At 42.4% G+C, this 72,089-nt stretch overlaps 2 protein-coding genes across 2 annotated transcripts in view; one reads left to right on the top strand and one right to left on the bottom strand.

The window, feature by feature from the left end:
- The window catches only part of ACTA2 (actin alpha 2, smooth muscle), a 17,693-nt gene extending 1,676 nt beyond the window's left edge, over positions 1–16,017 (top strand). Inside the window, exons 2-9 of the mRNA XM_068961686.1 lie at positions 1,700–1,854; positions 3,207–3,335; positions 6,284–6,394; positions 8,649–8,733; positions 9,117–9,278; positions 11,010–11,201; positions 12,468–12,649; positions 15,258–16,017. Coding sequence (XP_068817787.1) covers positions 1,726–1,854; positions 3,207–3,335; positions 6,284–6,394; positions 8,649–8,733; positions 9,117–9,278; positions 11,010–11,201; positions 12,468–12,649; positions 15,258–15,401 — 1,134 coding nt within the window. The 5' untranslated portion in view covers positions 1,700–1,725 and the 3' untranslated portion in view covers positions 15,402–16,017. The remainder of the gene's footprint in view (positions 1–1,699; positions 1,855–3,206; positions 3,336–6,283; positions 6,395–8,648; positions 8,734–9,116; positions 9,279–11,009; positions 11,202–12,467; positions 12,650–15,257) is intronic.
- A 14,326-nt stretch (positions 16,018–30,343) lies between these two features.
- Positions 30,344–53,093, bottom strand: STAMBPL1 (STAM binding protein like 1). Its single transcript, XM_068961601.1, has 10 exons — positions 53,064–53,093; positions 50,320–50,537; positions 45,177–45,252; positions 42,912–43,007; positions 39,936–40,311; positions 38,157–38,281; positions 35,599–35,736; positions 33,346–33,458; positions 31,745–31,844; positions 30,344–30,506 (listed from the first exon to the last, which is right to left on the bottom strand). Exons 1-10 carry the CDS (start codon positions 53,091–53,093, stop codon positions 30,450–30,452), a joined length of 1,329 nt encoding a protein of 442 aa, XP_068817702.1. The 3' UTR covers positions 30,344–30,449.
- Between the last annotated feature and the right edge of the window lie 18,996 nt (positions 53,094–72,089).

Genomic DNA, 72,089 nt, shown 5'->3' with positions numbered 1-72,089 from the left:
TTGAAGATCTCTGTCCTAAGCCTGGAAGTAGTGTAGAAAGGAAGCCAAGACTAGAAATAAAAAGATCTGGATAATGATAATAATCACACAATAATTATAATTTAAATTAATAATTTAAAAATACTATTTACTGATAATTCATAATATATATGCCACTATCAATTATTTTAAATACTTTAAAATATCTAATCCCCAAAAGACTCTATGTACTACACATGGATATTATTGTTCTTTCATAGATGGATAAAGAGACTGATTCAGAGATATTAAATAACTTACTAAATCACATAGCTTCTAAGTTTCGCCACTTAGATCCAGGCAGTGAGACTCCAGAGTCCAAGACCATAATCATTGGGTGCTATAATCTTTGCTGTCCCAACTTTACCACTTTTGAGATCTGGACAAGTCACTTCAACACCTTGAGTCTTGATTTCCTTGTCTGTCAGTTAGCCTGGATTTTAAGTTATGTTCATGTTTCTAGATATGCTAGAAATTAAAATTTTTTTTTCCATAAAAGTAGATTTTGAGGAATGAGCAGCATGTGAAATTTTGGAAATACTGAAACATTTCATGTAAAAAATGCTTAAAAGAATATTCTCTTTTGGATCCTGGGGACTTTAATTTTACATGTTTTTTAGCAAATCACTTTCCCTGAGTTTTCTCATTTGTAGAAATGAGGGTATTAAAAGAAAATGTTCTCTAATAAGCCTTCAATTCCCCAAATCTTTAAGCTGTCACTTTTGCTCCCACCTTCCAAATTTTGTCATGTGATTCAAGCTTAAACGTGGGATATTTAAAATACTGTTCTCTTACTGAAAGAATATATGCTCAGTCTATTTACAAAACATCACAGAACCCAGGGTTTCATGTAAAACACCTAGTATATCTACCACTTCAAAAATAACCCCCATCAACATCTTGGTAAATATGATTAATCTTTTTTTCTAGTGCATAACAACACATTTTTAATGGGCTCATACAATGCATACCTCTAGCCTAGTATTGCATAAGAATGACCTGTAACTTATCCTATTATTTATGTTTCTTAAGGACAATAGAACATTCTACTGCAGGATATGCAATTTTTTGGACTCACTCTGCCTTGTTGGACTTAGAGGTTAATGGAATGACTATGACCCCTAAAATTTTAAGCACCTCCTTAAGACACTTTGATTGGCTCCTCAGGGCTTTAATTTTACCCTTGTGTCCCCAGGATCCAAAAGAGAATATTCTTTTAAACATTTTTTACATGAAATGTTTCAGTATTTCCAAAATTTCACATGCTGGTCATTCCTCAAAATCTACTTTTTTGGAAAAAAATGTTAATTTATAGCATATCTAGAAAAATGTGAGTATGGGTGTATACAGACAGCAAATTTTGGTAATTCATAACAAGTGACTGGCGACTTGTCCCTGTGAGATCAGATCTCATGGACCGATATTCCATCTGTGCCCTGCAGTAGCTCATTCCTTCACTTGCTTAGTCAATCTTTAAAGTGCTTATGAGCACACGTGATGTTCCTGTGCTGAAGACCTACTGTAGGAATGGAGAAGTCTGAGTTTAAGATTACAGTGTAAGGAAAGTGCTTGGAGATGAATGGTGTGTTAGATAAGAATCAGCAGAGGGCGCTCTAGAAAGGCGGGAGTGGTCAGGTAAGCCGCATCACGCCTGCGTCGGCTTCCTCCCTGATCCCTTTAGGACCCTGTGAAGCAGCTCCAGCCGGGATGTGCGAGGAGGAGGACAGCACCGCCTTGGTGTGTGACAATGGCTCTGGGCTCTGTAAGGCCGGCTTTGCGGGGGATGATGCTCCCCGGGCCGTTTTCCCGTCTATCGTGGGACGTCCTCGACATCAGGTGAGCAAAATTCTCTCTGAAGCAGAGAGAAACAAAGCCATACAGATTTGGTCCCTCTAAGTCTCTGTGTCCAAGGATATTCATAGACTGTTGCTCTCTGCCTAGAAATTATGTAACTTTGTTAGAAATGTACCTCTGATGACTGATGTCCAGAGATAAGTGCCAATTTCATATACATTGTTGACCGATTACCTGGTGGGAGACTTTTTTTTTTTTTCATAAATACAAAAAGTCTGACTTTTTTTCCCCATAAATCCTTTTTGTCTAAATGTAACCATGGTCATCAGCATCAAAAATATCTATGAGTTATCTGATGTATTCCATAGCTACTCTATGGAAAGAAACTACAGTAAAAGGTCAGGATACTCATTCTCAAAGAACCTAATGGGAAATGAAAGTAAGCATTGTAATTTTACATCTGTTAGATGTCCACAAAATACATGTGGATAGACATATGGCAATTTTACATAACATTATATAGAAAGTAAATATGGATGGCAGCCACAGGGTGAAAGGTGAGGGCTTCATCCCAGAAATTCCCCGTTTACATCAGAAATGTATTTTGCACATTGAGCCTATCTGATTGATATTTAGACTTTTGATTTGGCATCAATTCACAAGAAGACATAATAGAAGCCTTCCCCAGTGAAAGAACTCTGTCTCTTTGTTGAACTTTTACAACCAAGATATTTTACAAAAATCACTTCCTAAGGAACGATAGGAGCCCCACCTGTTTTGCAATTCTGTCACTCCAGTGCAATTTTAAATTTCAGTCATGAGGATTCTTTTCTTTTTTCTAAAGATTCACATTAATGACTAAAAAAATGCATCCCACTAGTTTAGGCAGATAGCGTAATATTGATCGGTATGATTTTATCTATTAGAAACCAAGTACTGAGTGGTCATTTGTAGAAATAATGCTTTTGCTTATAATGGTTAGATATGCTCTTGAGTAGGTGACAGTTCCAAACGTATAGTTTGAAGGATTCATGACAGGCAAAATGCCATTTAATCCATTCAACAAATAATGATTGTCAGATACACGCCAGGCAATTTGTCTTAGTGGCCAACAAGACAGATACAATCTTTGCCCTAAGAGAGCTTATGAAGGAACACAGAAGATAAATGACAAAGTCGCCTTACCCTCAAGGTTCTCTGCTATTTGTAGGCCTGTTCAGGCCTGTTTCAAATCACCTAAGGGGTGTTTCCTAAGAGCTCAGTTACTATAGGATCAGCAGGTCATTGCTGGTACTGGAAGGACTTTCATTGCAATGAGCTAACCCTTTGTGTTGGACAGTAATCGGTTCACAAGCTCTGAGAGAGGCTGACTTGTACTGTGTTGAAATTTTCAGGGAGTGATGGTGGGAATGGGACAGAAAGACAGCTACGTGGGTGACGAGGCGCAAAGCAAAAGAGGGATTCTGACCCTGAAGTACCCGATAGAGCACGGCATCATCACCAACTGGGATGACATGGAAAAGGTACTGGGAGAGACCCGGGCCGCAAGCGTCTGGCTGCTGCTGGGGAAACGACAGGCTCACCTTGCCTGGTTGTGCTTCCCCTTGCTGGTGTTCCTTCTGGGTTATCACCAACTGAGTTTTTAAAACTCTGAACTTTATTTATTTATTTTAAAAAGCAAATTCCTTGACTAAGGGGGTTTAATAAAGCAATTAGAGGCAGACGGGCTTCCCCGGGTGGCGCTAGTGGTGAAGAATCTGCCTGCCAGTGCAGGAGATGCAAGAGATGTGGGTTCGATCCCTGGGTGGGGAAGATGCCCTGGAGGAGGACATGGCAACCCACTCCAGCTTTCTTGCCTGGAGAATCTCACGGACAGAGAAGCCTGGTGGGCTACAGTCCACGGGGTTGAAGAGAGTCGGACACAACTGAGCGACTAAGCATAGCACAGAGGGAGCGAGCTCTAAAAATGAGAACAGTAGTCCTTTGACAGTGGTGGGGTTTATAGTCTATTGCTCAGACAACTGGCTTGGCCTCCAAGGACAAGCACTGTATGGGCTGCAAACAGGATACCAAGGGATGGAAGAGCGGGGAAGAGCCTTCACCCACCCACTCCTGAAAGTTTTTCATTAATTTACCCTGAACATTAAAAAAAAAAACAACTGGTTGTTCTTTTTTTTTTTTTGCTTCTAGTTTTCTCTATAGAAAAGGGGCTATGACATTGTAGCTTTGGTACATTCCTAAAATGTCCCTCAACACATTGAAGCACAAGAAACCAACACAAATTTTTAAATAAACAGTTCAAAAAATATCTCCCTGAGTGGCATTAAGTGAAGTTTTTCTCTCCTAGACCCATATAGAAGAGCTAATGAGAAGAGTTAAATCCGAGGATTTTGATGTTTGCTCTTAAGCATCATGGAAACAAAGTGATCAAAGAAAAAGCAGAAGAAATAATGAGAAAGTGACCTAAATTTTTTAAATGTGGCAAATATGTTAGAACCAGAAAATCTGGACTTTTATATATCTGTCAGCTCCACACACGCAGATGCACACACACGATTTTAAAAGAAAGTAGTCTTCAAAAGAAAATAATGTTGCTAGAATTTATCAGTGATAATGCTGAAACCTCTGCTGCTCTACAAAAAAAAAATGTGTTTCATTTGGTTTGCTGAGTCTAAGAGTTTGGATTTGGGTAAGACTGCAGTAGACACTGAGGAGGAGATAATAATAGTGATGAGAAAATTCTCTTTTAAGACTTTCTCCATGGAGCTGGCAGCATCACAGAAGGGATATACCTGGAGAAAAACAAAGGAAGCATACTGTCATTTCTAATATGTAAAGTGTCTTCTGGAGAGAGCGAGAAGAAAAAGGGAGACAGAGTGGGGAGAGAGAGAGATTGGTTGGTTTCTAACGATGTTTCAGAGTATCAACGGTATTCAGTGAGATTGGCAGCATTTCTTTTCTTTTTTTTTTTAATTTCTTGAGCACCGTGTTGCTTTTACTCCATCAAAGGAGTAGAACTTTCAGGAGTCTCATTTCCTTTCTAGAAACCACAAATTCAAAACCAAAGAAACTGCAACAAGATAAAGAATCTTTAAAGTCAATCCAGCTTTTGTTAATGTACAAACTTTCACTAGCAGTTCTTGTTTTTATTTGGTTTTAATTCTGAATGAATTTAATATATTTCAGGCACTAGTGGAGAATTTTGGGGCTTTTAAAAATAACTAATCAACTGAACTCTTTTCACAATAGTTTGTTCTTTATGGCATCCAGGGTTAAAAAGGATGCTTACAGAGAACTCTACTCAGTATTCTACAGTAACCTATATGGGAAAAGAATTTGAAAAAGACTTTTCAGTATAACTGAATCACTTATCGGTACACCTGAAACTAATACAATATTGTAAATTGACTATACTCCAATATAAAATAAAAATTAAATTACAAGAAGAAACAGCTCAAAAAATAAAAATAAAGCGCATGCTTAACCATGAAGCAGACAAGCAGGTTCAAAGTACATCATGCTAGAAACAGGCACTGGCTTTTTGGGGAAACACCTGAAGGCCAAGGTCTGTCCATGAAGGAGAGAGCCAGTGTGTGCCAACCAGGGTAGGCTTCTTTCAACCCTGGGGAGCAAAAAGAGGAATGGAAGGGTGGGAAAATTCCCTTAAATATTAAAAATAACCATTGGGTTTTCGGATCTGCTTCATTCATCCATTCATATATTCATTCATTTGTCCCTTTCCTTGCTACACTAAGTCATTTGCCCACGAATATTAAAGTGGGGTCTTCTTCCCTGGTGGCTCGGCAGTAAAGCTTCCGCTTGCAATGCAGGAGACACAAGAGACATGGGTTTGATCCCTGGCTCAGGCTGGTCCCCTGGAGGAGGAAATGGAAACCCGCTCCAGTATTCTTGCCAGGAAAATCCTGTGGATAGGGGAGCGCGGTGGGCTACAGTCCATGGGCTTGCAAAGGGTTGGACACGACTTAGTGAGCATCACTGGGTGAAGAAGACATAGCTGAATAATGGCAACATTTGCTCTGGGCCAGGCACTGGGCTAAATAGTAACTCTAGGGTTCCCTGATTTTAGCCTCACAAAGATATGAATTATTTTTATATTCCCCATGAAGAGATTGTTTTGGAGAAGGGTTAAAATTTGCCTGCACTCATATAACCAAGAAGTGCTTAAGCCAGGATTTGAACCCAGGTTTCACTTCAGAGCCTATGTCCTTAACCACTACCCTATCCTGCCTCGTAGACCTGCGTTTGGGTTTTTGCTCATTCACTTACCAGGTGTGAATTTTCAGGTAAGTTCCTTGTAGTCTTTAAGCTTGAGTCTCTGCACCTGTGAAAAGGTGGGCGCATAATGAGCACTTGTATTTGGAGCTGGTTCCATGTGCTCATTCCGGTCCCTTTTTGAGGACTGCCGCGCCTCGGCTGCGCCTCACTGTTGTGCTTTTCCTCGGTCCCCTAGATCTGGCACCACTCTTTCTACAATGAGCTTCGTGTTGCTCCTGAAGAGCATCCAACCCTTCTCACTGAGGCGCCCCTGAACCCCAAGGCCAACCGGGAGAAAATGACCCAGGTAAATACCACTCTAGGACCCAGCACTTTGGGGCTTGGAGGACGTCCTTGAAGGGGGTTGAACAGAACAGCAGATAAAAGGCCCACCCGACAGTCCACTCACAGGCTGACAACTTTCCTGGATTCCCAAGGCCATAGGCATCAGACATCCTTACTGCAGGAATGGCCCCTTGGCTCAAAGAGCAATAGGAAATTGTCCAGATTTAACTGAAAAGGCCACATGTTTAGGTTTAAAACTTCTCAGGAGAAGTCATTTCAAAATGCAGGACAACATAAAATGGAGAATTTTGGTCCTGGAGTCAGGTCCCAGTTTGAAGATTCAATCTGTCACTTATCAGCCGTGTGATTTTAAAATATCCACTTAATTTTCATAGACTCGGGTTCCTTGTCCATATGTTGAGAATAATATTAGTACTATTATTTTTCAAACAATTCAAAGATTAATGAGACAAATGCTCAATGTGTTTCATGGCACCTGGTATGATAAATGCTAAACAGGTATTTCTTTATTGTGACTTTCTGAAGCTCAGAGATTTTGGAACAGGAGACTGTCTATTCCATCATCCAGACAAAGTTTCCAGTTTGGATGAGCTGCTTAATAAATACACCTAGTGTCAACTTCGTGCTTGTTATATGGTTAAGCACTTGGCTAAGCATTTTATACAGACTGTCTCTTTAAATCTTAACTTAAAGCATGAGCTATTAGTATCCTAAGAATATAAATGAAGGCTTCCCTGGTGGCTCAGTCCGTAAAGAATCTTGCCTGCAATTCAGGAGACTCAAGTTCTATTCCTGGGTCAGGAAGATCCCCTGGAGAAGGAAATAGTAACCCACTCCAGTATTCTTGCCTGGAAAATCCCATGGACAAAGGAGCCTGGTGGGCTATATACTCCATGGGGTTGTAAGAGTCAGACTTAGCAACTAAACCACCACCAATATAAATGAAGAATCTGAGACTTAAGTACATGAGGTGATGGTCCCAAGGTCACACAGCTAGAAGTGCCAGAGCTTGGATTTGGCCCACAATCTTTTGACCTCAGAGAATAATAAACATCAATACTGCAGAGCCTTTTTCTTGGAAGAGCTCTGGATGCCTCATCAACACACTAGCAGCTGTTCTCTGCAGGGGAACATCTGTGTGTCTGGAAAGGACTCATGACCCAAGAGATGCTGTTTCTTAAGGGAGCTTTTTTCCCAGTGAACGGTAAAAACGAATAATTGGGAATTATGGCCATCTAGCAAACTATGCTCGGAGAAGGCCATGGCACCCCACTCCAGCTCTCTTGCCTGGAAAATCCCATGGACAGAGGAGCCTGGTAGGTTGTTGAGTTGGGCACGACTGAGTGACTTCTCTTTTACTTTTCACTTTCATGCGTTGGAGAAGGAAATGGCAACCCGCTCCAGTGTTCTTGCCTGGAGAATCCCAGGGACAGGGGAGCCTGGTGGGCTGCCGTCTATGGGGTCGCACAGAGTCGGACACGACTGAAGCGACTTGGCAGCAGCAGCAAACTATGCTAGATGTTTACTCTGGTTAATAGACCAGATGGAGATATGGAGGCCTATGGGCATCTCCGTGGGCACACATTTCTAACACGTGACCTGGAGGGGCTCTGGTACTGACTGTGCTCTGGACAGCATGAACTGCCACATCAACACTCATGTTTGGTTCTCTGTTACCAGCAGGCAGTTCTTTTCTTCCAGCCATCAGGACTCCTTCACTGCAGCGAGATTGGCCTCAGACTCGAGGGCTGACACTGACCCAGCAACTGCAGAAAAAAGTTGAACAGATTAAATGGAATCTCAGACAGATCACGGAATGGGGTTCATCTCAACCAGTCTGAGCATCAGTAGTTTAGGCTCCGTTCTTTCACTGTTCAGGGCCTGGGTTCAATCCCTGGTTGGGGAACAAAGATCCCGCAGGCCGCCCACATTAGTCAGTTGTTAGTTTGGTGAGTTCTTCAGGTCACGTTCAAGTCAGGGCCAGGACCAGAAGCTAGACCTCCTTATATCTGGCTGGTCGTGTGTGCACACTGTCCCTTCCACCCCCAGACACCAGGTCACTGGTACGGTGGTCTCTCCATTTACACCTTCCTTTCTCCTCGACCAGTAACCAAGGCTCTCTGACCCTCCTTCACCCTAGTTTCCTCTGCCCAGAACCAGGCGGGCCCACCTGCAGTCATCAACAAGATGCTCTCTTGTGCATTCTTGGTGATACTGGCTGCATCATTAACTCATCTCTTTGGCTTGCTTTGCAGATTATGTTTGAGACTTTCAATGTCCCAGCCATGTATGTGGCTATTCAGGCGGTGCTGTCCCTCTACGCCTCTGGACGTACAACTGGTAGGTGGCTGAGCAGGGTGAAAGCCCTGGTTGGGTACACCATCAGTTATAGGATTGGATGGTTTATAAACATGTGTGTTGTGATGGACTGGGGGTTATTGAGAATTGACAGAGTTAATTCCACCCCTTGAGGGCTTCTTCTCACCTTTGAAAATAAGCCCTTTAACCTGTATTTCCAGGAGGACTTCTATTGTTTCCTCTTCCTGTTCTTTTTTTTCCCCTTTCTTTTCTTTACCTAGCCCTGCCTCAACTCTCTTTTCCTATCAAATGCCTTCCTTCCTTTCTAATAAAAGGTTTAGAAATTCCCCTTCTACTAGACCAGTAAGTGATCATACACCAGGTCATTCCCCTGGTGACTATTGTCGTGCACAACTGTCCCCCAGGCATTGTGCTGGACTCTGGAGATGGTGTCACCCACAACGTGCCCATCTATGAGGGCTACGCCCTGCCCCACGCCATCATGCGTCTGGACCTGGCTGGCCGAGATCTCACCGACTACCTCATGAAGATCCTGACCGAGCGAGGCTATTCCTTCGTGACCACTGGTGAGGCCTGAGGGACATAAAAGGAGGGGTGATCGGGGCGGGGTGTTCTTCCCTGACCTGGTGGCTATCCAAGGGAACAACGGGAGGGAGCCTTGCAGACAGCGAGACCTGACACTAATTCCCAGGGTGAAGCTCTGAGTATTTTGCTATGTGTGATCGCAAAACGATCACACCATTTCCTTGAGAAGAATAGTTTCAACCATCAGTATTATGAGCTCGTCAGAGTTGCATTATTTGATCGTTTTTTAATCCCTTCCACTCACACACAAGGAGACTGAAAATAGGGGAGGAATTGGGGGATTGGGATCGACATATATACTCTCCTGATACTATGTGGGAAGTAGATAACTAATGAGAACCTGCTGCATAGCACTGGGAACTCTGCTCGACGCTCCACCATGACCTGAAAAGGAAGGAAATCCAGAGGAAAAGAGGGCATTATATGTGTACGTATAGCTGAATCACTTTGCTGTGCAGTAGAAACTAATACAACATTGTAAAGCAGCTATACTCCAAAAAAAAAATTAATTTGAAAAGAGCCTGGAAATAGTATGGCATGGTGATTGGCAGTCTTTGGAAACATCTTGCCAGGGCTTGGGTCCCAGTTCTGCCACTCACTAACTGTGTGACCTTGGACAAGATGCCCAAGTCCACTAAGCCACAGGCTATCTGTACAATGAGAATAATCATTTACTCTTTCTCACAAGGATGTTGGGAGTAGTCAATGAGATCATGCACGTGGAATTGCTGGTCCTGAGGAAGCATGAGATACTTACTTGTTAGTGATTAGTAATACCAACCCAGCAGGCAATGACATGTTTGTCTTCCAACTAAACTGGTACCCTTGGTCTCTCTCTATGAGAGGCAGAGGCAGGCAGTCCTAGAGACATCAGGACGACCTCAGTGCCCTTGATCCTGGCTGCCTGCCCTTCCCTCGCCAATTTACTCTTGTCCAAATGTTCAGGTTTTTGGACATGCCCGAGACTTATCCTAGACTCCAAACTTGAGCCCTGACAATTTAAAAATCTCCTTCTGGGATAGAGAGTTGAATGAATTCTGACCCTTCTCTGCCCTCTCTGAGGAATTCCAAGATGCCTCCAAAAAGTTCCCAGAGGCCTGGGTAAAACCAATAGTTTAGAACTTCAGAGGACAGGAGTCGGAAAGGGGTCTGCCCACCCACTTCTTCCATGCACCACTGGGACCTTCTCTACCAGGACTGGTCCTGAGCCTCTTTCTGGAAGTGATGAGTTTTCCAAGGACTTGAGTTGGAATCCAGCTGGGTCAGACAACATGGGTCTTCAGAGCTTTTTAAAACTGTAGGTGCTCCTAAGGGACTCTTTCGGCATGAATCTTCCTGGTCAGCTGAAAATCCAATATAACAAACTGTTATATAGCACGTATAACAGAGTCGTTAATTAACCTTGCAAAAAAGTTAACGTCCTAAAGGATTCCTGCTCTTTGTCTGTCGCTAGCCAGCTCATTTTCATCCTATCATGCACTGTCTGGACCTTGTCTGCTTAGAAGTTTCTCTGTGTGAGGCACTTTGCGGGGAACAGAAGTGGTTCCCTAATGGACCTATAATTTAACTGTCCTCATGGATCTGGGGTTGCAGAATAGAATACACACTTTCAGGGAGAAACCTGTATTGTAAGACAGTGCTGTAGGGCAGACGGATTTTTACCACCCTTGCAAATCTCAAGGTTGGCCACCATGTTTGTATCTCATTGACAGCTGAGCGTGAGATTGTCCGGGACATCAAGGAGAAACTGTGCTACGTAGCCTTGGACTTTGAGAATGAGATGGCCACCGCCGCATCCTCCTCCTCCCTGGAGAAGAGCTATGAGCTGCCTGATGGGCAGGTGATCACCATCGGGAATGAGCGTTTCCGCTGCCCCGAGACCCTGTTCCAGCCCTCGTTCATCGGTAGGCAGCACGCCTGGGGAGAGCACCCTCCTCTCCTTCCACCAGCCGGTCTCAGCCCTCAGCGCCCTTCTGCGTGTGGCAACGTGTGACAGGGGCCAAAAAACCAAGGGCACCTCTGAGCCAGGGCAAGGGAAAGAATGTCACGTTTTTAAAGTGAGAAGCCATAAGCCATGAAAGGAGTTTTCTTTTTAAGAAAACATTGTCCAGGTTGTAGTCTAGCTGAAGCATTCTTGGTGTTATGGTTTATGGTGAAAGAATCAGATACTGTCCACGCTTAGGAGACAGCGGAGCCACCGGAAGGACGGGTTGAATGCTGAGTCTGGAAATCACAGGGGAAGAGAAAAATGGAAATGTCCGTTCCTACACTAGCATTGACCTTGGGAGACAGGTTAGCATAGTTGTTTATAGAGAGGTGGGCCTGGGGGTGAATCTCAGTTCTCCTTTCATAATTCTGCCTCCTGGAGCCTCATCTGTAAAATGTCTTCATTTGTAAAAAGTGTCGTCATCTTTAAAATGAGATGTGTGGGGGGGCGGGGGCACTGAGTGCACTCAGTGCTGATTAGATGTTCAGTTCAGTTGCTCAGTCGTGTCTGACTCCATGCGACCCCATGGACTGCAGCACACCAGGCCTCCCTGTCCATCACCAACTCCCAGAGTTTACCCAAACTCATACTGGCAGTAATCAATTACTAAGTGTGATTAGTAGTACATCATAAAGCTGTAAAAGATGAAGAGCCATCTGGAGGTTCTTTTCAAAGGACCCACGTCAGAAATTAACAAGAAATTCAGACAAAAAAAAATTATCAAGGTTGAAGAAAAACGAGTCTTTGTCCAAATAAAATGAAACATATTTTGAATGTTCCAGCACCATTTAGCTTTGAGGGGTGAGAACAAGGAGAGATTTAGGAGTTCTGAGCAACAGCTGTGGCATTAGCCCAGCCTGGGACCTTCTCAAGGCTTTGGGAATTTGAAGGCTTTGCTTTTTATTTGAATCCTTTATAGTAGTGAGTCTATTAAGACTTAGGACTGTGATATTGTAGCCTCTCACCCTTCCAGAGACACCAAAGCAGGGCTTCCTCCCTAGACAAATGGTAGGAGGACCTGGGACATTTCAAGGGTCTTTCGGTCCTGAGATTGTGGCTGCTAGAGCGTTGTGCCTGCCAAGCTGTGGTCCAGTGTGAGATCATCCAGTTGCTCATATCGTCTTCCATGTCAGCCTGGGTCTTCTCTATCACCCAAGGACCATAACCTGTGTCTCTTTTCCAGGGATGGAGTCTGCTGGCATCCATGAGACCACATACAACAGCATCATGAAGTGTGATATTGATATCAGGAAGGACCTCTATGCTAACAACGTCCTCTCCGGGGGCACCACCATGTACCCCGGCATTGCTGACCGCATGCAGAAAGAGATCACGGCCCTGGCCCCCAGCACCATGAAGATCAAGGTAAAAGCTCTGCGACAGACCCTTATATGCTGCTGGCAGTGCCCAGCTTATAACCAGAAGTGAAGGATTCTTCAGAGGCTACCTCTTGGTTGCATACACTTATGGGTCTTGGAGCTAGGCAGTGGGTAAAAGTCCTCAAGTATCATACTTTTAAGGGTCTAAGTCAGTTCCATTCATAGAGGAGTTGAATTATCTTGTACAAAGTTTAATCAACACTTATCCATGTCAGTCAGCTACTTTCAGCGGATGCAGGAAAAGGTCAATAGAGCCACTCGTGTGCCCATATCTCATTGAAATACACAATACGTTGTTTTTCCTCATCATGAAAGTAGTGCATCTCATGTATAGAACATTATAAACATTACAGGTGAGCCTGACCTTTCTAAACAGGTATAAATCCTGTAGCTTCAGTAGTATACTCTTCTTTCAGTACTAAATGTGATTCCATCTCAGCAGCCAGGAATTGGAACTTTATCTTCATCTCTCTTTCTGATGCACCTTTTGAAACAAGTGCTCCAAAGTGCAGCATGACCCCAGGATGGCCAAACTCACTCCCTGAGCCAGCAGGACCCCTACACTGTGTTCGTTTTGAGTCAGTCAGAGGAACTCAGATTAAAAGGCTATCATTCTTTGGAGGCACGCTAACATGTGGCTGGTGACTTCGCAAAGGCTACTGTTACTCTGAAATCAGGAGGCCAGGCTGGGACCCTCTGATCCACGTCCCAGGGAGCGGGAGAAAGGGCACTCCTGGTGCAGTTCATACACACCAGAGGTATTCAGACCAGTTCTCTGTTATTTGCACTCCCGTCTCTTTTTGTGAGAAAAGAGTCTGCAGCTAACATAACAGGGTGTGCTAGACTGAAGCACACTCTCCACATTATAGGCGAGGAGGTACTGTGGGGTGAGAGGAGAGAGGCTGTTTTCTGAGGATTTGTGTTCCTCGGATGATAGACACCCAGCCAGAGTTGGGTAGTTTCTAGTTCTCCAATCTGGAGTCTTGAATAGAAATAAGTGTAGAATTTTGAGCTCCAGTGTGGTGAGAGCAAACCATTGAAAACCTGGGACAGTAAGATGATGACATCATGGGAAATTGAAACTGAATGGGGTTGGGGGTGGTCTGTAGGGATTCTGTATCATCTGTACCACTCGTATGTAAATCTAAAAGTATCTAAAACTGAAAGGTATTTCTAAAACAGAAAAAACACCTGGGAGAGGTCCTGGTTTGCATACTGGGTCTGACATGTACCAGTCTGTGTGACCAAGGTCAGTTACTTAAACCTCGCTCAGTCTGTTTCCTCATTAGAATATGGGATGGATTTAGTCCTTACTCTTCAAGGTGGTTATAAAGATGAAGTGAGATAGTACATGTAAAATGCTGGACAAAGTGCTTGGCAGATGGTAAGCGGTCAGTAAACATCAGCTACTTGTATTAAAAATAAAATGTTCAACCAGAGCTCAAGGAATAAAGAGAAATTAAACCCGTTCACCACAGTTGCAGAAATATCTTATCTACTGGCCAAGTGTCAATATTTATTTCTACCTAAGTATCCAAGTCTGATGTGGAATTTAGACTTACTCAACTCTAGCTATTTTTAGACCCAGAGAGCAGAGATCAAGGTAGATGTACCCTTGTTCTGAATCACTGCTCTCTGGGCCTAAACCATTCATTGATTTAAGAAACATCAGCACGTCCTTGCGTGCCAGGCCGGTTCATGCAGGTAGGGTCAGCCAGTGCAAGCTTAGCCGAGACTTATCCCAGGGGAATCTTCATCCCAGCAATGGATCCCTCAGTGTTAAACAGTGCATCTTGGTAGACTTAATCAGGTCTCACAGTAAGTTCTTATATGGTCAGAAGTTCTGACACAGTTAAAAGTTCCCCTGGAAGTGGCTGGTGTTTGTGTCCACAGAGTGTATGTGTTGTGATGAGCTCTGAAGAACAGCTGATAGGAATCAGGGACAATGTCAGGGCTTAAGTGGAGGTTGTGTAGAATTGGGGGCCAGCTTTCCGTTTGTCTGATAGTAGGCATCACTGACTTGGTGGACATGAGTTTGGGTGAACTCTGAGAGTTGGTGATGGATAGGGAGGCCTGGTGTGCTGCGATTCATGGGGTCTCAAGGAGTCGGACTCGACTGAGCGACTGAACTGAACTGAACTGAATGAAGCCGAAGTGTCAGAGAAGTTTTGGAGTAGATTGTTTAACAGCAGTCCCCAACCTTTTTGGCATCAGGGGCTGGTTTCGTGGAAGACAGTTTTTCCCACTGACTGGGGGTTAGGGGATGGTTTTGGGCTGATCCCAGTGCCTTCCATCTATTGTGCGCAGTATTTCTGCTGTTGTTACATCAGCTCCACCTCAGATCATGAGGCATCAGATCCTGAGGGTTAGTGACCCCTGGTGTAGAAGGAAGCCGGGAAACCAAAGGTGCTCATTGAGGAATCTATAAGTCCACAACTATTCACACCCCATGGGTTAGGGTTCAGTTTCAGCATCTAACAGCCAAGACTGTCCCCGGGGCCCATGCAGCTTCGGCCGGGGCCACACGTCCTGACCATGCTGGAATCCCCAATTCCCCTCAGTGCGCTAATGGCCTCTCTCATCCTGACCAACAGATCATCGCCCCTCCCGAGCGCAAATACTCCGTCTGGATTGGCGGCTCCATCCTGGCCTCACTGTCCACCTTCCAGCAGATGTGGATCAGCAAGCAGGAGTACGACGAGGCCGGGCCGTCCATCGTCCACCGCAAATGCTTCTGAGACACTGCCCTGCTCTCTTGTCTGTCTAGTACACACTGTGAATGTTCTGTGGAATAATGCCTTCAATTCTTTTTCAAATCATTCCTAGCCCAAGCTCTGACTCGTTACCTATGTGTTTTTTAATAAATCTGAGATATGTTACCTGTAATCTGTAGCCTTGGCTTCAGAGCAGCGTCAGGCTGATCACGTTGTTTTTGTTAGACTGACCTCACCTGTTATGGATTTCCCTGGTGGCTCAGACAGTAACGCGTCTGCCTATAATGCGGGAGACCCAGGTTCGATCCCTGGGTTGAGAAGATCCTCTGGAGAAGGAAATGGCAACCCACTCCAGTACTCTTGCCTGGAAAATCCCATGGACAGAGGAGCGTGGCAGGCCCATGGGGTTGCAAAGAGTTGGAGACGACTGAGCAACTGCACTCACCTGTTATGGAGTGGCTCCCTCTAGTGGTGCATCTATGGACATGACAACCCGGATGTGTAAGTTTCCCAGGAAAGGCTACAATTACAGTAAGGTGAGAAGTGCCAACTAATGCTGTACCGGGAAAAATTTGCAGATACACAGGAGATAGACATAAACATGGATTAAAGTGTATCAATAGGATAGTGCATACTGACTTCACAACCTGATGAGTCATTATATAACTTTGCTGTCTATAACTGCCTGCCTGATAGCCTGTGTACACATACATACATATATTATACATATATATGACTTTTTCTATATGAAATATTAAACTTGGATATATATATTTTAAACAGTGTGACTTTTAGGTTTACCAGAGGAAATACAGATTTTTAAAAAACAGAAACACTGCTAAAATCTTACTATACATCTAAAGCATCTGTTTCCCTTCTCCTGATCAATGCCTGTCTCTGAAATGATACTACAGATACATTCAGGCTGGAAGAGATGGGAAAAATAACCATACTTTGCAAGCACTACCGGTGTCAACCATCACACTAAGGGGTTTACACATATCTCCACGCATTTGTTCTTCAGAACGCTTTGGGCCCATTTTATTTTATTTTGACATTAATTTTTTATTGAAGTATATTTGATTTACAATGTGTTAGTTTCAGATGTACATCAAAGTGATTCCGTTGTGCACACAGATGTATCTATTCTTTTTCAGATTCTCTTCCCTTATAGGTTATTAAAAATACTGAGTATAGTTCCCTGCACTAGACAGTAAGTCCTTGCTAGTTATCCATTTTATATGTAGCAGTGTGTGTGTGTGAATCCTAAACATCTTATAGAGAGAAAAACAGCAGTTGTTCCCTTAATATCAAATTATATAGGAGAGCTGCCAACTTCTCTTCTACTCCTCTGGCCCAAGAGGTACAAAGATGTATAAAAGTATTTTCCCTGCCCTTAGGCATTTTTTCTCAAAGCGCTTTTCCTCCCAGGCTGCTTACCATCCTTGAAGCGCCCAGGTACAGTGCCACTTGTCTTCCTGGGGACAGCTGCCCCTCACTGTCTTTGGGAATGAGGGAGTGGGTTTCCATCCACGGCAGCATCTCATTACAGACAGCTCAGAGCCAAAGACTGAACGCCTTTTTGATCCAGAAAATCCCCTGGTCTCTGCCCTATGCTGCTGCTAAGTTGCTTCAGTCGTGCCCGACTCTGTGCAACCCCATAGACAGCAGCCCACCAGGCTCCCCCATCCCTGGGATTCTCCAGGCAAGAACACTGGAGTGGGTTGCCATTTCCTTCTCCAATGCATGAAAGTGAAAAGTGAAAGGGAAGTCGCTCATAGTTTGACCTAATTAAATTAATACTACACATAATAAGAGCTGGCATGTACTGGGTCCCTGTCATGACCAGATCCTGCCAAGCCCTTTATATTAGGGTCTCATTTTATCCTGCGACAGATTTATGGAGTAGATATTCTCACTGCCTTCTTATGGATGGAACAATCCAATGTCATACTACTGGCAGAGACGGGACTTGGGTTTGGTTCCAAATCCATACTGTTAGTATTTAAGCCAGCATTTCTCAAAGTACAGCTAACACAGGTCGACCTCGTCAGAGGCTCGTCTTTTAAAGGATAACTAATTATGCACTTATCTTTGGCTGTCCTGGGTCTCCGTGGCTGATGGGGTTTTCTCCAGCTGAAGCAAGCGGGCTTCTCATCGCAGTGGCTTCTCTTGTGCCAATCCTAACTCTGAAATTGGCAGACAGATTCTTTACCACTGAGCCACCAGGGAATCCCCTGGGGGGCTCATTTTAAATGGGCCTATTTCTGGGAAACCCAAAGCCTGCCGAACAAGGACGTCTGGAGCTGTGGTTGAGAACTGGAGCTTTAATCAGGCTTTTGCACATCAAAACTTGAGAACCACTGTAAAATGCTAGGATTGAAATACTCCAGTTGTAAATTTATGCTTACCAGGCAAGGCACTTAATACCCACTAAACTGAAACTTAATGATTAATATGCAAATATTTGGAAACAGATCACAGTCATAATTGAGGAAAAAATCACCTACCATTTCATAGTCTTTACAGGGTTCAGGTGAAAGTGAAAGTGAAGTCGCTCAGTCGTGTCCGACTCTTTGCGAGGCCATGGACTGTAGCCTACCAGGCTCTGAGGAGCCTCTCAGTCCATGAATTTTCAGGTAAAGTGAACCAAGCTGACTGTGCTGTTGTACTTCATATTCACCACCAGAGGGCGCGAGGTCTCTGGTAAAAGCAAGGGCGTCTAGAACAAAGTATCTAGAAACTGGCGTTGCTGCTGCTGCTAAGTCGCTTCAGTCGTGCCCGACTCTGTGCGACCCCATAGACGGCAGCCCACCACGCTCCCCCGTCCCTGGGATTCTCCAGGCAAGAACACTGGAGTGGGCTGCCATTTCCTTCTCCAATGCATGAAAGTGAAAAGTGAAAGTGAAGTCGCTCAGTCGTGTCCGACTCTTAGCAACCTCATGGACTGCAGCCAGTGGCCAGAGGTAAAAATCAGGAAAACCAGAACGACCCGCTGAATGTGCATTCGTGAAATGTTCTTTCTATATGAGCACCCAGAGGCAGTGCCTAAGCACTTTCTTCCTGTCACAGATCAGTAATTCCTCCCTTTGATTCCGCAGATGCTAATGACCTGAAGGGCTGGACAGGTGAGTCTCTTGTTGAGCCTCACATGAATCTCCAGAGGAGGGAAACCCAGCAACAGACAGGCTCGGCTGCTTCCTGAGTCCTCTTCTCTCCCCAAACTCTAACACTCCTTCTGTGACCACCAACTTTCCCACAACAGGCTTATATAACCCTTGAGGATGACCTGGACTTTTAATAACATTTATTCATATCACGCAAGCTTTGTTGTGAGCATATGAGCAAGAGAAAACATTATTTTTAAAAAACAATTCTGTTATCTCTGAAGCATCATTTGTGTAGTCAGGCTGAACTTGAGTATTTTTTAGCAGGATTTCAAACAAAGAACATTCTGGAAGAGATGTTGTGATTACTGCACTGGAGAGGGCTGTCTGGGCTAACACACTCTCTGTCTGCAACTAAGCTTATTCAAAAAGATAGGACAAAAAGGGAGAGAGAGAAAAGGGGATGGGAAAGCTGGGGAGATGGTTCTTCTGCATCAGAATATGAAAACCAGGTGGATATTTCATTCCTAGGAGAGCCAAGTCTATTCAGGTAGTGCTTGAAGGGTGCACACTAGAGATACAAAGAGCAAGTTTCTGCCTGGATGGAATTTACAATTTATGGAGAAAATGGACGTGAAACAAGTAGCGAAGGTGCGTCGTGAGGATTACAGAAGTGGAAACACATGGGGTATGAGCTCTCATGACTTCAGGAAGGCTTTTTGAAGCTCCTATGACTTCAGGAAGTAGGGCTTCAGCAGAGGCTTAAACAGCAAGAGTTAACTAGAATAAAAGCAGAGGGGATGAGAGGGCTGAGGCTGGACAAGAGAAAGTAGAGTGTACAGGGGGTGTTCCAGGCACAGGCAATGCTGCATATGTAGAAAAGAGGAGGCCAAGAAGTGAACCTACACACAGACTTTAGAAGTACACGCTGTGTGCTTAGTCGCTCAGTCGTTCCGACTCTTTGCCACCCCATGGACGGTAGCCCGCCGGGCTCCTCTGTCCATGGGGATTCTCCAGGCAAGAATACTGGAGTGGGTGGCCATTTCCTTCTCCAGAGATCTTCCAGACACAGGGATCCAACCCGCATCTCCTGTACTGGCGGGTGGATTCTTTTCTTTAGATGAGACTCTGCAATAAAATTTTTACAATACACAGTTCAAGAAAAATGTAACTTTGCTTTAATTTGGTTCTTTTTTTATACATCCACCTGATGGTTATAATCAAAGGACCTAGAGCACAAATAATATCTTAGTGGATCCCCAAATCTAGTGCTGTGTCTTTTAACAATTAATCCCTGACATGGAAGTAGAAGCCACTTGCTCCTTGGAAGAATGTGCTTATATGCTCAGTCGCTCAGTCCTGTCCGGCTCTTTGTGACCCCATGAACTGTAGCCTGCTAGGCTCCTCTGTCTGAGAATTCTCCAGGCAAGAATACTGGGGTGGGTTGCCATGCCCTCCTCTAGGGGATCTTCCCAATCCAGGGATTGAACTGCAGGTGGATTCTTTACCATCTGAGCTACCAGGGAGTACAATTTTCCAAAGTAAAGTTCATAACATTTTCTGTATGAAATGTCTGTCTTGAAATTAGACACTGATTATAAGCAATTAAGGCAATGTTGGAGTGAAAGCTTTGGTATCTCTGATTTATTTCCCATTCCTGAGCATTCCCCCTTACAGGTTAATTCAATTCTTCATTTCAACTTCAGAAATGTATCTGGGAAATGAATGCACTAATACCATCACCTCACTCTAATTTGTTCCTGATGACTTTAGCTATGCCAGGCTGTTCTTCTTAGGGTAACTTCATGCCCCTTAAAGACAGAGGGAATAGAAATGATTACCATTTACCTGGTTGTTCTTGGAACATGCTTTATTCAAGGAAAACAGATGTTGAAACAGGCTCTTCTGTAGGGTAGTTAAAGAGTTTTCAGTGGCCTAATGCTCAGGGATCCTTAGGTAGGCTTTCCATCACTGGAGATAAAGCATTGTTCAGTCACTCAGTCGTATCCGACTCTTTGTGAACCCATGGAATGCAGTATGCTAGGCTTCCCTGTCCTTCACTATCTCCCAGAGTTTGCTCAAACTCATGTCCACTGAGTTGATGAGTCACGCTGTAAAAAAGCATTGCAGTCACACCAAAAGACGCCCTTTTCATATTTCATATTCTTCTCAGGTTGTGTCTTCTATTTCTTTCCCTCCGTGTGCAGCTTTGAACCTTATTCCTTGGTCCTGTCATTGAACCACTTCTCTCCGCTCCCCTCGACCACTGCTTTCAACTTTGCCTCTGCTACAAAAAAACACTTTAAGAAATGGCCTAAAATCATTTACTTCAACCTTCCTTTATGAAGTGGCTTCACCTACTCAGACCAAAATATATTAAGCAGGTGAATCATATCCTCCAAATTTACAACCAGCCCTCATTCTTAAAAATAGAAGAAGTTATGATTTCAGATGGATGCTCTGATGTAATCTTCTCCTTTGTGAATGTATGTAAAAGTGAAAGCGTTGGTCACTCAGCTGTGTCTGACTCTTTATGACCCCCTGGACTGTAGCCCCCCAGGCTCCTTCTGTCCATGGAATTCTGCAGGCCTGAACACTGGAGTGGGTTGCCATTTCTTTCTCCAGGGGATCTCTCCGACCCTGGGATTGAACCCAGGTCTCCCACATTGCAGGCAGACTCTTTACCACCTGAGCCACCAGGGAAGCCTGTGAATGTATAAACCAACGCATTTGATGAAAAGCAAAAGTAGTATTTTAGAGCGCTATTACTGTGACTCTAGTTGGTTGCTTGTTCTTATGCAGCCCAGAGTTGACCATCCTTTATAAGATGAAAATCTGCTTCTGAACTTCGTTCTAGTGAACTTGGTAAGGGCCTGGGAGTAGTCACCCACGACAATAAAAGTGTGACCAGAGTGGATTCTAGAAGATTCAGATGCCTTCCTCATTACTTCTGCTTTTATTACTAAGTTGACTTTGAAAGAATTAATAGTGTATTGCTCTGTCAAATGGAGAAAGAAATGGCAACCCACTCTAGTACTCTTGCCTAGAAAACTCCATGGATGAAGGAGCTACAGTGAGACACCACATCACACCTACTAGGATGGCTATAATAATAAAAAGTTAGGTTGTTGGCAAGGTGAAGAAATTGGAATCCTTGAACATCGTTGGTGGGAATATAAAATGTTTTAGCTGCTATGGAAAAGGTAAGCATAGAATTACGTGACCCTGCAATTCTACCACTAAATATGTGCCCCAAAGAATTGAAAACATACACTGAAACAAGAACATACACACACAGGCTCATAGCAGCCCCTGATACCCACAAGAGCCAAGCAGCAGGAACAGCCCACAAGTCCACTGAGGGATGAATGAAAAGCAATGAGAAGGAATGCATTGCTGTATTGCTGGGAGCTGCCATGGGAGATCCCACCCATGACAAGGTCGTGTGGAAGAGAACTGTTAAGCAAGGCTTCAGAACTCACAGGGCTCCCTAGGCTTTCTAGAGCATCTACCCCAAAAGCAGAATCTGTCTGTTTTACTGGTTCATGACTTTCACCAACTCCTCTGACATTAACAGGGGGCTAACCCTGACCACCTTTCTCTGGAAAAAATCAACTTAGGGCTATAGCTAATAAGTCTCCTGGACATGAGAGAAATATTTCAAATCAAACCCCCTCTACTAGCATTCTAGCTTGCTTGGCAGGTTATCCAGACTCTTGCAGCTATGCATATAATTATTTACAGCCTCCCAACTGTGAGAAGCACGGAAAGCCTAAAACATAGAGCCTTTAAAAGAGTTAAAACTCGTTAGAGTAGTGCTAGTGCTGATGTAAGATTTCATTATTGGGCCAATGCTTGTTGCTAAGTTCCCATATCTCTTATCCACTGTGCACCTGGGAATGCATTAGTTAACATAGTGAAAATGCTAGAAAAACAAGTGTAGCCTTGAATTTAACCATATCAGACTTTTGAGCTAATTGGTTCTTTCTTGTAACTCACTGCACCTTTGCTCTGTGAAAAACGTAACTCTGTTTGGCATTTTCTGAGGCTGACATAGATTAAAAATATAAAGAAAAAACACTTTGAGGGAAAATAAGTTTTCTGGTTGAGCAACCTTTATCAAAAGAGGGTCATAAAATGTTCACAGGCTCCAAGGCCAGAAGATACTGTACACAACATCTTTTGTGGAAAAGGTATGCAGAAAAGTCATGGTTTCGATAAGGGCAAAACTGCTGGAATGTTTGGGCTGACTCTGTGTGCCCTTGCATCTTTCATTTCCCTCTATGTACAAAAAAGGTATATAAGTACCTTTTGAAAATAAAGCTATTGGATCTCGCTCATCAAAGCAGCTTGGTCTCCTCGTGTCAGTCATTTTCCTCCTCTTACTCTCTCTTTCAGGCTAGTTCCCATCTGGAGTACAGAGGTCCGCCGTGTCTACTTATTTGCCTGGGTTTCTAAGACCTGAACGGGACCTGCGCCTTCACTCCCTCGGGAGACCGGGAGGGCACCTGTGGCCTCACGTAGACGGTGCAAGTCTCTTGTCTTGAGACTTTATTGATTTTCTGTATAAACCAAGGAACACCAGCCTCTTTTCTTCTCTCCTCTATTTTCTTTTATCTACAACATTCTTAACTCTGTCTCTCTCTCTAAATCAATCACAATCGCTGACGCCGTTTCTCCTTCGGGTTTCCCTGGATCCTGCGGGGGCTGGACCCCGGCGCTGTATGTTACAACACAATGGACCTTTAAAATGTTACACTAAGGGAAAGAGGCCGACACAAAAGTTCACATATTGTATGGTTTCAATTATATGAAATCTCTACAATAGATAAATCCGTAGAATCAGAACGCAAATTGGTGATTGCCAGAGGTTGGGGGAGGGGCATGGGGATAAATGGCTCACTGGGTAGGGAGTCTCACTTTGCAGAGATGCAAATGTTTCGGAACTAGGCAGAGATATATGATGGTTGTACAGCTCCGTGAATGTACTGTGACTGACTTGTTCGCTTTAAAATGGTTAATTTTGTGTTATATGGATTTCACCTCAATAAATTTTTTTTAATAAAAAAGAAAAAATAATATATTGAGCTGAAAAAAAACATTGACAAGTATAAAGTTTTATTGCTGAAAAAAACCTGCAAAATCAGTTAATTCAGACACCTCATTTCTATAGGTGAAGAACCCTTGCCTAAAGTCAAGAACAGAGTAAATGTCTTCCAGCTGTTTGTTTTCCTTGCGCGTTAGCTTTCTATTAGGAGGAAACATAAGGAAGCTTATCTTTTGCACAACCTATAAATGCTTTTTTTCTTGAAAAACTGAAATTTTAAATATCTTCTTCAGATTCAAGAATACAGATTCACTACTCGTTGCGTTGAAACATCTGGAACACACTCATTCAACGACTAATTTGAGTAAACTAGTTTTTCATATCAACTCTTGTTAACGTGATGCAAATGAATAGTTCATCCTCCTTGATAGAAGTGAGACAAGACACAACTGAACTAACTCTCTCCATTTGGTTTTAGAATCTCTTTTGGTCGAGATAATGCCCAAGACGTTCACTTCACACAAATTAAGAAAAGTCGCTCTCCAATATTCTAATTCTACCCTCTCTCCCCCAGGGTCCTTCTCTGTGTTACTGGGTTTTCTCTCTCTCATCCTCTGCATTTCCCCAACCCAACTAAACTACCGTTTTTGTCAGCTGCCCCCAAGAAAAATACATTCTTGCCTGGTGAAGAGCCAAGATACTAAAAAAGGAAACAAATTTCTTAAACCAACAAACAAACCCAGAAGAGTTCTTGGTTGTCTTACCATATGTTAACCAACAATCACATGGTTGTCTTCACAATAAGTAACAAGCTAAAGCCTGCCAAGAATAAGCAGTTAAAAGTTTACCTTTCTTCTATCTTTGCTAAAGACATGACCTTTCTCACGCATCCTTTTCACAAAAGGCATTTGCTTGCTAGGAAATTCTACAAGACATGCTGGAAGAGAAACATCTGCTTTCCACATTCCAGACAACTCTAGTTGCTTTTGCAACAGAAACTTCTATTTAAATCCAAACATTATAACAAGGCAGTTGCCAGCATGACCAAGTGGCTGCAGCAGGGGATGAACTGGGGAGAAAAGTACTGAGCCAATTCTAGGATGTGGCCATAGATGACATTTTATATAAAAAATAATACCATTTTCCCCACAACCAAATTCTACTAAAAAGAAACCAGAAATAACTTCAGTAGCTGAGAATAATCCATAGGCATCCTGCTTTTCTCCTCTGTAACTGAAAAGGTCCGTGGAAAAGAGGATGATTTTTGCATGACAACAAAGAAAGTCATTTCTATTCCCTGAGGGGCGGGGGCGGGAACCAACTTCAGTACATATTTTTGGAGTATTGTGCTGATTTGCTAGGGTGGCCATAACAAAATACCAGGACTGGGTGACTTGATTTAAACAACAGAAATTGATTTTCTCACATTTCCGGAGGCTGGAAGTTAGACATCAAGTTGGTGGATTTGCTTTCTTCTGAGGCCGCTCTCCCTGCATTTGGCCATCTTGTCCTTGCCTTTATAGCGTCTTCCCTCTGGGTCTGTGTCCTGAACTCTTCTTTCATAAGGACCCAGCCACACTGGATGAGGGCTGTGTGCTGTGCTTAATCACTCAGTTGTGTCTGACTTTTTGCAACCCCATGGACTGCAACCCGCCAGGCTCCTCTGTCTATGGGGATTCTCCAGGCAAGAATACTGTCGTGCCCTTCCCCAGGGGATCTTCCCATCCCAGGGATCAAACCCCAGGTTTCCCACTTTGCAGGCGTGTTTTTTTTTTTTTTTTTAAGCCAGCTGAGCCACCAGGGAAGCCCCCTCTAGTGGCCAAATTTTAACTTAATTATGGGCTTCTCTGGTGGTTCAGAGGGTAAAGAATCTGCCTGCAAAGAAGGAGACCCAGGTTTGATCCATGGGTCAGGAAGATCCCCTGGAGCAGAAGAAGGCTACCCACTCCAGTATACTTGCTTGGGAAATTCCATGGACACAGGAACCTGGCAGGCTATGGTCCATGCAGTCGCAAAGAGGTGGACCCAGCTGAATGACCAAGTGCACGTGCACAGGGGTGTGCATGGACACACACACACACACGTTGACTATAGAACATGTGCTGACTATCAGTTCAATTCAGTTGCTCAGTCGTGTCCGACTCTTTCCGACCCCATGAATTGCAGCAGGCCAGGCCTCCCTGTCCATCACCAACTCCCAGAGTTCACTCAGACTCATGTCCATCGAGTCAGTGATACCATCCAGCCATCTCATCCTCTGTCGTCCCCTTCTCCTCCCGCCCCCAATCCCTCCCAGCATCAAAGTCTTTTCCACTGAGTCAACTCTTCGCATGAGGTGGCCAAAGTATTGGAGTTTCAGCTTTAGCATCAGTCCTTCCAAAGAACACCCAGGACTGATCTGCTTTAGGATGGACTGGTTGGATCTCCTTGCAGTCCAAGGGACTCTCAAGAGTCTTCTTCAACACCACAGTTCAAAAGCATCAATTCTTCAGCACTCAGCTTTCTTCAGAGTCCAACTCTCACATCCATACATGACCACTGGAAAAACCATAGCCTTGACTAGATGGACCTTTGTTGGCAAAGTAATGTCTCTGCTTTTTAATATGCTGTCTAGGTTGGTCATAACTTTCCTTCCAAGGAGTAAGTGTCTTTTAATTTCATGGCAGCAATCACCATCTGCATTGATTTTGGAGCCCCCCAAAATAAAGTCTGACACTGTTTCCACTGTTTCCCCAGCTATTTCCCATGAAGTGATGGGACCAGATACCGTGATCTTCGTTTTCTGAATGTTGAGCTTTAAGCCAACCTTTTCACTCTCCTCTTTCACTTTCATCAAGAGGCTTTTTAGTTCCTCTTCACTTTCTGCCATACGGGTGGTGTCATCTGCATATCTGAGGTTATTGATATTTCTCCAGGCAAACTTGATTCCAGCTTGTGCTTCTTCCAGCCCAGCATTTCTCATGATGTACTCTGCATAGAAGTTAAATAAGCAGGGTGACAATATACAGCCTTGATGTACTCCTTTTCCTATTTGGAACCAGTCTGTTGTTCCATGTCCAGTTCCAACTATTGCTTCCTGACCTGCATATAGATTTCTCAAAAAGCAGGTCAGGTGGTCTGGTATTCCCAAATCTTTCAGAATTTTCCACAGTTGATTGTGATCCACACAAAGGCTTTGACATAGTCAATAAAGCAGAAATAAATGTTTTTCTGGAACTCTCTTGCTTTTTTGATGATTCAGCAGATGTTGGCAATTTGATCTCTGGTTCCTCTGCCTTTTCTAAAACCAGCTTGAACATCAGGAAGTTCATGGTTCATGTATTGCTGAAGCCTGGCTTGGAGAATTTTGAGTGTTACTTTACTAGCGTGTGAGATGAGTGCAATTGTGCAGTAGTTTTAACATTCTTTGGCATTGCCTTTCTTTGGGATTGGAATGAAAACGGACCTTTTCCAGTCCTGTGGCTGGCCACTGGTGAGTTTTCCAAATTTGCTGGCATATTGTGTGCAGCACTTTCACAGCATCATCTTTCAGGATTTGAAACAGCTCCACTGGAATTCCATCACCTCCACTAGCTTTGTTCATAGTGATGCTTCCTAAGGCCCACTTGACTTCACATTCCAGGATGTCTGGCTCTAGGTGAGTGATCACACCATCGTGATTATCTTGGTGGTGAAGCTCTTTTTAGTACAGTTCTTCTTGTTGACTACAAATACTTAACTTCCTAATAGTCACATTGGATTAGGGGGCCCTCTAGCGGCCAAATTTTAATTTACTTAACCTCTCTGAGGAGATCCAACCAGTCCATTCTGAAGGAGATGAGCCCTGGGATTTTTTTGGAAGAAATGATGCTAAAGCTGAAACTCCAGTACTTTGGCCACCTGATGCAAAGAGTGACTCACTGGAAAAGACTCGGATGCTGGGAGGGATTGGGGGCGGGAGGAGAAGGGGACGACAGATGAGATGGCTGGATGGCATCATCGACTCGATGGATGCGAGTCTGAGTGAACTCCGGGAGATGGTGATGGACAGGGAGGCCTGGCGTGCTGCGATTCATGGGGTTGCAGAGTCGGACACGACTGAGTGACTGAACTGAACTGAACTGAACCTCTCTGAAGGTTCTATCTCCAAATACAGTCACATTCTAAAGTATTGTGGGTTTATGACTTCAACATACAATTTCTGGGGGGACAGAACTAAGCCCATAACAAGTACATACCAGGTGCCAGGCGCTGAATACAAACAGTAGCATCAAACACTGAAGAACATTCTCAGTATTCTGAAATGACCTATATGGGGAAAGAAGGTAAAAACGAGTGGATATATGTTCATGTGTTAATATAATAGTATAACTGATACATGACAGAAACCAACACAACGTTGTAAGTCAACTATACTCCAATAAAAGGTGTAATTGGTTCTTTTTTCTACAGAAGCACCAGTCTGAAAAGAAATGAACCATCTTTGCCTTTGATAGAAATGAACTATCTTCTCCTTTGGAGGTAAGGAGGTGGCAAATGGGGTTCTGGAATGGATTAATTTTCAAAAGAGTGAGTTGCACTGCCTGCTGGAAACGAGCTCTGCCAGAGGAAGCACTTCCAGGGAACATCTATGGTCGCACCCACCCACATACGCTCACGCTCACACTCAGGAGAATCTCCAGGGTGACTCACATGGGTTCTGCCTCAGTCAGCCCAGCCCTCAGGGGTGTGGCCGCATGTCTGATGACTCCTCTTTCAGACACAGAGACTCTCCAGGCAGGGCAAGTCACAGGTTTGCTGCCTTCAGCTCTGGGACAAGGTTCTCCCGGCAAATCTGGCTAGTTGGGTTTGCATCCAGCAATAAGAAAACCACACGCCCTTTAAGGGCAACTTTTGCAAAATTCGTTTCAGGCCTGACATTTTACATCTCCTTGCAAGGGAATAAAAACGCCAAAAATGCCCCACTCCTTTAGGAGACATAATCTTTTTAATGAAAAATGAGTTGTCTGATTTGCTATTCAGAAGGGATATAATAGGCTCCAAATGGTCATAGTAGCTCTTTCTGTTCTCTCCAGAAAGCTAAGAAGCTAAAAGTTCTGGGCTTTCAGTTGAGCCCTTTCTATCTCTAGGCACCATTTCAAGGCCATAGTTTTTTCATCAGATGTTTCTCATCTCACATCCTGTGATCTCTTCCTCTTTGGTTTCTACTGTGAGGATATTCATTTCTCAGTTCTGCCCAGTCCTAACAGTTATTTTTACTTGAATAAGTTATATAATCTTTTCCTGTGATCAAGTATGTCAGGATCACGCTGTCCTTAAATTCTAAGATGTTGAGGACAGCATCACTCCGGGGAAAGTGGGTTGTTTGTGGAGCCAGGTTCACAGAGGTCATTTGCCCTTAGCTGACAGAGACTATGGTCTCAAGTCTCGTGCTTTGAGCAGGCAAAGATCTGCTTCTGGGGTCTGGAAACAACTTTCCAAGCCCATAAGTTGTCATAGGCAGAAACAAGCCACTGAGCTGCCCACAGTGAATGAGAACTGGAGTAGAAGCTGGCTGCCATGATACCTGTATTAGGGAGCAGACAAAAGAAGGAGGAATGTCATTTCATCTAAGCAGAGTGTAGGGAGTATTCCTTCAAGGATTACAGAAGTCCTGGCGCTGAACAGTGGAAGCTTGTACATGCAGACAAGAGCATTTAGGATACCATGCCAGGAGGAAGGTAAAATTTGGGAAAGCTGTGGTTGACAGGCAAGACTTTAAAAAGAGAAATTAGATCAGGTTAGCTTGCCTTCCTTTCTTCTCCCTTTCTTTTGGGCTAAATTTTCTTCATAATGTTTCCACGCTCAAGGTTTTCCTACCAATTCAACCTGTCAACACACTCCATCAGTCCCTCTTTCCTTCTATTAATCCATTATCTTTCAATCCAGGTAAACACTTTTATTATCCAGGTACCAGTCACAAACCCCATTCTAAGCCCATTATATTCATGATACCCTATTCAGTTTAAACATTTTTCTTCCTATTCCCTGTGCCTTGGTTTATGTAGACACTTTTAATTACAAATGTTCTTTCCAAATGATTGTATTTCTTCTTTTTGGTTGAGAATTATCAGGATTTCCTATGCCTCATTTCTTCTCCCTGTCACCCCACTGACTTCCACAGAAATAGGTTTTATGCTTCCATCTGAGCCTTTTTTTATTTCTCTCTCAAGTGTCTCTGCTCTTACTCCTCTAAATCAAGTTCATGAATCACAGGTTATCTCAGGCCCTCTGACACCTGACCCCTGGATAGTAGCTCAGGCCCTGGTCTCCTACACTAAGATTGACTGCAGACTCTAAGCCAGGATTCCCTGGCGCTGAAAATCACAGGATGGACTCAACTGTCTGCAGCTGTATTCCTTCTCACACTCTTCTTGACCACCCCCAGGGAGAAGCTGCAGAAACAGATGGCCTGTCCTAGAGATCACCTGGTACTCAGAATTTCTTGTTTGGAACTGCATTTTACAGGGGAAAAAAAATAGTGAAACATCTGAAGCTCTAAAAACTCATGCAGAGATCTCTCAAAATACCAGACAGTATAACTTTTAAAAACTATGAATCACTATGTTGTATACCTGAAACTTATATAATACTGTACATCAACTATACATCCAAAAAATAAGCTTAAAATCAGACATGTTGTTTGCAGCACAATTTATTATGTGGTCATAGTACCCAGGCACACTAATAGGTACCGACAACTCCACTGTGACCTCTTTTAAGACAAAGCAACCCAAAAATAAAGCGTCAAAATGTGCAAAAGTAATAAATATCAAACTCTCTGATCTAAAATGTATAAATATAAAATATCAGCCATTTCTGGAAACATCTTAAGAAAATCCGGCAACCACGGGTCCATGGTAAGCGTCTGGCGTGGAAGGTGCTGATCTGCAGAACGTATCACCTCAGATCCAGCACGATTATCTTTATGTCTTTCACCAACACATGTCTGCAGACCTAGGAAAGAAAGACTGGCTGTAGCTAATCATGTTTAACATGATTCTCTCTAGAGGAGGAGTATGAATTTCCTGATTTTAAAATGTTCCTAATTTTGAAAAATATTTCCACTCAGAACAAACATAACCATATATCCTCATTTTCAACAGCAAGAAAATATTTACAGAAGGTGCCAAGTGGCTTTCATGTTAAATAAATCCTAACTTCAAAATCATGTTTCTCTGATGTCTCAGACAGGGAACAGCCAAGCAAACAGAAAAAGATGTATTCAGATAATATTACTCTGGAATTATACAAAGCTCATCAAAAAATGGGACTACAGTTTTCATTGAACTGCTATGAAAAACTAATTCGGTCGTATCAAGCAGTAATAATTCAAGACACATTTAATCTCATTTTCTTTAATAACTGCTTGCTTTTGGGGACTCCAAAGAAAACTATAATTGTTTAAATATATATAGACACACATATATACAGTGATGGGAAGGAAACTTTATATGTAATCAACTCTGCTACAGAAATACTCTTTCCTTTGTAAATAATAATGACAAGACATCAGAAGGAAATACAAAGACTTTGATTAAGTTTGTGAGATAAGGAAATTCTAAACCAAGCAATAGAGGGTTTTATCCTATATCATACTGCTACTGTTTCCCTCTTAAAAAACAGAGGCTTATTTGTTTTATAACTGGAGACTTATACCTCTTAATCTTCATCTATTTCACCCTGCAAACCCCCTACCCTCGTCAACCACCCATTTGTTCTCTGTATCTATTACTCTGTTTTATTTCTGTTTTTCAGATTCCACATATAAGTGAAATCATATGGTATTTGTCTTTAAATGATTTATTGCACTTAGCATAATACCCTATAGATTCATCCATGTTGTTGCAAATGACAAGATTTTATTTGTTTATGACTGAATAATATTTCACTGTATGCATGTGTTTGTGTGTGTGTGTGTGTGTACATATACAATGCCACATCTTTTTAAGCTACAGGGGTGTAACATACAGCATAAGGAATATAGTCAATAATATTGTAATAACTTAGTATGGGGACGGATGGTACTACACTTACTGTGGTGATCATTTCATAAGGTATGAAAATGTTACTAAATTGTACAACTGAAACTAACATTACATCAGCTATATTTCAATTTTCAATTCTTTAAAAAAGGAAGGGGTGAAAAGTAAATACTGTGTACAGAAAATAATCAGCATTGTCTATCTACTCACACTGAACAGCCTGGGGTCCTTGGTGTGTGGATGAAAGCCCTTCTTTTTACAAGCGGAAACCTCAACCATGCCAGCATCAGTGAGCCTGAAGATGCCGGTGCTAAATTTTAGGGAAAAAAGGTACAAAAATTAAGGATCATCTGGGCTTTGCAGATGTTTTATTTGAACAGCACATGCATACATATTCCTCAAATGGAATGGAGAAAGAAGCTACAAACTATAAACTTTACAGTTTTTTTTTTTTTTTTTAATCAATATTGTGCTGCCGGCCTAGAGGAAGACTGGAGGTACCAATGCTAATACCAAGCGCCCGAAGGACTGTAACGGGGCAGTGGGACACCTTAGAGGAAAAGCCAAGACCCCATGGGAAGAAATTACAAGTGACGGATATTTCTATCCTCTGTCTATCGTGTATGCCATCATACATAAAATGACCAGCACACTCATTTTACCGCACTTCACTTACAGCCCTTTAATGATACTGCGTTTTTTACAAATTGAAGGGTTGTGGCAATCTTTCATTAAGCACGTCTACTGGAGCCATTTTCCCAACAGCATCTGCTCACTTCAAATCTCTCTGTCACATTTTGGTAATTGTCACAATACTTCAAATTTTTTTGTTATTGTATTTGTTATGGAAAAGCATGATCAGTGATCTTTGCTGTTACTTCTCTGACTTGGTGAAGACTCAGATGATAGCATTTCTGAGTAATATGTTTTTTTTTAAATTTAAGGTCTGTGCAGTGTTTAGACATAATGCTATTGCACGCTTAACAGACTACAGTGTGAACCAAAGTTTTATGTGCACTGGGAGACCAGAACATTCGTGTGACTTGCGGCAGCTGCTTTATCGTGGTGGCCTGGAACTGCATCTGCAGCATTTCTAAGGTGTGACTGATATTTATACAGTCACAGCAAATATGTACTGAGCGCTGGCCATAGTTCCAGGCACCATGCTGAGCCCTTTACATAAACTATCATCTAGGCTCACCCTCACATTAATCTGTGATGGGCAGGTATCAGGGATCTGACAAGACTGAGGCTCACAGTGGTCGCTAATCAAGCTGGGATTCCATGGCTGACTCCTCTGCTCATAACTGTGCTGCAATAATCATCGTCCCCAAGACTTAAGATTTTGGAGATAATTAAGCTAAATCTGGACATTTTCTTTCTTTCTTTTTTTATTGGCCACACTGTGTGGGAAGAGGATCTTAGTTCCCTGACCAGGGATCGAACTCATGCCCCCACGAATGGAAGTGTGGAGTCCTAACCACTGAGCCACCAGGGAATTCCCTGAGCTGGACATCTTCTCACAAAAGAAATCATATAACAGAACCAGGATCCTAAATGGCAAACTGAAACATCTGGTTTATCCACTTCAAGGTCACAATAAGTAAAGAAAGAATTCTATGACACGGGAAAGACCTTAAAAAGCAAAAGACCGCAGAGCTACACATATTTGGAAGCCAGCAGGAGCCGATCTCTTTTCCCTAAGGGCACGGTGTACGGCTTATCCAAGGGCTGCAGCCTGGTGTGTGGGCACACCTGAACCCAGCAGCCCCAGACGAAACCTCACTTACACCCTCGTGAGGTCCACTTACTCTTTATGCTTTGGGGAACAGACGATGGCAATGGCCTCTGGCAACATGAGCTGATAGGAACAGTGAGTGTGGAGATCAACACTGGACAAGAATGCAGTCTGGGTTGGATGTGTCTATAAAAAGAAAAGAGGAGAATCTTACTGAACAAGCAACCGATAAGTCTTAACCAAAACCAGAGCCCATTCCAAGGAAAAACTCTAGCTATTTGCTTTATCTTTTTTACCACCATTAATCAAATAAGGATTTTGAAAAATGTCATACTGAAATAATCCTTCCCTTCATACATCTATGGAATAACTATGACTTTAAAAAGAGACTCTCGGGAATGTTTATATACTTTCTGCTTATTGGGAAAGATAAAACTGGAGATTTGCCAGAGGCTTTAAACAGATCCTCAATTAATCATTGCAACTCATCTGGGAGATACTTATTATTAATATCTCAGTTTTATGTATAAAGATCCTGAGGCTCCTTTAAGTAACTTGCCTGCAAGGAACAGAACCTCGACTGCAAGATACCTAAGATATGAAACTGTGCACTCAGAAGGAAAATTCTTGCTAAATATATCCCACTAAGCTGGTGTCCCTTCATGGATCTCCACCCCCTACAATAAGAGAAAGGAATTCTCAGAGCTGTTGAAGATGTTTGGTGCTCATCTTGGATGATGAGAGGAAAGGGGAGCTTATAAATTAAAAGAACTATCTTCTGGGTTTTGGAAGTGTTTATGAGAGGCAAATCAGAAGTCTATATTTGACTATGAAAAATACATGCACTCATAATGATTTTCAAATTCACAATAAACTCCAACCACTTTCGAAAAGGAATGTGACCACTTAAATCATGAATCCAAGGTTGTATTCATGCTGGGTCCTGGCTTCCTCACTTACTAGTTGTAAGCAAAAACTGAAAAAATTCTTTAACATCCTTATACTTATGTCATCAGTTGTAAAATAATGATAATAATAATTTTCTTAATGGGATAACTATGAAAATTAAGTGAGACAACCAATGTAAAATTCATAGAACAGTGCCCAGTACACAGAAAGCTGTCAAAATCATTAGCTGTTATGATTGCTGTTATTGCCGTTACTGTTATTTTAATATTGTTATTAAATACTTCTCTATAAAGCAAGCAAAATAAAAGGTAGTTCTTTCTCAGTCTTTGGTGAGATGACTTGTTCCTACCCCAGGCCCAGTGTGAGACTGGATGGAAAAACGTTCACCAAATAGAGAAAACATGGATAGTAAAAGTACCGTATCATCACCAATAACAATTGCTTCAATATTCTGGGTCCCTAGAAGAAAATGTGTTGAGAAATTCACTGACATACGAAGTCCATTATTATGTCCCCATTTTATGGAAGAAAAGCTGATGCTGAGATTGCTTAAATCACTTGCCAACATTCCTACAGTGAATTCTTAGCAGAGGTGATATTTAAATTCATGTCTTTCAATTTGTAAGCCCTGTCCTGCTTCTATGGTGGCTTGGTAAATGTTGGAACACAAATTTTTGGTCCCACTCTGTGGCTATATAAGCAACGGCACAAATATCTGTGGCCTGTAGGGGAGGTCTTTATACAGTGGAGAGTATGGTCCCTGTTTGACAAGTACAAACATTGTTTACAAGAAACATTTTCAGAAATTTTCTTAATCTACTTTAGACCCACAGCCAGTGGAAAAGGAATATTAATAATTGTCTAATCACATTAGACGGAAAGTGAAAGAAAGCGAAGTCACTTCAGTCGTGTCTGACTCTTTGTGACCCAATGGTCAGTAGCCTACCAGGCTCCTCAGTCCATGGGATTTTCCAGGCAAGAATACTGGAGTGGGTTGCCATTTCCTTCTCCAGGGGATCTTCCCGACCCAGGGATTGAACCCAGGTCTCCAGCATTGCAGACAGATGCTTTACCCTCTGAGCCACCAGGGAAGCCCAGGCCTGTATTAGACTACATGAAATCATTAAGACAAGCCAACCTGACTTCCAAAAGTTTCTCTTTTAACTTGGAATGGTAGAAAAAAAGCATATTTATAACAGCCCTCTCCAAATCCAGATTTGACATATTTAGACATTGCCTCACATTGAAGAAAATGCTTTAATATGATGACATTTATTACACTTGGAAAAATTAAAAATAATACATTATTTCGATTAAGCTGAAATTCCTCCAGGAGGAAAAAAGCCTTACACACACACACACACACACACACACACACAAACCAACAACAACCTAAAACCCAAAAGGTCGAACGTACATGGATCCACCCCAGGGTGAGGAGATCATGTTGATCCTGAACACTGAATAATTCTTCTACATTCTCCACGTCACAATAGTCTGGTCCCGCAGACTGCTTTGGCACTATTAAGTGGGTAATAGTAAATTCATTATGTGTCTGAAAAACAAAGAGCAAAGAGAATAATAAACACCTGAGAGGAAAAAAAAAAAGAAAGCCTGAGTAGGAAGTGTAATGTTTTAATAAGACTAGAAAGCACCCACCACTTACATCATCCTCCCAACCCACATCACAATTCAAAAACAAAGGCCCAGACCTGAAAACGGACCATTTACCAAAAACATTGAGAGACAATTGTTTGGCGCTTGAAACCCATTTTCACAACAGAACAATGTATCATAAATAGGAATCAGTATCCTGGGCTGATCCCCGGAAGTTTAGATAGTAAGTAAAACGCTGCATTAGAACTGCCATAGAAAAATCAGAATAAGATAACAGCAGGTTTCTCTGGAAGGGGAGATGGTCATTACATAAGACTGTGGTTTTACTGAAGGACAATTTCTAATGGTTTGTGAAGGTTGATGGTCTTTCTTATTATTTAATTTCACCTGAAGACTCACGACTTTCTTTTACTATTGCGGGGAGGGATTCACAGGGATTTTCCACAATTAAGACACTGTTTTGGATAGGCAGTTAGATAAAGGGGAAAGAAAACAATCTTTTATCCCTTTATTGTTGTTCAGTCATTAAATCACGTCCGACTCTTTGCAACCCCATGGACTGTGGCACGCCAGGCCTTCCTATCCTTCACTATCTCTCACAGTTTGCTCAAACTCATGTCCATTGAGTCAGTGATGCCAACCAACATCTCATCCTGTCACTCCCTTCCCCTCCTTTATCCCCTTAGGTAAAAGACAGAGTTGAAAGGAAGAGGGTTGTAGTGATAGGATCCTCAGATAAGAGATGTTTGTGCAGTGAGGAGCTATCCCTCCTTCGACAGCACCATCCTGTCTCTGCTCTCAGGATGCTTCTGCAAACTGGGCACTATTCCTGTGACCTTGATTATAACACTCCCCTCCACCCCAGCCCCTCCTTTCATGGCTAACTTTATGTATTCTAAATATATATAATGTAAATATTACCTTTCAAGGGAAGCCCCCCTTTTTTTATTTTAAAAATCATTTATTCATTTTAATTTGGCTGCACTGGGTCTTAGTTGCTGCATGTGGGATCTAGCTCCTTGTCCAGGGATCGAACCCAGGCCCCCTGCATTGGCAGTGCAGAGTCTTAGCCACTGGACCACCATACACCTTCCCAGGATACCCTACACTTCCACTGAGAGCACCCAGCTCCATTTATAATTAGTCATCTGTCTGGTTCTTTATAAGCATCATACAGGTATCATGTGGCAAGACTGTGGCTGTTGCAGGCTTCTGAATGCCAACATCTAGAGCAGGGCCTGTGAATATTTGTTTGATGAAGGGATGAATGTAGAATGAATGAATCAATCAAACTAAGTACACCATGTGGTCTTGGGGAAGACGCAGCCATAGCATACTGCCTCCCTGCAGGGCAAAGAAGGTAGCTGTGGGGAGGAAATGACAGGTTATTCTGTGCTTATCTTCTCTGCTTCCTCTGCCTGGAGGAAACCATGATGACGCAACACTGGAATACAGTAGGAGAATGTGTGTTGAATGAAAGTGAAGTCAAGTCGCTCAGTCGTGTCTGACTCTTAACGACCCCATGGACTGCAGCCTCCCAGGCTCCTCCTTCCATGGGATTCTCCAGGCAAGAGTACTGGAGTGGGTTGCTATTTTCTTCTCCAGGGGATCTTCCTGACTCAGGGATTGAACCCGGGTCTCCTGCATTGCAGGCGGACGCTTTACCCTCTAGGCCACCAGGGAATGAAACATATCATTAAATAACAGTCCTCAAGTAAATGTTTAGGAATGAAAATGTGCCTGGATTCAGAAATATAAACTGATACCCCAAAGAGAGTATATTTTTCTTGAAGTAGAAAAATATACGCATCTTCTCTCTTTTATCTCCTTCTAGTCTGACATTGTCTTTCATCACTTTTTTCTGATAAAATCTTCCATACTTAAATATGACTGGTGCTATGTGATTGCGGTTTGCTGAAACCACTGCTTTAAAGAAAACAACACCACCCTAGCTTTATTCATCACATACCTGAAAAAGGGTGGCAAGATTATCACTGCCACAGATACAAGCAAGTTGAGTTAATTATAGGAATACACCCAAAACTAACAATTGCAAGAGAAATCTGATTTAGAAAACTAGACAGTTCTGGAAATCTGAAAACGCCCCTTTTTCTAAACAAAGACTTAATTTACAGTGTGATTAGTTCTTTACAACAAACTTTATAGCCTCCCTGAGATTTTGTGATCTATTTTCTAGAAGGATAATTCCATTAATGACAGTATTTTTATCGCATTAATCTATATACAGGTAATTTCATAATGACACTGAGGATGTTTTTGTTCTGCTCAACTCATCACAAGAAAGCCAGTTTTACTGACAGTATCCTGTGCAGAGAAGACATGAAACACAGTCCATACCAGCTTCCCACAGAGTATTCCACAGGTTTCTATTCCTCTCACTGTATTGGATTCTGCCAGCAGCAGAAATCTGTGGCAAAGATCTCTTGATAAAACGACGCATCTCAGTCCTTCAACCACGAAATCTAAGAAACAGAAAAGGGAGAAAAAGCTAAAAAAACACACCTTACATCCCATCCCTCAAGTGACTACAGATAAATATAAATTCTAAAAATGAAATTATCTGGTGCTCCCCTCCCTGCATTTTGTTTTAAAACTTATCAAAGTGAAGAGTGACCAGAAGGAAGGTAGAATTGCCCTTTGCATACAGATTGTTTGTGTGTAAGTGGGAAGGTGCAAGCGCTTTCCCATCGTGGGGTCTTAGATCCACTGTTCACATGCGTGCATGTTGTTTTCACTTGGCACAAAGCGCAGAAGCTGCAGACAACACATCTCATATTCTGTAAGCCTTAGGATACTCTTTTTTGTGTTTGCCATGTGTTGCTTATATGGGAGTTGGTCATCATTAAGTAATAGCACCATGTTTTCAGCAATAACTAGCAGTAGAGTCATTCATAGCATGACTGCTTATCGTAAGTCTTTCCAAACAAAAAGAAATACAAACTCCATCTGACAGTGTTTGCTGGGAAATTTTCCCACTTGGTTTTGGAAACCTGCCAGCACTGATGTAACAGTCCCAAGCAGCACTAATTCTTGGCAGAGACACATAATCCATTGGGAGGTTAACCACCCATGTGTGTGGGGCCTCCTGGGCCAGGGAAATGCTAAATATTTACATTTAATGACTGAGCAAAGTTCTGGACAAACAAGTTTGCCAGCATCTTCTTTCTTCTCCAGTGTTAAGTGTTTACCTTTTAGGATTTACGTGTTTCTTGATTAAAATACATGAATGAAAAAAATGCTCAGAATTTTTCTCTTCTAAAATATCTGTATCATGATCAAATATAATCTTGTTTATTATGCAGTCTCTGCTCTGCTGCTGCTGCTGCTAAGTTGCTTCAGTCGTGTCCGACTCTGCGACCCCAGAGACAGCAGCCCAACAGGCTCCCCTGTCCCTGGGATTCTCCAGGCAAGAACACGAGTGGGTTGCCATTTCCTTCTCCAAGGCGTGGAAGTGAAAAGTGAAAGTGAAGTCATTCAGTCGTGTCTGACTCTTCGAGACCCCGTGGACTGCAGCCTACCAGGCTCCTCCGCCCATGGGATTCTCCAGGCAAGAGTATGGAGTGGGCTGCCACTGCCTTCTCTGAGTCTCTGCTCTATCAGGGGGCAAATCACATTTCCTGAATGTTAAGGTTACATATAGCAAAACGCAGATGACACAGTCATTCATACCACATCATACAGGGGAACTACCACGGCTCATGATAAAATGAGTAGACCCTGCCCAAATGTCACAGAAATACGGTTCCATCGCAAACAGACTTGTGGACACAGTGAGGGGAAGGAGAGGATGGGACAAATTGAGTCACTAGCATTGAAACATATACATCACCATATATAAAATTAGATAGCCAGTGGAAATTGCTGTATGACCCACAGAGCTCAAATCTGGTACTCTGTGACAACCAAGTGGGGTGGGATGGGGTGGGAGGTGGGAAGAGGGGCTCAAGAAGGGGGGACATATGTATACCGATGGCTGATTCGTTGATGTGTGGCAGAAACCAACACAATATTGTAAAGCAGTTATCCTCCAATTAAAAATAAATAAATTAAAAAAAATGAAAAACAAACAAACCAAAAAAGAGGTGATTGCACATCTTGTGGGCGTGTATGACTTACTCTGAACAGCACTTAGAGTGGCAGCTGGCTTTAAGGCCCTGTTGATGGGAGGTGAGTGGCCAGCATAACTGGCTGCGTCACTTTTATTAGACTGATCTACAAGTACATTCAGCAAGGAATTGTTCTGGTGTGTGGAAAAGCAGGACAAAGCACTGCCATCGATCTGCTCTGACAGTGCTGGCGTTTCCTGGCTTCGCAGCTGACTCCGGGCTAATTCCTGACTCCGGGCTAATTCCTGCTTCTTGAGCTGATCTTCAAAAATCGAAAACTGCTCTGACTCCAGCTGCTGCTGGCGCATCTGGGCGATCCTCTTCCTTTCCGCCTCAATCAACCTCTGATGCTCCAGTCTTTTGAGGATTTCAGCTTTGTATTTGTTCTAGAAAACGTGGTTGCCACAGGAAAAGGTTAGTTTCCAGGCCAAAAAAGCAGATGCTTTCAATCTCCCAGCAGACACAGCTATATATTCCCACATGCCTACAGGGACACTCCTGAGACCACCAGAGAAATATATAACATAGTGGCTGCTGCTGCTGCTGCTAAGTCGCTTCAGTCGTGTCCGACTCTGTGCGACCCCACAGACGACAGCCCACCAGGCTCCGCCGTCCCTGGGATTCTCCAGGCAAGAACACTGGAGTGGGTTGCCATTGCCTTCTCCAATGCATGAAAACGAAAAGTGAAAGTGAGGTCGCTCAGTCGTGTCCAACTCTTTGTGACCCCATGGACTGTACCCACCAGGCTTTTCCGTCCATGGGATTTTCCAGGCAAGAGTACTGGAGTGGGAACATAGTGGGAAAAGCCCCTTAATCTGATTTCAGGAGCAGTTTGGAGTCCACTCATATTTTACCAGAGGTGAGCCAGGATAATCAAGTTCCCTCCATCCTCCTGTGCTTTTAAATACTAGAAAATCAAAGTCAGGACTGTCTGCATAGCCTGGCTGATCAGACCATTTCACAGAAGGGTCATATTACCCTAGACTGCACTGTCCAGTATAGTAGCTACTAGCCACATGTGACTATTGAAATTTAATTAAAATGAAATGAAACCCGAAATTCAATCCCCTAGTCTCACTAGCCATGTGTTAAGTACCCAGGTTAGTGGCTCCCCTATGAGACAGCGCCAGAGAGAACACTGTCATCATCATCCGAAGCTCTTGGGGACAGTACCACCCTTGAACCCTTTTGCATTGGACTCTTGAAGTCATAGTGCTGGGACTTAATGGAGAAGGGGGTATCCCTAAAAAGTGGTTCTCAGAATGGGGTCATCATCTCTATCAGAACAAACTAATAGGAGCTTTGTTAAAAATGAGGATTCCCAAACTCCCCAGCCTTAACAAAAATATCTAGGGTCAGAGAACTAATCTTTAAGAAGCTTCCCAAATAATTCTGTTGAAAACTAAACTTTGGGAGCTACTAGGAGGCAGGAGCGAGGTGGGGGACACAGTTTAAAGCTGCACTTTATGTTCACGAATCCCCTGGGTCCTGTTACAGGGCAGACTGGCATTTAGCAGGTCTGGGGAGGGGCCAGAGAATCTGCATTCTACCAGACTGCAGTTGATGTGAGTGCTGCCTGCAGCAAAGGCTTACCGCCATGTCCATGTCTCCCAGACATAAAGGCTGCCACACTACCCCCCAAATATTTCTACTTGTCATATACTTGGGATCCTATTGTGGACTATCCTTAGTGTCACTAACAGCAGACCACAACTGCTGGCGCTGTTCCTCCCAGAGAGCAGGGGGGACTAGCGTTCACACCGCTGAGTAGGGAGGGGAACTCAACAGGCTTTGCTCCCCCCTTCCTGTTGTCCTGTCTGGGCCGCCAAAATTACTTCAGTCTTTCGCGTGTGTGCTTGCTAAGTCACTTCAGTCGTGTCTGATTCTTTGTGACGCTATGGACTGCAGCCCATCAGGCCCCTCTGTCCATAGGGATGTTCCAAGCAGGAATACTGGAGTAGGTTGCCATGCCCTCCTCCAGGGGAATCTTCCTGACCAAGGTCAAGCAGGGTCTTTACCACTTTAACCGTTTCCCAGGGGCCCCCTGGGAAGCCCCAGTCTTTCACAGTTCAAATCAGATGATCACTATCCACACTGGAGGGAATCTTCTGATTTCAACCTTCCTTCTGTTACTCAGTGCACACGGCTCACGCAAACCTACTTCCAGGACACCAAAGGAAGTAAACAAGGCCTGTGACCATGTTCAGCAGTAACGAGACTGGACTGAACTGAGAATCAGCAATAGTGAAACTTTCAAAGCACATAAACACACAGTCAAACAAAACAGCAAAACCGAAGCTGTAAACCTTAAGAGTTCAAGTGCTGAACAGGAATATCTTATAGACTGATCGGTCAGTTTCATCACTCAATGTCCTTTGATCTCAGACATAATTTTTCTTTTCACTCTCTATTTAAGAAGAATCCAGAAGTCATCATCCTTTGATGATATGATTACATTTCACTCATATGGCTAGATATTATTCTATGTTATTATAGTAAGCATAATATTCAAGAATATAATAACATAACATTAAAATATTTAAGAATTGAATTAGATACCTCAGAAACTATGTACTATTCTCCCTACCTCTCTTACTGCCTCCTTTCATTGCTAAAGAGCAGCCACCTGGTTCAAGATTACACTGGCAAGAGTTGGTCAAAAAGCTCTGTTTATTCTTTTTTTTTCCCCAACTTTAAACTTTTAATTTTGTGTTGGGGTATAGCCAACTGACAATGTTGTGGTAGCCTCACGTAAACAGTGAAGGAACACTCTGGTTAAATTACTGTCGAAAGTCTATTTTCTAATGTTTCACTTTATTAGATCTTGTTGGGGAATAAAAATTTAAACATCTTTGTGTTTTCCATCACTGTTTCTTTAATTTTAATTTAAATGCATATGAGATTTGAAAAACTCATGAAAATAAAATTTAAAAAAAATATTTGCACAGAAAACAATTCATGAAATAAATGTACCAATTGAACTTACTTTGCTTTGCAAATATTCTTGGTATTCTACGTTATATTTCTTTAAAAGGTCCTTTTTCAATTCATCTGTCCTTGGGAATGCAATCTCCTTCAGTTTCTTTTAAAAATACATACACACATATTGATTAGTAGAATTTTCAGTAGAGTCTTTCAGATCTTCAGCTGAGAAAGGAAAGCAACTGGTATGTGTGTTAGAAATCAAGACACAAGTCACCAAACAGGAAGGTGGAAAAATCAATATTTTCTAGGGCTCCAAAATACAACTTTTCAGTAGAGAAGAGAAAAAATTATCCCCTTTGTAAGACCTTTATTGACTCCACTGGTTAGGGAAGCATTTTGTATAGGGAGGTACCTCATTTTCAGGTAGTGGATTTGTAACTGCACATTCCACGGTATGTAAATTATATGGCATCATAGTTAAAAGGGACATTGGAGAACATGGTAAGTAGAGATCCCTAGGCTTAGCGGGACTGTAAAAAGCAGCTGAGGCACCTTTTATAAAAATATAGATCCCCAAGCCTAACCCCAGGTTTACTGAATCAACATAGTCAGAGAAAGGATTGGGATCTGTATCTCAAACAACTTCTCAGTGATTCTTGCTTGATGGCATGAAAATACCATCCAAGTACCCACCCCAAGCCTTAGTACAGATGAGGAAACAAAGGCTCAGAGAGATCAAAAGGCTTGTCCAGCGTCATATAACTGACTTATGGTCTCCTTATGACTAAAACCCAAAACACCTAACTCTAACTAAGCTCTTCCATTAAAATTTCTGTGCTCTTAATTTTTTGTCATCCATTGATCCATTTATTCAATGAGCACAAACAGAAAATGTATACGCTTTTGCAGAATTTTTTCTCTATAAGTGAAAATAAGAATAATCCTAGAGTGGGCTTCCCTTGTAGCTCAGTCGGTAAACAATCTGCCTGCAATGCAGGAGACCTGAGCTCAATCCCTGGGCTGGGAAGAAACCCTGGAGAAGGAAATGGCGACCCCCTCCAGTATTCTTGCCTGTAAAATCCCATGGACAGAGGAGCCTGGCAGGCTGCAGTCCCTGGGGTTGCAAGAGTGGGACATGACTTAGCAACTAAACCACCACCACCAAATTAGAGTAAAAGAGTCATCTTGGCAGCCTAACACCTTGGTTTCCATCCAGAACTTTCTGACATTAAATGAACAAGAGAACTGAAGGGAAATGTTACATGAAGGCTGGATAAGGAAGGACCCTTCAGACAGTGTACAGAAATTTAACAGTGAAGATGACCATTTGTGTTCTACTTACAGGCACCCTCAGGCCTGACATAACTGGTTGTTGTAGTTTAGTTGCTAAGTGGTGTCTGACTCTTTTGTGACACCATGGTATGTAGCCCACCATGCTCCTCTGTCCATGGGATTTCCCAGGCAAGAATACTGGAGTAGGTTGCCATTTCCCTCTCCAGGGGATCTTCCTGACCCAAGGATCCAATCCACATCTCCTGCATTGCAGGTGGATTCACGACCACTGAGCCACAAGGGAAGCCCGACATAACTGGCTAAGAGAGTTTTTATTCCATTATGCGGTAAAATATTTTTGGAGAGTAATTTCAAATTTCATGTTGTGATTGACTTTGTGTACATTATCTCCATCACATAAAATCAATCCAAACTACTTAAATAAATGGAAAACATTGCTTAAATGTTATCTAAGAGGATATATTCTCAGCTAAAGATATTTGAAACTATATATGTAGCAAACATTGCTGCTAAATAAATACATTTCAGCAGCCTTCCTTTTCCTTTGGAATATTTCAGGTCACTCACTAAAGACTTCATTGTCTAAGAGGTGAGTACTAGAAGAAGAAAATGACTAGAACTTTGTGGCCGCCTTGATAATCAACACTGATTTTTCAAATAGGTATTGAGTTGAGAATTGTATGGAATAATCAAAACCAGCCAAAATGATTGTCTTAAATAAGTATGGGGAAAGAGACAACTATTCCTTCAATCTCTGAGAGTAATCATAAAATAATTCCTTCTTCATATCGTACGATCAAGTGCATTCTTGATTTTTTTCTTTTCTTCTCCCAGTTTTAAGTAGACATCTCACAGTAATGATGACTAAAGGTCTAAGAAGAGATTGAAATATCACAGCTAATGGAATGATTTTTTTTTTTTTTTTTGCACCGAAACTCTCGAGAGGATTAGACAGAGGAGGAAGGAAAAGGGATGAATCAATAATGGATACTTGGGGAACTTGAACCTCCGGAGAGAGTTGATCACTCTATACCTTCATAATATCTTGCTTTTCGGGTACTGCACATTGCTGGTAATCCCGATGGTTGGGAAGCTTTTCTACAAATAAACTGGAGAAAGAGAAAACACATCCTTAGAGTTATATGACAGAAAAAGCTCAGTGATGGTTTCTAATATAAGAACGAACCTCCTTTTCAAAAGGACATGGTTAATGACATTTTTTATGTGTACTCGTGTCCAACTCTTTGTGACCCTATGGACTGTAATCCGCCAGGTTCTTCCTTCATGGGACTGTCCAGGCCAGAATACTGGAGTGGGTTGCCATTTTCCTTTTTATTTAACCTATATTCTTTCCATCTGCCATCAAAGGTTGGTATGAATATGATTCTGGCATTACAGAGGAGTTAAGCTCGGCAAACTAAGCACTGAGGTTAAGAGGGTTAAAGTCAGGATGCTCCTCAACAGATCACATCACTTTAGTTTTTCTCAGATCTTGGGCACTTAACCCTACTAGAGCACCATTCTACTTCTGATAGTGCTGGCAACACTGAGTATCACGTGAAATGTAAGAGTTCGGAAAGATGGATAAAAGACACCTTCTCACAGAACAGATTCAAAGGGCCACTGATGAACCAGCAGTGCCATGGTGTGAAAGTCACCCAGTTGTGCCCAGCTCTTTGTAATCCCATGGAACAGTCCATGGAATTCTCCAGGCCAGAATACTGGAGTGGGTAGCTGTTCCCTTCTCCAGGGGATCTCCCCAACCCAGGGCTCGAACCCAGGTTTCCCACATTGCAGGAGGATTCTTTACCAGCTGAGCCACCAGGGGAGCCCGATATGGTATACATATGTGTATTAAAACCTTGTATATGAAAATTTATAACTCAGATAAATGTCAGCCAGAATACTTAACAGAATCTCACAGACCAGTACAGTAATGTTCAAAATTCTCCAAGCCAGGCTTCAGCAATATGTGAACCGTGAACTTCCAGATGTTCAAGCTGGTTTTAGAAAAGGCGAAGGAACCAGAGATCAAATTGCCAACATCTGCTGGATCATCAAAAAAGCAAGAGAGTTCCAGAAAAACAGCTCTTTCTGCTTTATTGACTATGCCAAAGCCTTTGACTGTGTGGATCACAATAAACTGTGGAAAATTCTGAAAGAGATGGGAATACCAGACCACCTAACCTGCCTCTTGAAAAACCTATATGCAGGTCAGGATGCAACAGTTAGAACTGGACATGGAACAGACTGGTTCCAAATAGGAAAAGGAGTACGTCAAGGCTGTATATTGTCACCCTGCTTATTTAACTTCTATGCAGAGTACATCATGAGAAACGCTGGGCTGGAAGAAGCACAAGCTGGAATCAAGATTGCTGGAAGAAATATAACCTCAGATATGCAGATGACACCATCCTTACGGCAGAAAGTGAAGAGGAACTAAAAAGCCTCTTGATGAAAGTGAAAAAGGAGAGTGAAAGAGTTGGCTTAAAGCTCAGCATTCAGAAAACGAAGATCATGGCATCTGGTCCCGTCACTTCATGGGAAATAGATGGGGAAACAGTGGAAACAGTGACAGACTATTTTTGGTGGCTCCAAAATCACCGCAGATGGTGACTGCAGCCATGAAATTAAAAGACGCTTACTCCTTGGAAGGAAAGTTATGATCAATCTAGATAGTATATTCAAAAGCAGAGACATTACTTTGCCAACAAAGGTCCATCTAGTCAAGGCTATGGTTTTTCCAGTGGTCATGTATGGATGTGAGAGTTGGACTCTGAAGAAAGCTGAGCGCCAAGGAATTGATGCTTTTGAACTGTGGTGTTGGAGAAGACTCTTGAGAGTCCCTTGGACTGTAAGGAGATCCAACCAGTCCATTCTAAAGGAGATCAGTCCTGAGTGTTCATTGGAAGGACTGATGCTAAAGCTGAAACTCCAGTACTTTGGCCACCTGATGTGAAGAGTTGACTCATTGGAAAAGACTCTGATGCTGAGAGGGATTGGGGGCAGGAAGAGAAGGGGACAACAGAGGATGAGACGGCTGGATGGCATCACCGACTCGATGGACATGAGTTTGAGTGAACTCTGGGAGTTGGTGATGGATAAGGAGGCCTGGCGTGCTGCGATTCATGGGGTCGCAGAGTCGGACACGACTGAGTGACTGAACTGAACTGAATTAATAGTTAATTATTTTTCATCACCTTTTCAGGAACAAGGGACAGTAAATATGAAGGGAAATCCTTACAGCAAACCAGGTTCATTGTTTCCAGGTAAAGTTAAGATTTTGCTTCCACTAGGGCATGAAATTTTGTTTTTTTTCCCTGTTACTGATGTATCCTCAGCCTGTAGAATAGTGTCCATCTCATCATAATAAATGCCCAATTAATATTTGTTAAATGAATGAATGGCCCTTAGAGCAAATACTAGTTTTGATTAACATAGTAGCACATTCTTCCTTCCTCTGAAATTGTTTAATTATTGATTCACCACAGACATGTTTCAATTAACTACTTAGTTTTTTATTGGCTGAGAGAGGTTAGGCTATACTGCAGTAACTGAACAACCTCCAAAGCTCAGGGTCCTAAAATAACAAATGTTTATTTCCCAGGTATGGTTGGTACCAGTACAAGCTGGGGTTTGTGAGAAGGTTCAGATACTTGGGAACCCAAGCTGATGGAGGATGGAAACCGATGGAGACCCTGGTATCTTGTAGTTGCTCTGTTTGGAACATAGGTCAGGGAAAGAAAAGGGACTAGAGAATCACTAAGGACTTCTGATTGTTTCAGGCTGGAGCTGATACATGTAATTTTCCTTCACATTTCATTAGGCAGAACTCCTCATATCTTCCTAACTGCAGAATGGCTAGGTCTCCTTTACAGAAATGAGAATAGGAATTTTTGACCACTAAGAATATCTACACCCATGGGTGGCTCAGATGGTAAGGTAAGGAATCAGAAGATAAGGAATCTGCCTGCAATGCAGAAGTCCTGGGTTTGATCCTTGGGTCAGGAAGATTCCCCGGAGAATGGAATGGCAATCCACTCCAGTATTCTTGCCTGGAGAATCCCATGGACAGAGGAGCCTCACAGGTTCCAGTCCATGGGGTTGCAAAGAGTTGTACATGAATGAGCAACTTTCATTTATAATTATTGATGTTCTGTTGTTTACAAATCATATACATTTACATCTCGTCTACTAAATGCATGGGCATGGTATTATAATTCTTATTTCTCAAATGAGAAAATTAAAGCTTACATAAACTACATAAGGTGTCAGTTGCCTAAGTCTTTTATATGTAGAATAAAGTCACTAATATGCAGAGATGTAGAGACCTCAGATTTTCACCTATAAGCCTTTAATTTATGTAGATGAGAAATTGAACTCACAGTGGATAACTGAACCAACGGTCATATCGTTAGTGCTGGGAGAGAATTCAAATATTCTGATTCCTCAGCAACTCAGAGAGATGTGTGTGCGCTCAGTCACTCAGTCATAAACAATTCTTTGTGACCCCATGGACTGTATGTAGCCCACCAGCCTCCTCTGTCCATGGAATTTTCCAGGCAAGAATACTGGAGTGGGTTGCTGTTTCCAACTCCAGGGGATCATCCCGACCCAGGGATCGAACCCAAGTCTGTTGGGTCTCCTGCATTGGCAGGTGGGTTCTTTACCACTGGTGCCAATGAGAAGCTTTCAGATAGTATAGTGGCCCTTTACCACATTTACGTGTGTGTGCAAAACTCAGAAGGTGAAAAAAATATTATAAATTTGTAACTTACACTTCAGAAACTAAAATGGAAAATGTGTGCTATCGATGACAGTTGATAACATCCAATTTGATAGTTATTTCTTATCGTTCTTGAAAGTCTCTGTTTTTCCCAGTTAAAATGAATGCTGCCAACCATTCTCTAAATTTCCAATAAGTTAATTAACGTGAATAAAATGAAGAGATCACTTCGCATACTATACTAATTGCCTTTAATTTCACCCATGGTAGAATCATGGATGCAGCATTTAAAAGACCTTGGACCTCCCTGGTGGTGCAGTGGATAAGAATCTGCTTGCCAGTACAGAGGACACAGGTTTGATCCCTGGCCCGAGAAGATCCCACGTGCTGAGGAGCAACTAAGCCCGTGTGCCACAACTACTAAGCTAGGGCTTTATGGCCTGAGAGCATCAACTACTGAAGCCCCTGTGTTTACAGCCTGTGCTCCACAGCAAGAGACGCCCCCCAGCACCACAACTAGAGAGTAGCCCCCAGTGGCTACAATTCCCGAAAGCCTGCACAAAGCACCAAACACCCATCGCAGCCAAAACCAAGTTTTAAAAAAGTTAATCTTTTCAACTTCTTGCATGTTCTCAGATTAAATCCCCAAGTAAATTAATACAATTAATCGATGAGTAATTTTCAGTGGAAACAAAGATAAGGGCTTCGGCTCTGATGAGATCACTTTTGGTAACAGGAGATCTTCACAGTCAGTAAGATGGCAAATTGGTATAGAAAGTCCAAATCCCGTTTTTTTAGTTCAAATGAGGATACGTTATTAATAAATATCTATCTAATGTGAAGTGTGATATTTTTAATGACTACTTTGATGTTGCTACTTTCAATATATTGGAACATCTTTTATACACAACAATTCTTACACAGCTAAATAATTGCCTTAAGAAATACTGACTGCAATGTGAAATCAACTACTATACTCTGTTTCCCAATCAGTTCCCTTCCTAGGATCATCAATTTACCCCTTGTTTCAACCCACCAAATTAAATTGCAAGAATGTTAATGGCACGTTTCAGATGCTCTAGATAGAGCCACAATATGCTGTCTGCTCTCAAAGGCTTGCATTCTGGTGAAGGGAGAATGACAGGGAACAAGAAATTTTGTGGAGAGAGAGAAGCGGGCAGTCAGGTTACAAGTGCTGGCCTATGGACATACATCCCTGTACCTCACGTCATCTCTGATCTTCCACCCCTAAGCCTCAGAGACAATATTGGGACACCTTTGAGTACATGACTTGGTCACTTAAAAACCTGGCCCGCTCCTGCTTCTGGAGATTGTAAATTTGATCTGAGTATGAATATATGCCTGGCATTGAAGCTGTCTCATCAAAATAGCATGTAAATATTCGTTCCCCATGTTCTCACTTCAAAGATCTCCAAGATAAAATACTTACGTTATAAATTTATTATAGAGGACAAATGCACTTTCCAGGTTTCCTTCTTCCAAATACACAGACGCCATCCTCTCCATTTCTACTCCGGATCTAAAGTAGCGGCGTGGAGTGATGTCTTCATTGATGGTGATGTTCCCGCCCAGCTTGCTTAGGGCGCGGACTCGTTCTTCTGGGGTGAGGGAGACATCCGTGTGGTCTGGCATCGCAGCTAACTTTTTCTGCAGAGCCAAATTTGAATCTCCGGTTATAAGAAGAAACGAACAGACTGAAATTATAGATGTATTTTTTGGACTAAATATCTGACATAAGTACCTAAGGAAAGTTTTTTTTTTTAAATGAGTTAATAACATGATAAAAGTGAGGTCTTTTTGCTTAAACATGTGGTCTGCACACCAAAAAACCACATATCTGCAGGATAAACACACCCTTTTGGACTAAGATCTCTTGCAGGTTTCAGCTACGGTTATGTGGCAGTTCCTGGGTATGTGAATGTTATAGGTCATTTTAGGTAAAATATCATTGACCATTATGTCCTTATGGAAGTAAGCCAAGAGATGGATTCCTGCCAGGGCAGGGATCATATCATTACACTCGAAGGGTCTCCAAGACATGTTCTGGATCCAAAGTTACTGTATGTATTCAATTCTATTCCAAAATACACTTGGTTTAATGAGAAGCTTTCAGGGCCTCTTTGCATCTTTACCAAGTGAATAAAACCCCACCAGTAAGTCTTGGAGAAGCCTTTTTCAGCATATGGACACAGAACCTCCCCCCCCCCAACCCCCCTGCACTACCCCCCAGCCCCCCAACATAATTATACTGTTAATTCATCCCTAAGAAAGTAATGATAATAACTGAAAAAGGATCTGTGATATTAATAATTTGTGTTTTATTAATAAAAACACATACACATTTGGAAAAACACAGAACATATAAATTCAGGATAATTATTCAATAAAAAGTCAGTACTTATGAAAGGTGAAAAAGTCAACAATTTTTTTTTTTTTCCTGTTAAAGGCCCTATAGCACATCGCTTAGGCTCTGTGGGACACGGAGTCTCTGTGGCAGCTTCTCAGCTCTGCTGGTGAGGAAACAGCATAAACCCCATGTAACCAAATAATCCTGACTGTGTTCCAAGAATGCTGTTATATGACCACAGATTAATGCTTCAGTGACATCAGAAAAAAAATCTAGGAAAATTAGGGCAGACTTCCAGCACTGCATGCAGAAAAGTAACTTGTCCATTTTTTTATTATGCAGTCTGTGCTGAGTTATAATTATTTGTTTACAAGTATTTTTTACTCGTTATAAGCTCCTTGAAGGAAAGGAATCATTTTACACTCATCTTTGTGCTCTGGAATATAGTATATTCCCTGTAACACAAATGATAACCAATAAATATATCAAATAAAGGAAGAAGGCAGAAAGGGAACAATGTGATTATAATTAGACTATCTTTTTACCTGAAGAAAAAAATATTTATTTTCCATCTATGGGAACGGTGCCACTCTACTTAAGGTTAAAACTGGTTTCAGAGATAAACTGGGAAAGAGCCTAAACTCTTCATCAATCTATAATTTTTCTATAATTTTTCAAGATGAACTTCTTGGATGTAAATAAAATTTTCCAGATGACAAAGCCTTAGTGTTCATTTTTACATTGACATGTCCACTAAAATTTTATTATTTGCACGTTAACGTTCTAGAAAAACACACAAGGAACTCCAGAAAATGACTCCTTCTACGGAGGTGGAAATGTGACAGTCTTGACAATACAGTGTCAGAAAATAAAAAGTGCCTGCAACTCTCTGCCCCTCAAACATACTCACAAAAGCAACTGAGCAACTGTGAAGGACTTTTTCCACTGAGAGAGAACACTACCGTTTCAGAGCAAGCACTAGGCCCTCTATTTGCGTTCTGGTGCTAAGCTTTGTGTGTATAGGGTATTCAGTATATTGCTGCCCCCAGGGTGACAAGTTTAGTGAGTGGGTTTGGGAGTGTCATCAGGAGAAGGTGGATGGTAATGACAACCTTTGTTTAGCAAGCCCCAGTGATAGGCTGGTAACACTAAAACTATGGTTTCCAAAGTCGTAAGGCACAAAGCACAAAACTGGGCCATGGAGATTATATAATGTCACTATATTCACATCCAGAGACTGATCTGGGACACACAATAAACCCATGGGATCCCTAGGCCCCTGTTATTTCCTCTTAGCACATTATTTCTCCTAAGATGTAGCTCAAGAAGGTGTGCACTATGTTGGCTGTAAGAGGAAAAGATGAAAAGGACAAGTGTTTCAGGTATTTGCACATTTACACAAGGATCCCAAAGCCGCATCTCGGTGTTAAACATAAAATGTTTCCTTAGCTATTACTACACAAGCTAAGCCTCTAATTTTTCATCTGTGAAAACACTGAGGCACGGAACAGTCGAAGTACCTGTTACAATGTCATCTCTGACATTACAAATTATCTCTGGTGTCATGCTAAAGAACTACACTCCTGGAACCAAACCAGAGAATTAAAATTTCATACTTTCATGGAAAAAAAAAAAAGAATTATTTTTAATTCTAACAAAGATGGTTTTATTAGTCACTTCCTCAAAGGAGAGGACCACACAGATGGATGAAAACAGCAAGTGTTTAACTTCTTGAAGTCACTGTGACTCATTTCACATTTGGCGTGTTTCTGTTCTTCTTTCTGGGTTTTCGAACCACATGTAAAATATCAGTTGGTGCCACCTACCAGGGAGTTCACAGTTAATGGCTGGTCCATGCTGTCCTGTCTACAAGATGACGACGTTCACTGTTTCTTCTTAATCACTTCATCTGTTTCAAAGGCAGAAAAAAGCAGAGCTAGGGTTATTTCTTGAGAACTCAAGTCTCATATCCCAAAACCCAGGGTCATTTCTGCCTGAGAAAAAATATGAACCGATTGCAATGTTATATAATCTGAGACTACTGGAAATTTCTTTTTGAAAATACAAAACTGCAGGTGGGTTATAAGTTTTCTTGAAGCAGACTTTGAAAAGAGCAGGTATGAAGAGATTTAATTATTGCCTAGTACCCAGTAAGAATCTGCTGGGTGTTATCTTTCTTAGAACACCATGCAAGGTTATAAAGTGGGTTTACTTGCTTCAAAAGGAGAAAGAAGGTCATTGTGACTGAGAGCATGGACTCTTAGACCTGGAGCCAGTCTGGGCTTAACCTAAGTCTTCCTGGCTACGGTAGGTAGAATTCTAAGATGGCGCGGTGATACGCCTTGGGATCCGCAGGTTTATATAATCACCTCCCCTTGAGTGTAGAGAAGACCTGTGACTACCTTTTGACCTCAGCAAAACATGGCATAGGCGATGGGACATTACTCCCATGTTTACATCCTGTCATATGGCAAAGATGAACAGATTGTTGCAGATATAGTAAGGCCCCTAAACATTTGACATTAAGTTCATCAGAAGGGAGATTATCCAGAGTGGGAGATCATTCAAAGAAAAAGACATTCTTCTGCTGACCCTGAAGACTCAGTCATCATGAGTTCCATAGCTACAGGGAGATGCTGCTGCCAAGAATGACATGAATAACACCAAGAAAAATGACGTGCATAATGCCAGGAATAACACCCAGCAGATTCTTACTGGGTACTAGGCAATAATTAAATCTCTTCATACCTCCTCTTTTCAAAGTCTGCTTCAAGAAACCTTATAACCACCTGCAGTTTTGTATTTTCAAAAAGAAATTTCCAGTAGTCTCAGATTATATAACTTATTGCAATCGGTTCATAGTTTTTCTTAGAATAAGACCTCAAGCCTCAGATCCGACCCTAACCTTGGTTGACACCTCCATGCTGCCTTGCGAGACCTCGAGCAGTGGACCTAGTTATGTCTAGGCTGCCTAGGCTCCTGAGCCCACGAAACCGTGAGATAATAAATGTATGTTGTCTTAACACATGCAGCTTGGGGTGATTTGTAATGCAGCAATAGAAAACAGAGTACTTTATCAGGGTGACTGCAGGTAAATATATAGCTTTCTGTGCATCTGAATAAAGGGGAAAAATAATAGTACCTAAGTCATGTCGATGTGATAAGGATTGAATGACTTAGCATACAAAGTGCTTAGAACAGTTCCCAGCACACAGTCAATATCATATCAGTGTCTGCTCTTATTAGAATCTTGATTTTGCAATTGAGAAAGCTGACACTTCAGGATGTTAAGTGAATGTACCCAAGTTTAAATACTCACTCAATAAATGCTAGTCTCCTTCCTTTGTATGCCAGTTTAGATCAAGCACTGCATTGTCACTTCCCACTTCTAAATTTATTTTGGCTTTTAAACTCCACTAATCAATTATGTGATGTGGGACACATAACTTCTCCTCAGTTCCTCATTCATGAAATGATGGAGCTAAGCTTCTTTCAAGTTATAACCTTCTGTGATACTAGAAACTTCAGCGGTACATTATTCAATCCTTTTGTGCTATTTTCTGGCCTGAATGTAAAGCTTTCCGAGGAAAGTCACTCAGTATGTTCCAATCTCTCACCTTCATCCCCTCCAGTGATCCCTGCAGTAAACATTAAGCTGTAAACCAGCAGGCTGCAGAAATGCCCAAGAAAGAAATGACCTGCAGGAAGCACCAGTCACAGTACAGTTTTAAAATCCAAATCAATCCTGGGACCACTGAATATAAGCAATCCCATTGGGGGAATTATTACTTCTCAGGGAGAATAAGCCAGGAAAAAAAAAAAAAGACATTAAAAGAGTTGGAGACAGAACAAAGAGGCTTAGGGAGAATTTGAGGCTGGGTGGAGAGAGAAGAAGAAATACTAGTTACTCATTGATTAGAGTCTCCTAAAAACACAGAGTGAATTCTTTGAGGGCTTACTCAGATCTTTAAACAGAGCACAAATAATTTAAAAAGTTGGAAACATTAGGAAAGCAGTTCTAAAATCATATAAACCTGAGATGTTTAGAATGCAGGTTGCTGGGACTTCCCTGGTGGTCCAGGGGTTAAGACTCTGTGCTCCAGTGTAGTGGGGATGGGGGTGGGTTTGATCCTTGGTGGGGGAACTGAGATCCCACATGCCAGGTGGCATGGCCAAAGAAAGTGTAAGTCGCTCAGTTGTCTCCGACCCTGTGACCCCATGGCTGTAGCCCACCAGGCTCTTCCATCCATGGGATTTTCCAGGCAAGAATACTGAAGTGGGTTGCCATTTCCTTCTCCAGGGGATCTTCCCAGCTCAGGGATCAAACCTGGGTCTCTTGCATTGCAGGCAGACTCTTCACCATCTGATCCACTAGGGAACCTTCTTTGGCATGGCCAAAGAAGAAAAAATAAAATAAATGAAATTCAGATTCCTGGAACTCAAAAGGATTCTGGATCCATTAGTTTCAAGTCCACTGACAGACACGGATTGCTAGGATGTGGCCCAGGTAATTCTGATTCATGAGACTTCCAAGCAATGCTTTGAAAGACACTACATCTGAGAATGGATCAAGCAGGATTCTCAGTTTCAAGCAAAGAACACACAGAATGATAATGGAAGGATCACAAATTTCCAAGAGGGCCAGAGAAACTGGGCTTGGAGGCTGTATATCTGGGAACATCACCCCAAATCACACAGCAGCTGTGGCCTGCTTCCTGTCGCCGACGGGTCGGGCAGCCAGCGGCTTCCACTACCAACACCAGCTGCTGTCCTGGAAACCACCTGGGGAGCGGCCACACACTTTCTCATGTCACTGGTTTCTATTTCAAAATATGAGATGGAAGTGCATCTGACCGGCAGAACCTAGGTCACATGCCTGCAGCCAGGCTGCGAAGGGGGTTGAAAGTGCAAATATCTAGTGCTTTACTCCTCCATAGGAGGCAAAGTAGGATCTGCCAAGTGTGAAAAGGTAGATACAGAGCTGGGTGGCCAAAAGCAATGATTAGCGTGCACAGAAGTCAAAGCTTTCCACGAGGAGCTTCTAGATGTATAAAGGGTTTAATTCAATATATCTGAAACACCAGAATTTACTGAGTTGCTATAGATGAAGACAAATAGTTAAGCCTCTCTTTACTCCACAGAAACAAATCTTTTCAGGGTTCTTAGTCATCTTTAAGAGTGCAAAGGGATCCCAAGAACAACAACAACAAAAATTTGAAAACCAGCTGCGCTAGACCTTTTAAGCAAACAAAGAAACAAGCAAACAAAAAAATAAACCTCACCAAGCTACTTTGATTTAACCAGAAATACAGTGGGCTATAAGAATCTAAAAGGTGAAAAAATTGTTGTCAAGATCACCTTCTGGGGGCTCCTTGGTGGCTCAGTGGTAGAGAATCTGCCTGCCAGTGTCGAAGACTGGTTTGATCCCTGGTCCTGGAAGATTTCACTGACAGTGAAGTGATTGAGTCCCTGCACCACAACTATTGAACCTGTGCTCTAGCGTCTGGGAGCTGCAATTACTGAGCCCATGTGCTGGGACTGATGAAGCCCTGGCACCCTGAAGCCCGTGCTCTGCCACAAGAGAAGCCACTGCAATGAGAAGCCCACTCATGACAACTGGGGAGTAGCCTCTGCTCGCTGCAACTCGAGAAAACTCCGTGCAGCAGCAAAGACCCAGCACAGCCAAAAATAAAAACATAAATAGAATTTTTTTTTAAAAGGATCACCTTCCATTTGTACCACTGAAGTCTTACTAAAATAATTAGAAAATTGAGGACATAGAAAGAGATACTGTACCTCAGATAACCCAGTACCCACCAGAGCAAATGTGATGGATGGCTATATAATCTGCAATACCTATTCTCTATTTCTACTATAAAAATGTAACCTTTTTATAGCCACCGGGGTAAAAACCTACACTTCTTGGCTTTCTTGGAATCAGATGTGGCCATGTTACCAAGTTCTGGCCAACAGGGTGTGAACACAAGTACTGTGATCAAAGTCTGGATCCTGCCTTTAAAGAAAGGGTCACGGCCTTCACCCATCCTCCCCTTCCCTTCCCACCGGCTGGAATGCTAACCTGCAGCTGAGCCATCTTTGGCCTATGAGAATAAGCCTTCGCGAATCGAGAAAAGGACCACTCTAGTTTGCTTACACTCAGACCATTATGACAAAGATAAGTTTCTGTCTTACCTAATACTTTGTTTGGATCTGTATACTGACAAATGCAGTAAGTTTAACCTAAAAAGGGTAGTTTAACCCAAGGGCGACTACTGCCATTACTGCTAAGAACGTACCTCCTCCATCTCCCTTCCCCAGCCCTGGTGTCAGCACTCTGCCTGTCCTGCGTCCACACCTTTGCTCCAGGTACCGGAAGCCACAAAAAAGACACTCCTTCCCTCTTTCCTCCCCACAGCACACCTAAATCCCGCCCATCCTCTAAGATCCACGTAGCATCTAAAAGTTGCAGACTGCTTGTGAATTGATACTGTGCTATCCTTCAAACTAGCAGATGTTATAAGAAAAGCCCAAAGGCAACATATGGTGGTGATAAACATTTAATTTTGTTGTTACAGTAAATTTAGAAATTCTAATTTAGTTGTCAACATTTAAAAACTGAGAGATTTCATATAAAAATTCAGATTAAAGCTTCTCTTAAAAAAAAAAAATCAGAGAATCTGGCTCCACTGAGCCTGACAGTTGGAATACTTACTTGTTATTATTTGTCTTCTATCCTAAGTTTCTAACAGTGCTTCCTATATAATAAGGTCTATATATACACTCACATAAACACATATATATATATACACGCACACATGCGTGCATGCTCAGTTGCTTCAGTCATGTCCAACTCTTTGGGACCCCATGAACTATAGCCTGCCAGGCTCCTCTGTCCATTGGATTCTCCAGGCAAGATTACTGGAGTGGGCTGTCAAGCCCTCCTACAGAGAATCTTCCCAACCCAGATATTGAATCTGCATCTCCTGCACTGCAGGTGGATTCTTTATCCACTAAGCCACCTGGGAAGCCCTACACACACACACACACACACACACACACAATATTTGTCGAACAAATGAAAATGTAATTCCCTTAAAGTATACAGTACACTTCCCATCACATTCCCAGGAATATAACAAAAGCTTAGTAAATATTTGGCTGTAGATCTGTATTGAAATGTATCTTCCAAAAGCACTAATCAGCCTTTAAGAACTTACAGGTGGCTCATTTAATTTTCTTAATAGTCAATTTATTAATTCAATCCTATATTGATTCAACAAACATGGACTGAACACCTAGAAAGTGCCAGACATTATCTAGGTATGTGGAGGTCATCAGTGAACAAAACTGGCAAAGATTTCTGCCCTCGTGGAGTGAACATACAGAGAATAAACCTGTTCAATAAATAAACGGTAGAGAAGCTGGAAGGTAATATGTATCACTGAAAAAAAGTAAGAAAATCAGGAATGCTGCAGAAGGCATCTGTCAGGCAGCAGGTAATAAATGGCGTTTTCAAGATAGGTATCACTTTCAAGGGTTTCCTAGGTGGCTCAGTGGTAGAGAACCCACCTGCCAATGCAGGAGATACAGGAGACGTGGGTCTGATCCATGAGTTGGGAAGATCCCCTGGAGAAGGAAGTGACAACCCACTCCAGTATGCTTGCCTGGAGAATCCCATGGACAGAGGAGCCTGGTGGGCTACAGTCCACGGGGTCACAAAGAGTTGGACGTGACTGAGCAGGCACGCACACACACACACACACACACACACACACACATACACACTCCACTTTGAAACCAAAAAGAAGCAGGGGCTTGAAGGAGATGAGGATCAGGAAAGAGCCAGTGTAGATGCCCTAAAGCGGCAATGCGTCCTTTTGTGTGTTTGAGAAAAAGCAAGAGGAGCAGGGTGAACGGACAGGAGAGTGGTGGGACATGAAACAAGAGAAGCAAGGAAAGTAAGAGGTCACCACAAGGTCACCAAACAGACTTTCACTTTTACTCAGAGTTAAATGGGGAACTACTTAGGGCTATGGGCAAATGAGGGACATCTATGGCAGTATAATTTAAAAACCTTGGGGTGTGCTATTGAAAATGGGCTATGCGCAGCAAGGGAAGAGGGGAGAGGTGATGGCGCCTTGCTGACTGCAGTGGATTAAGCCAATAGGATGTCTAGTATTTCCTCCATTTCCAGAGGAAGGAAAGACAAATTAGGTGCCATAATAAGAAGCAAATGGTCCTTAAAGGAAGGAAGTAATCCATGTAACATCAATGACAGGAGAGTTGGCATGATGCTGGAAATGCTGTCTTCTCCAGATCCTCACACTTCAGCACTTATCATGGGAGGACAGACTGAAGGTGACTTCGAGTGCTAGAGATAAGATAAACCTTGCAGTTTGGAGGATCAGAAATATACAGAAACAGGACACCCCAGAGGATGCCAAAGGCACAGGGAAAGGACTCGACATCATACTCAAATAAAGTATAAAGTCCCTTTTCAAAGTGGAGGCTCTGGGACTTCCTGGCGGTCCAGTGGCTAAGAATTTGCACTCCCAAAGCAGGGGGCCTGGGTTAGATCCCTGGGTGGGGAACTAGGATGGTTCTGTAACTAAGACTCAGCACAGCCTAAATAATTTTTTTTTTTTAAGTGGAGCCTCCAGGAGCACATAGTGCAAAGACAGCCTTTGGCTTCAGCTTGGGTGTGAGTCCCAACTTCGTTATCCACTTGCTAGTCATCCTCATTGGACCCTCCCAGGCTCACTTCTCTCATTCACAACCAGGCTCCTCACCACTCCATCAGTTCAGAGTGGTCTGTGCTGTGCTCTGCTTAGTTGCCCAGTTGTGTCTGACTCTTTGTGACCCCATGAACTGTAGCCACCAGGCTCCTCTGTCCATGGGGATTCTCCAGGCAAGAATACTGGAGTGGGTCGCCATTCCCTCCTCTATACCCTTCCTAACCCAGGGATCGAACCAGGTCTCCCGCATTGCAGGCAGATTCTTTACCATCTGAGCCACCAGGGAAGCCCAAGAATACTGGCGTGGGTAGCCTATCCCTTCTCCAGGGGATCTTCCTGACCCAGGAATCAAACTAGAGTCTCCTACATTGCAGGTGGACTCTTTACCAGCTGAGCTACCAGGGAAGCCCTCAGAGTGGTCTCCAACTAATCAGAAACATTCATCAGGAATGCCTGATTTAATCTCAACCTGCTCCCTACTCTCTGCTCCCAGAAGAGCCCATATTTCTGAAGCTTGATAACATCTAAACTACAGCCTTGCGATACATTTAGCCTGTAAGATACCTCTTGAAAGTTCTTTTTGTTTTAGAGCTCCTCTTTTCTTGCCTTTATCTCTGGACTATAGGTTCCAAAGACACAACCATATTTCCTCTTTGAATGGACCTTTTAAAGAGTAAAGAGTCCTCTCTCTGTTCATCCTCACATACAACACTGTGGGGGAATCAGGCAGAGAAGGGGTTTCGGGACCATATATTTACAATGAGCACACGGAGACCAACCCCAGTACCCGTGGAACAGCTAACAAGTAGCTCCAGGAACCATCTGAGCAACTCCTGACTGTGCCCAGAGGAGGTGGGGCAAAAATCAAATCTCAGCCAAGAGTGGCCTGGGAGGGGGCACGACCCTCTCCAAACTGATTTAGCTTTGACGTTTACTCTCTCTATGCCCTCAAGGTATTACACCCAACACCAGGATCCTTCTGGGTTCAGGGTCCCACCGGAATGTCTATGTGTCTCAACTGCCCCTAAGGAAATGAAGCAGCTCTATAATCTTGCACTTTATAGCCAGGAGCAAGTAACGTCAAGAATAAGAGGAAAATGTCCGACTGGTTAACACAGTGTTTCTTTTGTGACCTTTTGAGCCTTAATTTTTAGTTCCCTTAATTTTCCTTCTTTTTCTTACTTTGTGTGTGTGTGTGTGTGTAAGCTCAGAATCCTAACTTCCTTGCACACACAGAACCAGATTTTCCAGAATACAAAGTATAGAGTGCAGACCAGCCAGGCAGTGAACAGTCTCCTTAGAGACGGGGCACACAAGACAGCCAGTGAGACCTTGGCGCAAACACGTCATTGGCTCCCTGGCACTCCCTTCAGACTGACCGCTGTACAGAACTGGATAAGCAGGTGTAGGCTGCTGGCAGGCGAGAGAGGCCAGAACACCTCACGCATGTCCCGGGGCCTCATTTCTGATTGGTCACTCCAGCAGCCTTTCTTCTCCCCACTGGGTTATAGTTCATGTTTTCCAGGAAGAAAAGGGTGCAGTTCACAGCTGGAGATAAAGGAAATGATCATAACCCAGGCCGTGGGCTGCAGTGACCTAATCTGATTTAGATAAAAGGAAGCAAAGGGTCACTCCCATGCCTTTAATGAAAGACGCAGAAAGATGGAGCTCCTGAGTCACACATTTATATATTGGGACCTGCTTCAGGAAAAGAAAAAAATAAAAATAAAAAAATGACCTAAGCCCATTCTTGCTATTTGGAAGGATTCAGACATTAAAACCCAAGATTATTTTTTTATACTTGAAAGATTATTTCTATGTAATATTTGTAAATCAGAAATCTGCCGTGACCGAGGATATCTTATTTGTATTAAAATATTGGTAAGATAAATATGAAATTTGATCTAAATATGAGAACTAGCTTTTATTGATTTTTTTATATGCTTGTTAAGTACTACATGCGAGTACTCACTGGGGATCAGGTGTGTGTCTCCCATCTCCAGGAGGATGTTGTGTTAGTCACTCAGCCGTGTCTGACGCTTTGCAACCCCGCGGACTGTAGCCTGCCAGGCTCCTCTGTCCAAGGAATTCTCCAGACAAGAATACTGGAGTGGATAGCTGTCCCCCAACCCAGAGATCAAACCCAGGTCTCCTGCATTTCAGGCAGACTCTTTACCATCTGAGCCACCAGGGGAACCCATCCTCAGAAGGATATCCAAAGGTAAACACACCTTGGCAGGGTGGCTTAGATTAGATCAATCGGCAGGAATGCAGTTGCTTCAGGAAAGATTATTAAATAAATCACCACACCCAACATATATTTTAAATTACCCTGGGGTAAATCTAGGCCACTCTGAGTGCAATCAAGTCACACTTTGGGCCATAAGAGAATTATTTCCCATAGTGCACTACAATGTTCGTTCTGACACCAGGATGAAGTCGCTGCATAGTCTTAACCCAACAGTTCAGGCTTGGGGGCCATATGCCTGTAGGAGATTCCAGCTTCTACCACTTGTGAGACAGCAGTGCGATGGTGTCTTATTTAACCTTTTTGTGCACTTTATCTTCATCTGTTAAGTGGAGAGAAATAACAGTTTTCCAGAAGAACTGGAATGGAAATTTATTTAAAGAAACACACAAACAAAATTCTATTATAGTTCCTGGCACACAGTAGGAAGATAAAAAAAAATCAGCCCCTTTTCACATCAAACGGTTAGGAAAGTAAAGTGATACAGACTTCTATTGTAGATATCAGAAATGACTAATGTCTAACTACTTGCTTTGTTGCAGTTAGCTTTTTGCCAGACACTGTCAGTTGTCTATCCAACAGCTGCCCACTCCTCCACCCCTCCCCATTCTTCCTGCCAGCAGGGTCCAATCTCACTAGAGAAACTCACTTTTCCAGACTCCTTGGCACTCAGGACTCGACTAGTTGACAGTTGACCAAATCTTGGACAAAGGGACAAGAAGGAAGCAATTTGTTGGGAGGACTCTGAGAGACTTTCATCTCCTATACAAAGAGACTGCAGAATATGTGCCTTTTCATCAGCTGGACATGTGTCTTCATGTAAAACTTGAAATGCAGCAGCCTTCTTGCAACCCAGATGGGTCAAGCCTAAGAGGCAGCTGGTGTGCGGAGGATGGCAGAGGTGGAGGGTGGAGGGAGCCTGGCTCCTTGCAGATACTGCTGAGCTGCTGAAGTTATCTTGAAACCATTCTTCTCTGAACTGTTATTGTGTAAGACACAAGTACCATTGTCTAAGGCACTCTTAGGATTCCATAATCTGCTGCCTAATTGATACAGGGTTACTCTGGCAATACAGGGAAATCCTGGTATTTACCTATGTGAATCCAGTAGTGAAAGTGGTGATTCTGACTATCAACAAGACAAATAAGGAGAATAATTTTGTGAGATTTAACTGTCGAAGTACATATTTCTAAGACAATATTATATTTTTCTTTGATTAAAATATAAATAGTGGTAAAGAATTCACCTGCCAATGCAGGAGACCCAAGAGATCCCTGGGTTGGGAAGATCTCCTGGAGTAGGAAATGGCAACCAGTTCCAGTATTCTTGCCTGAAAAATTCCATGGACAGAGGAGTCTGGCAGGCTATAGTCCATAGGATTGCAAAGAGCTGGACATGACTGAGCAACTTAACACACACACACAGTACATTATATACTCTTTCTTGATGACTCAGCCTCATTTCAATGTACCTGCTAACAGCAATGTTTCCCATTTCTAACTTGCTTTCATCTAGAAAATCACTTGGAAAAATAACTTCACTAAACTGCTCTGACTTCAGTCTCTCTCTCCTTTTAGTCTAGCTCAATCACTCTAATTTGAGCTTATTTGTAAAATCAAAGCTGAACTGGACACAGGTCTGAAGGGGTTTCCTGTATAGTCTCCTGTGAGTAAACTATATGCTGATTACAATGACTGCTACATGACTTATAATTTGGTTGCTCCAAAGTCATTTTTCTTACCTTCCCCCCCTGGCTCCACTTCCTTCTAGATAAGAGCAAGCTGAGTTCTGTGAAGGTGAGGTAAGACTATGTATATCACCTTTAATTCAGCAAAAGCTATCATCATAATAATAGATAGGGCTTCTCTGGTGGCTCAGACGGTAAAGAATCTATCTACAACGCAGGAGACCTAGGTTTGATCCCTGGGTGGGGGAGATCTGCTGGAGAAGGAAATGGCAACCCACTTCAGTATTCTTGCCTAGGAAATCTTATGGATGGGGGGAGAGTCTGGCAGACTACAATCCATGGGGTCGCAAAGAGTCAGACACGACTGAGCGACTAACACACACACGCAACTCACCAAAAGCTTTCCTTCCCTGGTTAACTGAAATAATGTACTAACCCCGGTGAGCTCAGTCCTCACAACAGCCTTATCAAACAGGAGGCAGTTGAGTCTAGACGAAACCAAGGGTGGCAAGAGGCTTGGCAGGAAGCACTCATCAACTGATAATGATCATCATCTCTATTTTACAGGGGAGGAAACTAGAGCCTAGAATAGGTAAGCAAGTTAACCAAGCGGTGGAGCAAAGACTTAAAGCTAGGTGTGTAAGATCCCAGAGTTCACACTATTAGTCACACAGTGATACTGGCAATTCACATTTAATAGTCAATGATGAAATCATGGGAAGGTCAAATTCTTGGGCTTCGAATAAGAGCAGAAATGAGACTTCAGTCTGGCATTACTAGCATCTGATTCATAGTCTTTCTGATGCCAAAAAGTAAAAGGGCATCCATTCCCTCCACTTGTTTCTTAGGCAGGATGATTCGATGTCTGTGGACTGAACGCCTGGAATAGGTAGTTAAGAAATTCAGTGCAGGGCTTCCTCGGTGGCTCAGTGGTAAAGAACTGGCCTGCCAATGTAGGAGACGCGGGTTTGATCCCTGGTCTGGGAAGATCCTGTGTGCCGTGGGGAAACTGCGCCTGTGTGCCAAAAACTACAGGCTGTGCACTAGAGCCCAGCTCTGCAAGTACTGAGCCCACGTGCTGCAGCTGTTGAAGTCTGCACACCCTAGAGCCTGTGTTCCGCAACAAGAGAAGCCTGCGCACCGACCCCACTGGCTGCAACTAGAGAAAAGCCTTCAGAGCAATGAAGACCCACCACAGCTAAAAATAAGTAAATAAATAAAAATAAGCATTAAAAAAAAGAAATTCAATGCATAGTTACCTAACCAAGACAGTTCAATTTAAAATATTTGCTGGTTTTTAACATAAATTTGCAGTTGTGGTATTCAAATTCTTGGCCATAAGAAAGAATGAAATAATTGCCTTTGTAGCAACATGGATGGACTGAGAGATTATCCTACTGAGTAAAAAAGACAAATATTATATGATATCAGTTATACGTGGAATCTAAAAAGTAATACAAATGAACTTATTTACAAAACAGAACAGACTCAGAGATAGAAAACAAGCTTCCCAAAGGGGAAATGGAGGTAGGGATAAATTAGGAGCAGGGAATTAACAGATATACAATACTATATATAAAATAGGTAACAAGTATGCGCTGTATAACACAGGGAACTATAGTCAATGTCATATAACTTATAATGGATGAGAATTAGAAAAAAATACATATGTATAACTGAATTGGTTTTCTATACATCTGAAACTAAGATGACATTGTAAATCAACTATACTTCAATACAAAAATAAAATAAATTGTGATATTCAAAAGGCATTTCATATGCTCATAAATGTACTAATCGATGATTCTGCTGTATTTTTAAATGAGATGATTCAATCAATATTTTCATAAAACAATAAAAACTTCATAAAACATTTGGAAAATGAATTTGAAGTGCTGGGAAGAAATGCAGCTAATTTATCACCATAAATTCACAAGAGCTCAACTGTGTTATCTTGCTGTTAAAATACTAAAATTTCCTAGAAATTATGCATTCTAAAGATAAACCGCCCATAAACCACCAAACTCTAATATCCACTTGAACATACTTCCCTTTTATTGTAATTTGCTTTTAAGAAAATACCATCCAGAAGTTATCTAATTCAACGAAGCATAATGAGTCAGAAATAAAATTTCTAAATATCATTTTCTTTGCCTGCCAGATGCCTGAAGCCCAGAGATGAGGTCAGTCCTTGGGCATTATTAATCAATTAATTTTCATATATTTCCTAATGGCAGTACACGAACAAGATGAATTTAATCCAGTACTATTTTCAAAAGCAAAAGCTGTCCTAGAATACCACCCATCCACTGCTTCTCCAGGGTTTCTCAACCACAGGAAATATTCTAACTGTTCAACATATTTCAATAGACAGCTGCAGTCACACTTCTGGTTTTGAAGTAGACAATCTCTTCAATGTAGTGGACAAAATCAAAACAGGCTGTGTCCTTCCAAAACGTTCCCTGTAAGGTTACTTTTAAATGCTTTAAAAATTCCCTATACTGCCAATTGTGTGCTTGGTCGCTCAGTCGTGTCCGACCCTTTGTGACCCTATGAACTATAGCCCATCAAGGTCCTCTGTCCATGGGACGTTTCAGGCAAGAACACTGGAGTTGCCATTTCCTCTTCCAGGGAACCATCTCCTATGTCTCCTTCATTGCAAGTGGATACTTCACTGGCTGAACCATCAGGGAAGCCCCAATGTATTGTCCAAATCATTAGCAAGTGACAGTCCAGTCCCCTGTTTCTCTTTGCACACCCCACTCACTTCCTATTTTCCCTCCCTGCAGCTGACATCCCTCCAGTCTGATGTAGTTTCCTCTGAGTGTGGTTCCTGGGCCACCTGCAGCATAATTACTCAGTAGAGGAGGAGGGTGGTTGTTAACAAGAAACAGATTTCTATGCCTCACCGAGTCAGAATTTCTGGGAATGGTGCCCCACAGATCTCTATTTTTATCAAGTGCCCCAGAAGATCTTTATGTTCATTGAAACCTGAGACTCAGTGCATTAGGAAAAAGTTCTCTAAGACAGTTACCAATAACCTCTAAACGCCTGGCCTTGATCAGCTGAACAGTACCTGCTGCTGCTGCTGCTGCTAAGTCGCTTCAGTCGTGTCTGACTCTGTGCAACCCCATAGACGGCAGCCCACCAGGCTCCTCCGTCCCTGGGATTCTCCAGGCAAGAACACTGGAGTGGGTTGCCATGTCCTTCTCCAATGCATGAAAGTGAAGAGTGAAAGTGAAGTTGCTCAGTCGTGTCCGACTCTTAGCAGCCCCATGGACTGCAGCCTATCAGGCTCCTCCACCCATGGGATTTTCCAGGCAAGAACACTGGAGTGGGTCGCCATTGCCTTTACAACAAACTCCTGCCTCATTTTAAATGAAGTAGAGGTAGTTTCGTTCTCCTCCCACTTCCCTCACCTTTGTTGTTCAGCCACTCAGTCGTGTCTAACTCTTTGCAACCTCATAGACTGCAGCAGGCCAGGTTTCCCTGTCCTTCACCATATCTGGAGCTTGCTCAAACTCATGTCCACTGAGTTGGTGATGCCATCCCACCAGCTCATCCTCTATCACCCCCTTCTCCTCTTGCCTTCAATCTGTCCCAGCATCAGGGTCTTTTCTAATGAGTTAGCTCTTCGCATCAGGTGGCCAAAGTATTGGAGCTTCAGCTTCAGCATCAGTCCTTCCAACGAATACTCAGGACTGATTTCCTTTAGGACTGATTGGTTTGATCTCCTTGCAGGCCAAGGGACTCTCAAGAGTCTTTGCCAGCACCACAGTTCCAAAGCATCAATTCTTTAGCACTTTTTTTTTTTACTGTCCAGCTCTCACATCCGTACATGACTATTGGAAAAACCACAGCTTTGACTATATGGACTTTTGTAGGCAAAGTAATGTCTCTGCTTTTTAATATGCTGTCTAGGTGTGTCATTACTTTTCTTTCAAGGAGCTAGTGTCTTTTAATTTCATGGCTGCCATCACCATCCACAGTGATTTTGGAGCCCAAGAAAATAAAGTCTGTCACTGTTTCCATTGTTTCCCCATCTATTTGCCATGAAGTGATGGGACTGGATGCCATGATCTTAGTTTTTTGAATGTTGAGTTTCAAGCCAGCTTTTTCTTTTAACACACTTTATGTTAAGTCTTTTCTCTTAATGTTCTTTTATTCCATGTTTCTTTCAAGGCTTCAATTAAGGCTTAGTCTGAGCACTGTGTCTTCACTCCAGCCACTTTCACCATGGCATCCAACTGGGATTGAGTGAGAACGCAACAGTTCCAAGGCTAACTACCTCTTTCCCACAAGTATTACCTCTAAGTAAATTCACTCATTCATTGACTTATTCAACATTATTTATGAAGCTCCTACTTCCTGCTAGGAGCTAGTGAGCAAATATACAGACACTACTGATCTTACGAAACTTATTTTCTGCTAGAGGCAGGAAGTTGAGCAGAGAGATGCTAAGATATTAACCATCTGCACAAATAAATCCTTAAAACTGTGGTAAGTGCTACAAATACAAAATACAACAGATAGTTATGCATTTTTGGGGCAAAAATACCTCAGAAGTGGTGACGTGTTCTTCTCAGTACTTCAGGAAGACACTGATTTGCCTTGTTACTCGATGTCAACTTTGATCACCTAAGTTACATCTGCCAGGTTTCTTCCCTGTAGGGACACTAATTGTCCTCTTATAATTACAAAGTATCTTATAGTGAGTTACTTTGAGAAATGCAAATATACTTTTGCCTATTCATTTTAGCATTCAAAGATGATTCATTCCTGAAGCACTTATTTCTGTAGAGTTTGAAAATGGTGGATTTTATATTTCTGTCCTTCTATATCATTATTCTATATTTATTAGTTTAGTTGGAATTTTTGTTGAAGGTTGTTTAATTTTTATACAAAATTTTAAACTAATAGATCTATTTTTCCTTTATGATACCTGGGTTATACATCATTCTTTAGAGGGTCTTCAAACTCACTAATGATAAAAATTTTAAATATGTCTACCAATCTTTTTCTCCGAGTAATTTTATGGTTAGTTATTTTTGAATGAATACCTTTGATCTGTGTGGAACTTATTTTTATGTAAGGAGTCTGACAAGGACACAGTTTCTTTTTATCATGAGGCAACCTGACCCTGAATCTCTTCAACTTTGCTTAGCTTCTTGTTTAACTCTCAACCCTGCTCAATAAGGTGATCTGCCCAACCTAGACACATAGTACATTATTTATTCAAATGAAGCAATCTCTGGTGGCTCACGTGGTGAAGAATCTGCCTGCAATGCAGGAGACCTGGGTTCCATCCCTGGGTTGGGAGGATCGCTTGGAGAAGGGAATGGCTACCCCCTCCAGTATTCTTGCCTGGAGAATTCCATGGACAGAGGTCCCTGACAAGCTCCGGTCCATGTGGATGCAAAGACTTGGACATGACTGAGCACCTAGCACTGTTAATAATACCTCAATGAAGCTGAAAAAAAACAGAGTCTGTAAATGATGGGTAAACTTACATAGCAAAAAAGATACTGGCAATTCAGAAAGAAGGCAAGGATGCAACTGTGTTTGAGGTACCCCAGGACTGGACTGAGAGTGGTAAAAAGAATGTAGAAGGGTAAATAGCTATTGGGAGAGATTTTAAGGGGAAAACACATAGAACCTGGAAGTGAAGTGGACAGACTGGGATTCAGGAGCACAAGCTGGCAAAGATACTGTGAATGTTGCGTATAAGGGAAGCAGAGATGGTGATGCATCTGACTTCAGAAGAGATTTCTCCTGTATTTCAGTGAGTGCCATCAACATCCTATCAGTTACACAAACCTGGGAAAACCTGGAAACAGTTGCCATACATCTCCTTCCTCCCTCAATCCACATCCATCCTATCACTCTATCTACTGAGTCACCCTCAACATAAATCTGCATTTTCTCACCATCTTTCCTCAGAGGAGCCTAATCTGTGTCACTCCTTATTATGTCTGCATCACTAGAATAGCCTTCTAATTGGTCTATTTGTTTCCATCACTGCCTCTTTGTTTAATTCTACATACAACCGGCATGCCATTCAAATATTGTCATTTCTTCCCTTAAAACCCTGTAACAGCTTCCCATCACTGTCAATATCACCTATCTTTAATAGGTCCTACAGAGCTGGGTCTGATCCAGCTGCCAAACCACCAGCCTTCTCTGAACCCTCATTTCACACGTCTACTTCCTCTGTATCCTTCCAGGGTTAGTTTAAGCATCTCTTCCTCAGGCAGATATTTTTGACTACTTCCAGACTAAGCCACACTCTTAGTCATACACTCATGAAGAAATATAAGACAAACCTATACTGAGGGATTTTCTACAAAACAACTGGCCAGTGTTCCGAAAACGTGTCAAGATGATGAAAGACAGACAAAGACTGAGGGAACATTTCTGACCAAAAGGGACTAAGAAGACAGGACAGCAAAATTCCACGTGTGACCCTGGATGGGGCTCTGGGCCAGAAGGAGGACACTGGTGGAATGTGAGCAAGACCTGTGGACTAGGAATGCCACGTGTGACCCTGGGTGGGGCTCTGGACCAGGAGGACACTGGTGGAACGCGAACAAGACCTGTGGACTAGGAATGCCACGTGTGACCCTGGATGGGGCTCTGGACCAGAAGGAGGGCACTGGTGGAACGCGAGCAAGACCTGTGGACTAGGAATGCCACGTGTGACCCTGGGTGGGGCTCTGGGCCAGAAGGACACTGGTGGAATGTGAGCAAGACCTGTAGACTAGGAATGCCACGTGTGACCCTGGGTGGGGCTCTGGGCCAGAAGGACACTGGTGGAACGCGAGCAAGACCTGTAGACTAGGCAATATAGCATTGTAACAACGTTAGCATCCTATTTTGATAACTACCATGATTAATGAGGTGCTAACATTTGGGGAAAATGGGTAAAGGATACACAGAATTTCTGTGTACTATTTTTGCTGTTTTCTGTAAGTCTGAAATTACATAACATTACATATTTGTAAAATGTTCAGCTAGTACCTTAACAATCCCTTCAACAAAGGACAACAAAAGGAAAAAAAGTTTGCATCACATGCAATATATATAATACCGGCTATGTCTAAACTATAAGGCATATTTGGGTAACAGTAAGGAAGAGATAAAAAGTTGAATAAAAATAGGCAAATGAACAAGTCATGAGAGAACTATGAATGGCTAAGCAACATGTGAAAGAATGTTAATTTCACTAGTAATTATGAAACTATGAATTTGAAACTGTATTTTCATTTCTTTGATAAACTTTACATGATCCATCATACTTAATATTGAAGACTGTAAGAAAAATTGGCTGTTTAAAAAATAGTACATGTTTCTGTTGACCCAGCAATTCCAAGTTTTTCCCATAGACTGTCCTGCCCAATAAAACACTAATAACACACACACACACTCAAACACACATTTGCTCTAAATCAATGCAGAATAGCTTAAAAATAGTACAATTCTGGAAACTGAAATATGTAGGAGGAAATGGAAATATGCAAGAAGTTATTTGAAAAAAAAAATTTCTATAGTAAATGAAGCCATTAGAAAAGACTTACATCTGTATGCTCTGAACCAGGAAGTTGTCCCAATTACAGCATTAAGTGAAAAAAAAGCAAGTTGTAAAATAACACGACTCCCATCTTGTATTCCTAATACATATGTATTTAATGTATGTTGGTGTTTGCAAGAAAAAAGTTGAACAACATACACTGGATTGTTTTCAGCTGGTGATTCAGACGGTAAAGAATCTGTCTGCAATGTGGGAGACCTTGGTTCGGTCCCTGGGTTGAGAAGATACCTTAGAGAAGGGAATGGTGACCCGCTCCAGTATTCTTGCCTGGAGAATTCCATGGACAGAGGAGCCTGGTGAGCTAAAGTACAGGGGGTCGAAAAGAGTCGGGCACAGCTGAGACTAACACTTTCACTTTCAATATAATTTGTTACAGATATGTATCACTTTATAATCAGACAAATAAAACTTTTTTTAGAAAAGCCTATAAATCCTAAGTAGGTAGCTCCAGATTTTTAGTCCAGCCCTACCAGTTTCTACATGTATGGATTCTGATCAATTATTCTGATCAATTATTCCCTGAGTTTATTTCCCTGGTCTAATGTGAGACTCATGCCCAACCATGTTATGGCAGTAATACTAGTTGAAATATAC

The sequence above is a fragment of the Capricornis sumatraensis genome, chromosome 23 (assembly GCF_032405125.1).
Source record: "Capricornis sumatraensis isolate serow.1 chromosome 23, serow.2, whole genome shotgun sequence".
In the NCBI taxonomy this organism is placed as follows: domain Eukaryota; kingdom Metazoa; phylum Chordata; class Mammalia; order Artiodactyla; family Bovidae; genus Capricornis; species Capricornis sumatraensis.
Note: the sequence above shows the minus strand (reverse complement) of the source record. Positions and strands in the feature narration are given on the sequence as shown.

Coding starts and splice junctions, on each gene's coding strand:
- STAMBPL1 (XM_068961601.1), bottom strand. CDS start 53,093: ATGGACCAGCCATTAACTGTGAACTCCCTG. Junction 43,008..45,176: donor AAAAGCAAGATATTATGAAG/GTATAGAGTGAT, acceptor TATTTTTAAAAG/AAACTGAAGGAGATTGCATT. Junction 33,459..35,598: donor TCACCCTGGGGTGGATCCAT/GTACGTTCGACC, acceptor TTCTTTTTATAG/ACACATCCAACCCAGACTGC.